Source organism: Solanum dulcamara, chromosome 5 (genome assembly GCF_947179165.1).
Source record: "Solanum dulcamara chromosome 5, daSolDulc1.2, whole genome shotgun sequence".
NCBI lineage: Eukaryota > Viridiplantae > Streptophyta > Magnoliopsida > Solanales > Solanaceae > Solanum > Solanum dulcamara.
Window position 1 is genome coordinate 71560328 of NC_077241.1, and position 71025 is coordinate 71631352.

Consider the following 71025-nt stretch of genomic DNA (forward strand, 5'->3'; position numbering starts at 1 on the left):
GGCAGTTTCCTCTTTCTAAAGCTGAAATAAGACATTGGCGGCTAAAATGCATAGTGTAATATATAGGGAAAATGTTCCCAATTATAGGAATAAGTCTAAATAATACTTGACTAAAGAATCTCTTTTCTCTTTTCTTTTTTTCCTTATTTGTTTTGATTCTACGAATCTGACTTATTTTAAGTGTTTTTAAATTAAAATATTAATTTTTAAATATTTTTATATTATTTGGATTAAATAAAAAAGTACTTTTGAGCACTTATTTAAAATTGTCATCACACCAACCATTTGAATTTTGACACTACAAAAAACTACCATCAATATTGAATGCACATGTTTAAAAAAACTATTAGGCTTAGCACAAATGTAAATGAAAAAACTCTGATTTTTATTTGAAAACTTTGTTCTTCACATCGTACAAATAGTAGAAAAATAAAAAATGAAACAAAAAGGGTGAAAATGAACAATATATCTATGTCTTCGCAACACTATGTTAGATGATAAAGTAACACAATCAAAATCTTTCATTCAAAGTAATAATCTTTTAGTAATCTTTATTTAAATTAACTTGTATTTAGACAATTGACAATATAAATATCTAAATATATTGCCTAAAATATTCAAGTATTATCAAAGAGAAAAGACATAAATTTCCTCCTGAAGTTGTATCGAAAAATCAGTTACACACTTAAACTATCATGACGATCTATTACATATCAAAACTACCTAAAAATGAATTTATTACCCCCTGAACGCATAACACAACTCTCATAGTATGTGGTGTATTACATTCGCAGTCATGTGGCGCCACGTCAGAAATTATAATTTTTTATACTTTTTTCTTTTCTTTATTAATTAACTTTTCTTTTATTAACTATATTTTATACTAATTAACTCCTAATTAATTGTTAACTATCTATCTGATTTTTTATATTTTTTTTCTTTTCTTTTCTTTATTAAGTAACTTTTTTTATTAACTATATTTTATACTAATTAGCTCCTAATTAATTATTAACCACCCATCCAATTTTTTATATTTCTTTTCTTTTCTTTTTTTATTTGCATCTTTGATTGGAAAGGAATCCCTTTATAATTTACTTGCAAATTTGTTTTCACTTTATTAATATCATGGGAAAAGCTCAAATATATCATCGAACTTTGAGAAACAACTCATTTATATCATTCATTAAAAGTTTGACTCGTCTATGCCATTGCCGTTTGAAAAAAGACTCATATATGCCATTATTTTTTAACTCCGATTTTTCAAAACCACTCAAACAACTTTTAATACTTTTCTATTAGAGTTTTGAATCAAATTTACTCTTTTTGCTTCTTCTTCTTCAATACCACATGAAAAACACTAAAACTCTAAATTTTCAACTTCTTCAATTTTTCACGAAATCATCTCAAATTTCAATAGTAGCATCCCTCCGAGCTAAATATCATAATTCAATATCTTTTGATCTCGAATTCAACACCTAAGAAGACACACTTAAAATTTCAAAACTTTAACTCCTTTAATGACAGAAGTTTTGTCATAGCTCCAAATTACTTGAAATTTAGAGCATAGACTCAGAAAACACTATGTCCATGTTCAAAATTTCAAGTAATTTGGAGTTGTGACGAAAATTCTATCATTTAAAGATGTTAAAGTTTTGAAACTTTGAAGAAATTTTAAGTGTATCTTGTTGGGTTAGGTTGAATCCGAGCTCAAAAGATATTGAGTTTTAATATCTAGCTCGAAGGGATGCTACTATTGAAATTTGAAGTGATTTCGTGAAAAATTGAAGAAGTTGAAAATTTAGAATTGTTGGTGTTCTTCACGTGTTCTTGAAAAAAAGGAATAAAAAGAGTAATTTGATTCAAAACTCCAATTGAAAAGTGTTAAAAGTTGTTTGATTGGTTTTGCAAAATCGGAATTTAAAAATAATGGCATAAATGAATCTTTTCTCAAACGATAATAACATATATGAGCCAAACTTTTAATCGATGATATAAATGAGTCTTTTCTCAAAGTTTCATGACATATTTGAGACTTTTTCTTTATTATTATTATTATTTTTAATTTAAAGCCCTCTTGTAGTGGCGGTGGGTTTGGCTAACCCCTACTTTGTAAATTAATATCCAAAAACTGAATACATTCAAGAAGGGGAAATAAAACTTAACCTCCTCAAAAAACTTAGCTAATACATTCAAGTAGGGGAAATAAAACCTAACCTCCTCAAAAAACTTAGGTTGACATGTCCATATCTTTACTCCTCAGGAAATTTATAATATTCCACGAGTAATCAAGATGAGTGAGAGAATTCCTCTCCATGTAGCTTGATAGCACACTTGTTAGAATGTACGCTTTCACCAAACAGTTGGGATCAGGTCCTCTATTAAAAATCAGTGCAGAAAACTAAATAACAGAAATGTAAAATCAGACACAAGATTTTACGTGGAAACTCCTTGCTCAAGTGAGAAAAATCATGACATGTCCTACAGGATTTCAGCTCAAAACTTTACTAAATAATTGAGCAAAGATTTAAATTACAAGCTCTTGCAATCTAGGAATTGCACTCACCATCCCTTCCCTCTCATGTGTAACAACTCGGCTACACTCAGATTTGAAGTAATAACTCTATTGCTTGCTAAATCACTAGACTCCTAGCTGACTTAGACTTCATGTAGTCTCCATAACTAACTCTAGTTATTTAGACAAGATGAACAAAACCAAAATAGTAAAATGATCTAATTTCCTTTATAGATTAGGAATAGACCTTACAAGATTAAGACCAAGAAATTACTACTCTGAAATAAGAACAAAGTGATTGATAACTCTATCAGGTTTTTGGTCTTTTTCAAGAGCAAATTTCAGATATTTGAGAGCATGAGCTTCAATGCAATTTTCTTTTCAATGATTCCATAAAGCCAAGTGAGAAATGTTGTAAAGAATGTATATATAAATGATATACATTGTGTTGGACGAATTCTATTGGGTAGACAACTGTCCCTCTGCACAGGGACTCGACCGTGCACACACAGACCTGCAAACTTGGCAGGATTTGTTTTATACTATTTGTCTGTTGTCATTATCAATCAAATGTCCTCAAAGGAATCAGGTCCCTTACCTGTTTCCTAAGTTTGTCAAATTATCAAAACCAACCAACATCGACCATTATCAACACTAAAAGTAAAAAATAAAAATAATAGCGCTATCTATCCATTTCCCTCAGAAATAAAAATAATAGTTCTGTCTATTCATTTTCCTCAGAAATGGAATTGTTTTTTATTTGCCTTACCCTGAAGTTCACAAATTGGTACCGTTTATCCATAAGGCTCCATCCTTTGGCTTGATTGGGCAATTCATGTAAAGTTTGATACAATTTAACCTTGTCTCTGCTAGGGCCAATATTAGCGAGGGTATTCGCTACCCTGTTACACTCTCTGTAGCAGTGTAAAATATTGAACTAATGCATATCGAATAAAACAGCAAGCAGCAAGTACAGAAAGAATGGATATCACATAATAGATCTTAATAGTTGATTTGTTTCCAAAAGAAAATTACAAAACTACATCCAATGACAGGAGCATAACCTTTGTTGGAAACTCACAAACAAAGAACCTCAGAAAGCAAAAACAACAACAACAAAAAAAACAGATCAAGACTAACCAATATACACATTTGGTATGTGAGCAATTTTGTGCCAGTCTTCTCCAATTCCCTTCTCACACCGCTTTGCCACTTCTGGACAACCAATAACTCTTAAACTTGTGAGGGCTGTTAGGTGCTGCAATGCCTGGGGTAAAAAGTTTAGCATGTTACAGTGTTCAACAAATAACTCAGTGAGTGAAGTTAAACCTTCCAGTCCTTCCTCGGGAAGACTCTCTAGTGCATAACAATAACGAATATTCAGACTTTTCAAATCATTGAGGCTAGCCAGGCTGGTAGGCAGCTCTTTGAGATTCTCTAAGTAAGAGACACTCAAGTATTTGAGATTTTCAAGGCTTTTGAACATCTCTTCTAGCAGTGAAGTCACTTTGTGGTTACTGAAAATCTTGAGGGCTGTAAGAGTGCTAAGATTAGATATGGAGTTCAAACCTCTTGCATCTGCCTCCCCCCAAATTTCTAATTTCTTGACAGAAGAAAGGGTCGGAAAAACAAACATAGGGCAATCCGAAATCTTCATCTCGTCAAGCATGGGGAATTGCTCTTCTCCTTCCGTTCTCAGCAATCCTTTCAGATTACAAAAGCCACCTATATGGAGTTTTCTCAGGGATGGAAACCTTTCTTTTGGAGGGAATCCAGAATGAATAACATAATCCTCAACATACTCCACCTCCACAGACCCGTCTTGTAACTCTAGACTTTCTAGACAAGGCAGCTCACCAAAGGGTGGTAAGCGCGAGCAGTTTTCGCAACCGTTTATTAGAATAGAGACAACATTTATCAAAACTGAGTGATTCATCCAGTCTGGGAGACAGAATCCACTGAAGCCAATGATTTCTAAATATTTCAGATTGGGATGTGGTTTGAGGGCTTCAAGCACTTTAACTTCTGATTCATTTCTGTGTGGTCCTTCCCAACTCATGCTTAAAGAGTGCAAATTTGCTTTTGCAGATAAATTGGCTTCTTTTGCCTCCGTATCGTTCTTCACTCTTTCAAGGCGGATGATTGAAATTGCACCACGGAGGTTTAAGTTTCGTAGTTCACCAAGTTGATAACCTTTCCTCTCGCCCACAAGAAAGTAACTTAGTGTCTTAAGGCATGTCAACAATCCTATTCTCGGTGGCATAGAAGTCAATGGACAGTGATCAAGTACAAGATTTCGGAGACTACCAAGCTTACTTGTTTGTTTTGGCAAACAAGAAAGCGACTGACAATTATATAGATCAAGAGTCTGCAGATTTTGAAGCTTGCACAACCTCTTTGGAAGACTACAAATTTTACTGCCAGACAGGTCCAGGTATCTTAAATGTACTAGATCTCCAATGGAAGACGATAACTGTTTAAATTCTGAGTTACTTAGATTAAGCACCCTTAACGAGACAAATCTTTTAAAGAGCGAAGGAGAGTAAGAAGACACCACTCTGGAGAAACCAATGGACATCATATCTTTATAATCTTTTACAATGAGCATCATATCTTCATCATCCTTTACATTTATTTGGCGGACACTGCTGCTTGATGCACTTGCTGAAAACATAGATGTAGCCAAATCATGGATGAGATCATGCATCTTGAAATAAGTTTTACCAGATTTAACTTCAATCTCTTGGAAGAAAGACCTCAAGTATAATTCTTTCCATACTTCATTACCCACATCCTCTAGCTCCATGTTTCCTTTTGATAAAAGAAAACCGTGTGCCATCCAGAGAGTGATGAGATATCCCTTTTCCAATTCGGTGTCCTTTGGGAATACCGCGCAATATGCAAAACATTGTCTCAAATCAAGTGGAAGATGATGATAACTCAGCTTCAGAGCAGGCAAAACAGAATTTTCATCTTGAGGTAAATTCCAAATCTCACTATCTCTCACATGTTCCCATTCACTTTCTTCCCTCTTGAAGCGTAAAAGACCTCCAAGAGTCTTGGCTGCTAGAGGCACCCCCCCACATTTCTTCACAATCTCCTTTCCAATTGCCATAAGTTCAGAATTCGTTTCCGTTTGGTGGCCAAATGCACGTTGCTTGAACAACAACCAACAATCTTCTTGAGACAAATTTGATAACTGATATAGTTGCAAAGTTCCCATAATTGATCCAATCTTTTCAAGACGAGTAGTAATTAGAATTGAAGCACCACTTGCTCCAACCTTCAATACTGCTCTAAGATTAGCCCACTTTTCTTGATCTTCATTCCAAACATCATCCAAAACAAGAAAGTATCTTTTTCCATTCAAAAACTCCTGAAGCTTTTTCAGTAGGGGAGCCAAGTCCATGTCACCCAGGGACTTTCCTTCAATAGATTCTACAATTGCCTTAATCAACCTCTTCTCATCAAAGTCATCTGAGACACAAACCCATATCTTTAGATTGAAATGCTCTGTCACTCTCTGATTATTGAAGACCATTTGGGCAAGTGTTGTCTTTCCTAGTCCCCCCATACCAAGTATTGGGAGTACCGAAAGTTCTTGGGCATCACTAACATTGTTTATCAAGATTTTCACTATCTCATCCTCCTCTTTGTCCCTTCCGTAAACTTTTGCTTCAGTTAAAACAAAACCTGCTCCAAACGAGAAAGGTGTTACATTAGGAGTCAGCAGAAAATAGAGAAGATATTTGCACAATAGAATTGAGAAAATCATGCTGAGTGAGTGAGTTCCACAAGGCAGAAAGTGATTTAAGAGGACAAAATATATTTTTCTGGGATGTTTAGAGGAATTCCTAACTTATCTTATTTATGAAATTCCTTTCTATATGATCACATAAAAATTAAGTTAATCATTAACTCTTGAGACAAACATTTAGATTAGACAGAATCTTTGAAACTTCCCCTCAGCTTAAAAACACACATGACTTTAATAATTTCCAATAAAATGAATATAAATTCCTTCATTCCTCTGCAATTTGTAATACTTGTTTTTTTAGAAAATAAAAATTAAGATGAGTACCTGTTTCCCGTCTAGCAGTTTGTCTCTTTATAATCCTTTCATCCAAATGAAAATTCCTCTTTTCCTCTGCAATTGCATCTAGTTTGTCCATCATTTCTTTCATTCTTTTTCCCACCTTGTAACGAAAAGTGATGGTCCGTGGATGATAACACCCCAATGCAGCCTGCTTGAATCTTGCTGCCTCAGTTTTACATTCATCCAAGATGTTATCAACTTCATATGCAGCAACGTTGAGTTTCTGTAACCAGTTCTTTATTGCCTTGTACTTCAGTTGCTTCTCTTGAGCATCTTCTAGCACAGCTTGAATCATAGAAAACATGCTTGAAAGTTTTTTAAAATCCTTCTCAAAACCAAAAACCAATCCAAGTTCCCCTTGGATGAAAGAAGTGAGATTATCTAGAAGAACTTGAAGGAAAGCCTCAGCCATATGTTGAATTTACTATAACATAGACTAGATTACTGGAATTGTAAACAATGAATCTCTTGAAACAAAGTAAGATGTTGGAATGAAGTATGGACAGTTCAAAGTTGACTTGAGCAGGGCATGGACTTATAATATAATAAATTATCTTTTCTTGTCGCTTGGTGATCAACTTTGTGCATTTTGATTAATCTACCAATAACTTAATACCTATAACTACCTATTTTGGACCCATTAAATAGTCTTTTGGACCCATTCAAATAGTCATCCACTCAAGTAGTCTACTTGTACCAAAAAGGACTCAAGTCCCTTCATATACACAAAGACAGGGGCCTTCTCTGACTAGCTATTTTCCTGAAGGATCAAGAACCGTTTGAACGGTGCCGGAGTTTATCCTGACCGTTTTCCAAAGGAAAAGGATGTCAGAAATTGGAGAATTTCTGGTAGTGATGTGTTCAACAACTTGGTTTTCAAGGTTAATATACAAATGTATTACAGGTGTAACGAAATCAATATATTTACACTGTAAAGGAATTTGGATAATGCATGATATAAGAATTCTGCAATAACATAGGTCACAAAAGAACACAGATATCAAAAGTTTTTCTTCCTTAAAATTACAGGAGAAAGAAGGCAAACTGAACACTTTTCGCAGTGTAATTTATAAACTAAAACAATCAAACTGATGGAAGGATGTCCAAAGCAACTTCTTTCAAGGATGGCATTGATTCCTGTTGATGCAAGCAGATGTAGGTACTTCCTACTCTTCGGAAAACTTTCCAAGGGCCAGGGTAACACCTGGTTTTCAAAAGACAGTCAAAGTAAACAAGAAAACGAGCTAAACTCAAGTAATAATAAACAATCTAACAAATAGTTCAGTCATTCCAAGCTTTGGTAAAAGAGATTACCTGAACAGGACTCCTCCATTTAGTCCTTTAAAATTGTGAATATAATATACCGTCTCCATTTCAGGAAAAAGAGTCTTGGATAGTGCAGCTAGCTTCGGATAGAAGAATGGTGGATAATCTTATTTTGGTCAAAGATAGCATGAAATACAGTAACATTGAACAATTGTTAAGAAGATCTCTTTTCTTCTCTGTAATTCTAAAAAGCAGCAATATATATATACTACAATGTCCATCCTATTTCCGGTGCAACAGGTTACTCATTACCACAATATGCAGACAATCATGCAGAGCAATAAGAAACTTTTATTCTTTGATCGGATTAAAAGAGGAAAAATGGTGCTAAGAAGGGATACAGCCAGATCTTATTCGATCAAGCTCTCCGTTGAATATAATCAGTTTCCTAGAAGTGTTGGACACTGCTGCTTTGTATAGCTCTTCCACGACAAGCATCTCTACATTGCAGAAATAAATGATGCCATCATAATATTTCTGTGAAATCGATCACTTGATATACACTGAGGTGTAAGAGTTCAGGTTACCATTGACATTAAAATATGGATAGGCGACTATAAAAAGTTCATCTTCTGGCTTGACACGGTCAACCATTTTGACCTTTTCGGCGAAACCGAAATCCTCGAAAAAAGAAGGCTTTGTCAAATAGTCCAACTTAAAAGATGCTCCTCCAAAAATTGATTGTCTTGCAAATTTCACTTCATTAGCCTCCGGGAAAAACTGAAAGGTTTAATGCAAGTTTGATAGATCGCACCTGGTAGAGTAAAAGAGCTTAATGGGAAAAGAGGTGATCACAAACATTAACAGGGAACACTAATTTTGATGTACAAGAAGATGAAACTATTATGGAGCAATAAGATAAGAGGTAAAAGCACGGCTGCCAGCTTTGAAACACCATTCGTTTAACATTAATATGAAACATCTTCAGCTTCTTGTCTTAGTTGTAATGAGCTTACACGCAAAACAAGAAATCAAGGTAGATTGATGCGGCGAATAGAGAAATAATTAACAATGGCAAAGCTCATGCATGGACACGAGGGATGAACTCTGCAAATAGCCGAATTTCGGTTTATGTTGTATAATGTGGCAAATAGAAGAATTAAGCACACACTCTATGCAGTACAGTCCAACAGTTAAGGATTAAGCAACAGCTTTTCCTCGCTAATATTCTGAGTACTTCTTTTATGGTTAAAGTTTTCCTTATTTCTTTTCCGAACCAGATGATTGTTTCCTCCAATAGAATGTATAGTTGCTTCCTCCAATAGAATGCAATACCAGCAAGAGAGCCTTTTCGAGACTCACAGTGTATACTATAAAATTCATTCAGAACCAGACTTACAATTCTGGTCTTTGTGGCTTTCTCCGGTATAATCAAGAGATCACAGAACTCACGTATTAGTTGCATACTTCCAGTCATTTCTGTTCCACCCTCACCGTCACCTGTTGATAGTTAACACCAGAGTGAAATCAACTGACATGAATGGGAAAGCAGCGAGCTAGTGTAGATTATACCGATCTTCACATGCCAAAATCAGGAGAAACTGGCAAGTAAGGAGGACAATTTGTCATAACCTGGTACAGAACCCAATCCAGCAGTTGGAAATTCAATTTCCTGGTACAAGAAAGTTTTTGCTCTTTAAGTCCACGGAAAGTATGGATACCGTATCATTTCTTTAAAGTGTTGTTGTCACTTGAAGATATACAGGGAATTTGACTGACCATCAGTTGTCTGTTGTTCTTCAATGCCAATTCAGTTGCTTCTTTAGCCTGTTAAACATGAAATTCTGGAATTATGATTGAAGAACTGCAGCACAGACTTAAGAAAGTGAAGTGAATAAAATGAGTATGCAATGAGAAACAAGATAAGCATTATTCATAAAATGGAAATTTGAAAATAGAAAAAGTTTAGGGTTGTAATATACATACATTTCAAGAATTTTAGAACGAAAAAATTATCATGTAATGGACATGAACTGTTATGTCTTTTAGTGAGTGTTAAATCATGTTTTCACTTATCATCTACATTCCGATTTTAAGCCCCAAAAGTGGACATATTTGGCAGTTGATAACAGCTCCATAAAAAGTTTCAGTTGCACATTTTACAAACATAAATGTTGAAAATCTTGAGAAGTGCAAAGGCTTAACAGAACCATAGTCTATTAGATGTAAATCAGACATGACGTACATAAAAAGGTACAAACGGTAGCATGAAATTTCCAGATGTAATATATGAATTTGCAGCAAGAGGGATAAGAGCCTTCAATTATGAGAAATTTACAGTCAGCAAGAACCAGTTAGGTCAAGGAGACTAAGTACATTAGCTTATATTAAGGAATTCAAGCAAGTATTGGTAATTAACCAGTCTCATAAGCACACAACAATGCCTCATTTATAATGGCTTTGGGATAAGAACCCACACGAAAAATAGTCTTCTCAAGGCTGCATGAGAGATACATGGTGCGGATAGACACACTTTTTATCAAGTCAGGGTGGAATTCCCATTCTGAAGGCGATCAAAGTGATATAACAGAAACCATGGCAAACATTCGAAAGGCAGCAAGTAGTTTATTCTTTTATTTAGAGAAAAACTAGCAATAACTATAATGATTCAGTATATGATCTACTTCAGATTTACTAGAGAATTAGAATCATTCTCAGTAACTTCACCTAGGAGTCGCATTATACTACTTCATTGCCGTATATTATTATTTAACTTAATTTCATCCTCCTATCTTATCTGTGTATTAAAAAATCCTTCATATATTTGACTACAAACTCAAAAGACTATGAATATGGGCTTTAGAAACTCCAATATGGTAGGCCTTCTTCACAATTAGCAACTAAGTTAACCATTCTTCACATGTTAAAGAAAATATTCCTAAGATTTCAAGCGCTCCACATTCTGTCAGTCTACTTCTCAACACTTTGAGCACTGTAGCAACTAATACAAGTGGAGCCAAGATTTGAAGTTTATGGGTTCAGAACTTGCCACCGAACTCATAGCTCGTCTTCGTTGCTGGGTTTGTAATTATGTATTTATTCTTATTTAATGGACTTCCTAATACAAATACAACATCTAAGCAAAAGCTATTGAATTCATCCGAACCCGCAAGTAATACTCTATCTCTGCCCCTGGCAAATAAGTACCTTAATCTGCCTGCAATAGTTGAGGGAAATATGAAAAGGTAACCTAGTATCGTTAGCAATAACTTGGTGGAAAAGGGGGCATTTTTTATTATTATTTCTTTTACAAAAAAAAAGCCTTTTCATTTTATTTTTATTTTTTTCCCATTCGGTATCCGCATTGAAACCCGACTAAATCCGGATTCGCACCGAAAAGTCTCATATTGGAGGGTAAAGTGCTCCCTAAAAAAGGTGATTTGCGTACCAGAGGGACTCGAAACCAAGACTTCTGGTTAAACATCAAGAAGTACTTACCACTCCACAATCCTCGTTGGTAAAGCCTTTTCCTTTTAATGTGAGTGCAAAAAGTGGGAACTGTTAGTACATACATTTCAATTCCCCACCTTGAAATCCCCTCCCCCATTTCCCCTACCCCTGCCCCCAATATTATGGGAAAAAGTGAATAGAATGAATACTTGTTGAAGTAATTCCGTGTAGTCCTTAGGGAATGACACATCAAACCCAATTGAAGCAGCTTTATCGCCGGAACAACTGATCGCAAATTCAAAATTTCTTGAGATCTTCACATTTCTCTTCAATTTAGACTTTCTCATGATGAAATCCTACAATATATTCGACAAAATCAAACGAAATCAGGAAATAAATTGAGTAGAAAACATAAATGTGATTTTTTTTCTAATAGTAAAACAACATTTACAAAGTAATCAACTAATCAAATGATATAATTCTAAATTCCCAACAAAATTAGAAAAAAGTTACCTGTGGAATAAGAGAGGAAGGAACTGAAACAGCAACTGCCAGTGTAGTTGAGAAAGTGGATAACCACATTTTGAATTCTAACCACAAGGAGAGAGAGAAAGGCTGAAAAGAGTTTAACAATAAAGTTTATTGCCCTATTTTATAAAGCAGAAAAAGAGAGAGTTTATATCCATAGCTAATATAATAATTATTATGTTTTTGAAATCTTAATAACTCAATTGAAGGTTGGTCAGAACTTTTATTTTATTGGCGAGGTATAATTGTCTACCTTGTAATCTCCTTTCTCAATTTAAAAAATATATATTTGCTTTGTTTTTATCTATTTTATCTTAATTTTTTTTTAGTTCATTTCAAAATGATTGTTTGTTTTATCTTTTTTGACAGCTATTTCATATCAATTTTACATATGAAATGTTTAAAACGACAATAACAATAACATATTCAGTAAAATTTCACAAGTGGAGTTTGAGGAGAGTAGAGTGTATGCAGACCTTAGTTAAGATTGTTTTCAAAAGATACTCAGAGTGTAGCAAACCCAAATATAAAAAAGAAAATAGTATACAAAATATAGTAACTAACACACTGAAGTAATAAAATAGTGTAATAATCAAAACATATTAGACAACTCATGATGCGAGATATCAAAAATAAAAACTCAATAAAATCAGGTGATACCAAGTACCAAAAATCAAAGACAATTAAGAAAATCTTGATGTATTCTTAATATCTTTAGCAAACTTTAAGTATTTTTAAATTTCATGTAAAGTAAATATTAAATAAATAAATTAAAACTGAAAAAAATACTTTATTTTTTATATACAAAAAATTGTTTTCCTAAGGAATAGGAGCACCAAGTAAAAAAATAAAAAAAGTCAATAGCAAAAGAAGTTAATACGGACGGAGAATTCCGGCAATTAAGAGTGTCGGTATGTGCAGTTTTCATGAAATATAAAGTCCACACACTGCTCAACTGAACAAACCAACCACTTTGAATTGCCCAATATTTCTATACATTGATGGCGGAAGCTTTCCTTCAAGTTCTGCTACAAAATATCACTTCTTTCATCCAAGATAAACTTGTATTGCTTTTCGGTTTCGAAAAGGAATTTGAAAAGCTCTCGAGTGTGTTTTCCACAATTCAAGCTGTACTTCAAGATGCTCAGGAGAAGCAATTGAAGGACAAGGCAATAGAGAATTGGTTGCAGAAACTCAATTCTGCTGCCTATGAAATTGATGACATATTGGGCGAATGTAAAAATGAGGCAAGAAGATTCGAACAATCTCGATTAGGGTTTTATCATCCAGGAATTATCAATTTCCGTCACAAAATTGGGAAAAGGATGAAACAGATAATGGAGAAACTAGATGCAATTGCCGAGGAAAGAAGCAAGTTCCATTTCCTTGAAAAAATTACCACAGAGAGACAAGCCGCCTCTTCGCGTGAAACAGGTCTGACTGCTAACTAATACTCACTCCGTCCATCATTATTTAGCCGCACTTTACACAATTCTTAATAAATTATAAATAAGGGAATAATTTTATTATATCTGTCTTTGAATATAATAAATAAAATATCTTAAAAAATATAATTAAGAAATGACTATTAATTAATAATAAAAATAAATTAAAAATTATAAATTATCTTTTAATTTTATAAATTGAATAAATATTATTGAATACCTATTTTTATTATAGTAGATAAGTAAAAATGAATGGAGGGAGTACTAGCGACATAGATTAAGAAATCATACATAAGATGAATAATTTTACTAATTTATCCTTTATCTATATTGATGGTAGTCAAGATAATTTATGAAAAATATGATTAATTTTAGAGGTATAATGAGAAAATTTTAATTAATTTTATCTTGATTCAGTAAGTAAATAAGTAATTTGGTATATATATTTTTAGTAAAATGACCAACTAATTTGACACGGAGTACAGTTTGTTACCACATAGTGTGTTTGCACTTTGCCGTGAGGAAAAGTTCTACACTTTTTTTTCTACATAGTAGGATGGCGATGGGGCGGTGCAGGTCTGAACCTGGGTTTGGAACTGTGAAGTTGTGGGACGCGGTGAGGAGGGTTGATTTTTCTAAAAAGGATATTTTGGGGGGTCGCGGATGCAGGTCAACCTTCTTCCTGCATTAAGTTTAAAATTATAATTACAGCATGAATCTTGTATTCAAGCTTTTGAATCTGATGCTTATACAATCTCTTTTGGGATTGTCTTTAATTCCTAAATATCCTTGTTTATTGTTTTAAAAAAATGAAATATCATCTAAGGGTATGATTTAATGATCAATTAAGTAGTTGAGCAAGTTCAAAACTCAGAGTTAATTGATAGTTGTTGTTAGAGACTACAGTCATTAAAAAAAATGAAACATGAGCTTTGGAGTTATCTAAAATACTAATTTTCGTGAACGTGTGTTAGTACGTTGATCTCCAATTTTATTTTAAGTTCGTATCACAAAATAGTTAATCAGAAAAATACTTTAATTGATAGCTATATTATTTGAGGAAGTTATATTTTTTTTCTCACGAACTCAACACATCAATAGGACAATGACAAAATGAATACGAAATGTGAATTAGCCATCCCATCCTGTTACAAAACTAAAAATCTCATAACGAAAATAATAGAACCCGTCAGGTTTCACTTTATGACATAAAAAAAAAACTTATACGTGAATTCTTATCTTGTACAAATAAATTCATATCTTCAAATGTTATGTTCCATAAGAAAAAATATTTCAATTAAGAACAACTATTAAACCAAGAATTAAAAATTAGGTTCAACTATAGCTAGATCATTAGCAGTATATATGAGGAAGAATAAACTAACAGACAAGATAAAAATCACAACCTCTTGATCACCTGAATAAAAAAATACGACATATAGCCTGTAATTTTATTATTTATAAAGTAATACAATTTATTGATAAAGACATCTACAATATATCTCTTGAAAGGAATCAAGAACTCTAAGAAAAACTAAAGAAGAAAATGACTACATACACAAAATATGATTATTGAAAAATCGTTTCTTATTTTAAAAGTTCATTTATATAAGTTGTTGATGAGATCAGAAGGCAAACCAAAGGTCCTTTAACTCCTAAGGAGGTGAAAAGAGTTGGATCAAATAATTTATTAATTTAATAAATAATTCATAAATAAATAATATACATTGTACTACACAGTAGAGGATAGTGAAAAAGACTCTTCATGAAATTATTATTATTTCTTTAAAGCATTTTTGAACTTATAACATTAGTGTTACATTATAGAAAACCATACAGAGCCATAAGTTGTTGTAAGTTATCATAGTAATTATTTTATTAAATTATGTACCTGTTATTAATTTTTAATTATTTATAATCATTTCGAAAATGTATGAACTTTTGGAAAGCTTGTAAAATGAGAGAAATTATATTTTGCTATCATTTATTTTAGCTATTATTAGAATTTAGTATGATAACATTTAAGAAGGTAGACTCCTTTAAAGATTCATTGTTTCTAAATTAATGTAGCCAAGAATTTGGAATGTTTTGACGTTTTGTTTATCTAGTCATGTGAAATTTTGTTTTTAACCTAAAACATGTAATTAAGTCTGGAGTGAATTAAAATTTTACTATTTATTATTTAATTAATTAAATAAATTATAATATTTTAATTTAGTGAAAGGGCAAAATGGTAATTCAATTTTGAAGGTTGGAGCTTTCTGAAGAAAACAACATCGAATTAGTAACTAAGTGAGTATCGAGTTAGTGACAGTGACCGAGTACAAAGGAAGAAGAAGGAAGAGAGAAATTAGGGCATTCTGCTATGTTGAAGAATATTAGAAAATATTGTGTTGTTTCTAGAGGCTTCCCAATACACTTTATATATACATGTCCTAGATATTTTACTAATCCTCTAACTACTAGTTAGTTACAACTAACCTCTTAGTTACAACAAGATAACAACTTTCTAACTAACTACTAACTACTAGTTACAACAAGATAACAACTTCCTAACTAACTACTAAGTCACAGCTCCTATTTTATCACTCCCCCTCAAGCTGACAGGTACAAAAATATCTATTTTACCCCCAGCTTGGAAACAAGATATTCATGCTGTGATCTGTGTAGCCCTTTTGTCATTATATCTGCTTGTTGCTCATGTGTACCTAAGAACAGAGGCTTAATCAGTCCCTTTTGAATCTTCTCTCTAATGAAATGACAGTCTATTTCTATGTGTTTTGTTCTCTCATGATATACTGGATTTGCTGCTATCTGTAGTGCAGCTTTACTATCACAAAAAAGCTCCACTGGCATCTCCAATTCTTCACCTAATTCTTTATATAATCCAGCAATCCACATTATTTCAGAGACAGTGGAGGCCATGCTTCTGTACTCCGATTCTGCTGAGCTTCTTGAAATTGTTGTTTGCTTCTTTGACTTCCAAGAAATCAAGGATTCACCATGTTTGATCAAGAAACCTGTGACTGATCTTCTAGTATTTGGGCATGATGCCCAATCAGCATCACAGTACCCTGTCAACTTGTTCTCATTTCTGCTATTCATCAATATTCCCATGGCTGGATTCCTTTTTATGTATCTTACTACGTTGAGATGTAAAGAAAGTAGTTAAAGGAGTTAAAAATAAGGTCAGTATAGTCATTTTAGCTATTACATAGTTAGAACTAACTAACTAATTTGTTAGTCAGTTAAGTCCATGTAATTGGCTATATATACATAGCAACTATGTACTGTTGATGAAAAAAGGGCATTTCATAGTTAGCCCTAAAATAAAACTTCTTCTTCTCTCTACTCTAACGCCTTTCTTCTTCAGCTTCTTCATCTTCTCCATCTTCTTCATCTCTACCTTCTTCATGGCTGATCAGTGAAGAAGCAGAGCTCAAATAAGCTCATGGTATCAGAGCGTTGGTCACTGGAAAGAGTTCACACAGCTGAGTCAAAGACTCGAAGATCATAGTCAAAGAATCAGTCAAAGTGGTTAGCTTGTAGTTTACAGATCTGAGCTCCGTCGAAGCCAAAACTGTAACCAACACTGACTTCTGCAACAAAGAGCTCAAAAGGTTGAAGAAATGACAGGTGAAGCCACAGATTCAGCTCAACGAGTGGGTATACCAAGTTCAGCAAGCTCAGCAGGTAACAATAGACAAGGTATTGACTATAATCATCCCCTATTCCTTAGCCCCACGGATGTGAGTGGTATAAGCATCATCTCGTTTCAGTTGCAATGTATTGAAAACTACACCTTATAGAATCGGTCAATCAAATTAGCATTGTTAGGTAGAAACAAATTAGGGCTTGTGGATGGAACGTGCAGGAAAGAAATGTATGGTGAAGAACTGTGGGGCCAATGGGAAAGAGCAAATGCAATTGTGTTGTCATGGCTTATGAATTCAGTCTCGAAGAGTTTGTTGAGTGGAATTGCGTTTGCGTCGAATGCTTCAAGTGTGTGGACTGACCTGCAAGAGAGGTTCGATAGAGTTGATGGATTAAGAACTTATAGCCTACACAAAGAAATAGCTACCTTAAAACAAGGAACAACCTCTGTATCAGCATATTATACAAGGCTGAAAGCATTGTGGGATGAGTTTGAAGTGTTAGTGCCCTCACCTTGCTGCAATTGTGAGAAGTCCAAAGGTTTTGTAGCCCACATGAATAGACAAAAGTTGTATCAATTTCTAATGGGACTGAATGACACATATCATCAAGCTAGAAGTCAAATTCTCGTGATAGATCCCTTACCTACTATCAATCAAGCGTATGCTATGATAGTAGGAGATGAGAGTCAAAAGGCTGTGGTTACAGGAATCAACAATTTGGGACTATATGCATCAACTTCTGAGTCAGTAGCTATGTACTCAAGAATTGGAAACAGTTCAGGTATGAATAATAGGTTCAAGAAAAATACATCCTTAATCTGTGATTTTTGTAAGTGTAGGGGCCACACCAAAGAGTCCTGCTACAAGGTGGTAGGGTATCCTCCAGATTTCAAGTCCAAAAGAAAGGCCCAGAGTGCAAACATGGTCCATGCAGACACTAATAGCCTTATAAATCAATCTCAGCAGTCAGGTCAGGCTAACTTCTCTTATGGCTTGAACACAAATGTGACTGATGAAGCTGTGTGGGGCAGGAATAGCACAGTATAGCACACTGCAAACAAATCATCAACCACTACTTCTAACAAGGCAGTTGAGAAAGAGGTCAAGCAACTACTTCAGGGTTGTACATTCACAAAAGATCAGTATGAACAAATTCTTATGATGATGAATCAACAGCCTGGTTCAAGAGCCAATGCACCTGATTGCAATAAGGCAAATAATGCAGGTAAGGCCCTATGTGTAACTGAAAATAGTGATGTGTGGATAGTGGATACAGGGGCAACAAACCATATGGTGTCTAAACTGCAGATGCTACTAAAGGAATCTGTCCTTCAACTTAACACTCCTAAGGATGTGTGCTTACCTAATGGTGGTACCACTAAAGTAACTCATATTGGTTCTTGTAGTCTACCATCTAAGAGTTTGATTACTAATGTGTTCCATATTCCAGAATTCAAGTATAACTTGATGTCTGTCAGCAAAATAATCAAGGAATTAGGCTGCTCTGTCTCCTTCTTCCCTGATTTCTGTGTTTTCCAGGAACTCTACACTGGGAAGGTGAAGGAAGTTGGTAGAGAAGAGGGGGGTCTGTATCTGCTATGGAACCAATTAACTCAAGGCGATGCAAGTAAGGCTAAGGAATCTGCATACTCTGTTGATGTTGTTTATCCAACAGACAAGGAATTAGATATGGAGCTATGGCATAAAAGGCTAGGACATGTGTCTTCAACTGTACTGGCCAAGATGTTCAATATGAATAAAGTTAGAATGTGTAAGGTGTCTGAATGCTTAGTGTGTCCATTTGCAAAACAAACTAGACCTGTATTCCCTTCTAGTATCATCAAAAGCAGTAGCTGCTTTGATTTGATACATGTTGATCTTTGGGGACCTTATAATACAACTACATTTGATGGCAACAAGTACTTTCTTACAATAGTTGATGACTTTTCAAGAATGACTTGGCTATTCTTACTTAAACACAAATCAGATGTGTGTGTGTCTCTTAAACTTTTCTTACAGTATACTAAGAATCAGTTTGACAAGGTGGTCAAGGTCTTAAGGTCTAATAATGGTACTGAGTTTGTGAATTCAGTATGTGATAATATGTTCACAGCACTGGGTATTATCCATCAAAGGTCTTGTCCATACACTCCTCAACAAAATGGAGTGGCTGAGAGGAAACACAGACATCTACTAGAAGTAACCAGAGCCCTCAGGTTTCAAGCAAAAATACCTATCAGATTTTGGGGTCATTGTGTCCTAGCAGCTGCTTATCTGATCAATAGACTTCCTAGTAGTGTGCTTCAGTTCCAATCTCCTTATGAAAGATTGTATGGCAAAAAAACAGGTTTATCTCATTTGAGAACCATTGGTTGCCTAGCTCTAGCCAAGAATCTCACTGAACATGACAAACTCATGCCCAGATCAAAGTCAGTTGTGCACATGGGGTACTCTGAAGTGCAGAAAGGCTATATCTTGTTTGACTTGCACAATAACACATTCTTTGTCAGCAGGGATGTTCAGTTTAGAGAAGCCATATTTCCATTTGCCAAGGATGATGGCTCAGCCACCCAGCAATTGTTTGTAGATAACCTACAAGGTTTAGGTGAGACAGCTCCACAGCTTCAACTATCCCCATTCACAATCCCAGGTATTGCTCCATCTGTAATTTCTGAAGAGGTTGCACAATAACACATTCTTTGTCAGCAGGGATGTTCAGTTTAGAGAAGCCATATTTCCATTTGCCAAGGATGATGGCTCAGCCACCCAGCAATTGTTTGTAGATAACCTACAAGGTTTAGGTGAGACAGCTCCACAACTTCAACTATCCCCATTCACAATCCCAGGTACTGCTCCATCTGTAATTTCTGAAGAGGCTACATGTGGGCATCCAGATGCTGGTGAGCAAGATTGTGTGTCTACACAAAAACACACTATTGCAAGTGATACTAATGTGTCTGGGCCACCTGTTACTAGAAGATCTGCCAGGTCTAAACATCCTCCCATATGGCTGAAGGATTTTGTCTCTTTGAATGTTAAACAGGCTGTTCAATATCCACTATCCAACTATGTAAACTACTCTCATCTGTCACCTTCTCATCAGTGCTTTATTGCAGCTACATCCTTTGTGATAGAACCTACCAGCTATGTTGAAGCAGTCAAAGACCCAAGATGGGTTGAAGCTATGCAGACAGAGATCCAGGCCTTAGAAAACAACAATACCTGGGAAGTCACTTCCTTACCTGCAGGGAAGAAGCCTATTGGTTGCAGATGGATCTACAAGGTTAAATACAAATCCACAGGTGAAATAGAGAGGTTCAAAGCCAGGCTAGTAGCAAAAGGATACAGCCAACAAGAAGGGATTGATTACAAAGAAACATTTTCTCCTGTTGTGAAGATGGTGACTGTCAGGGTTGTTCTTGCCATGGCAGCTTCCAAGAACTGGCACATCCATCAGATGGATGTCTTCAATGCTTTTCTACATGGAGACCTAGAGGATGAAATATATATGCATCTGCCTCAGGGATTTGTCAGTCAAGGGGAGAATGTATATAGACTAACAAAGTCCCTTTATGGACTCAAACAAGCTCCAAGGCAGTGGAATCACAAACTTACTGAGGCTCTTATTTCTCTCAAGTTCAAACAAAACCAATATGATTATTCACTATTCATCAACAAGTCAGTAGAAGGTATTGTCATTGTACTTGTATATGTAGATGACATGTTAGTTACTGGCAGCAGCCTAAAGCTGATAGAAGAGACAAAGAAAGCTCTACAAAGTGCATTCAAGATAAAGGACTTAGGGGAGCTCAAATACTTTCTGGGGATTGAATTTGCAAGATCCACAGCAGGAATACTCATGCATCAGAGGAAGTACACTCTTGATCTAATAGCAGAAGTAGGAATGACTGCAGTTAAGCCAGCAGCAACACCAATGGATGCCAACATCAAGCTCACATCAAAGCTCTATGATGACCATGTGAACCAAAAGCAAGAAGAGCTACATGATCCTCCAATAGATCAGGCAGCCTATCAAAAACTCATAGGTAAACTTCTGTATCTCAACATGACAAAGCCAGATATAGCCTTCAGTACTCAAACATTAAGTCAGTTTCTGAACCAGCCAAAGAAGTCACACATGGAGGCAGCCCTAAGAGTAGTCAAATATTTGAAGAGACAACCTGGACAAGGTATACTACTATCCAGTCAATCAGACAACCAAATTACAGCTTTCTGTGATGCAGACTGGGCAGCATGTGCACTCACCAGGAAATCAGTCACATGATACTTGATCAAGATGGGAAAATCACTAATATCTTGGAAAGCCAAGAAACAAACTACAGTGTCTAGAAGTTCAGTTGAGGCTGAATATAGAAGCATGGCATCTACTGTTTCAGAACTTGTGTGGTTGTTGGGAATGTTGAAGGAAGTTGGGGCTGATATGAAGGTACCAGTGCAGGTCTATAGTGATAGCAAAGCTGCAATTCAAATTGCAGCCAATCCAGTTTATCACGAAAGAACAAAACATATAGAGATAGATTGTCATTTCATTAGAGAAAGACTACAACAAGGCATGATCAAAGTTGACTACTTACCAACCCAAGAACAACCAGCTGATATATTGACAAAGGGACTGTCTAGAGCTCAATATGAGCACCTTCTATCCAAGCTTGGAGCTTTAAATATTTTTGCACCTCCTAGCTTGAACGGGAGTGTTGAGATGTAAAGAAAGTAGTTAAAGGAGTTAGAAAATCAGTTAGAAATAAGGTCAGTATAGTCATTTTAGCTATTACATAGTTAGAACTAACTAACTAATTTGTTAGTCAGTTAAGTCCATGTAATTGGCTATATATACATAGCAACTATGTACTGTTGATGAAAAAAGGGCATTTCATAGTTAGCCCTAAAATAAAACTTCTTCTTCTCTCTACTCTAACGCCTCTCTTCTTCAGCTTCTTCATCTTCTCCATCTTCTTCATCTCTACCCTCTTCATGGCTGATCAGTGAAGAAGCAGAGCTCATATAAGCTCATACTATCTTCAATGCTGCATCCATATGAGACCTTTTTGGCTTCTGCAAAAATTGACTTAAGGTTTGAACAGCAAAACAAATATCTGGCGTAGTTAGTGTCAGGCATAGTAATCTTCCAATTAATCTCGGATATGGTCTTATGTCCTCAGGTAGGGTCATGTACACCTCATCATGCAAATCACCCTGTAAAAAAGCATTATACAAATCCATTTGATGAATGTGCCAGGCAGAAGCAGCAGCTATAGAGAGTACACTTCTCACTGTGACAATTTTCACAACAGGAGAAAAAGTATCTAAGTTGTCAAGGCCCTCCCTTTGATTATAGCCTTTTGCAACTAATCTTGCCTTATATCTTTCAATGTGACCATCAGCTCTGAATTTTACTTTGTAAACCCATCTGCAACCAATAGGATGTTTACCTGGAGGTAATGGAACTAACTGCCAAGTATGATTATCTTCAAGAGCCTGAATCTCTTCTTTCATAGCTTGGATCCAATTTGGATCTGAGCAAGCTTCATGATATGATTTGGGTTCTGTAGTGCAAGAAAAAGAAGTTAGGTACTGCTGGTAAGAAGGAGAGAGGTTGCCATAACTCAGCACATGAGAAAGGGGATATGGAGTTGATGTTGCAACACTGTTGGAAACATAATCTGTCATCCAAGTGGGTTGCTTTCTTTGTCGGGAAGAGGTTCTAACAGTTGGTACTTCAATGGGAGGTTCAGGATCAGGAGCAGCAGGAACTGCACTAACAGGAACACCATTAGTAGGAGAATTATTTAGTGAGACAGGATCAGTAAATACCTCATCAGAGAAAGTAGCAGGGGGCTCAGAGATGAAGGGATTTGTAGAAGTATTTAGAAAGATGGGACCAGTGTGTGTATTGGTCCTAAAAGGAAAAATGTCTTCTTTGAAAAGTACATCTCTGGATAAGAAAAAGGAATGAGTCACCAGGCTGTACAACACATAGCCCTTAGTCACAAAAGAATATCTCATGTGCACTACAGGCACAGCTAATCAAATTTATCACCTGAAGGCAGCTTTTTGGCATAGCATAAGCAGCCTATAGTTATGAGATGATTAAGGGAGCATCTGTGACCATGAAATACTTCAAAGGGTGTTTTTCCCTTTAAGGCAACTGAGGGTAATCTGTTCATCATGTAAACAACCCCTAATACACAATGCCCCCAAAACTTCAAAGGAAAGGCCCCTTGAAATCTGATTGCTCTTGCCAACTCCAAAATGTGTCTATGCTTTCGCTCAACTACTCCATTCTGTTAAGGGGTGTAGACACAACTTCTTTGATGTACTATACCATTGGCCAGAAACAACTGCACACATTCTGAATTGACAAACTCAGATCCATTATCTGACCTGAACACCTTAATGGTCTTATTGAATTGAGTTTGGATCAACTGTATAAAGTTTCGAAGGACTACAACATCATTTTTAAGTTGGAGAAAATATATCCAGGTCATACGTGAATGATCATCAACAATAGTCAAAAACAATCTATAACCATCAACAGTTTGAACATGAAAAGGAACCCATACATCCAAATGCAACAAATCAAAAACAGTAGAAGATTTAGTTTCACTAACAGGAAAAGCCATTCTAGTGTGTTTAGCAAGAGGACACAATTCACACTTGTCTAAAGCTTGTTTGCAGTGACCATGATCAATATCCAGAAGTTTCTGCATTGCACCAACAGAAGCATGACCCATTCTTCTGTGCCACAACATAATATCTACTGCATTCTTAGTAGCAATCAATCCTCTCAGCAACTGTTGCTTGTCTTGTGATCCTGTTATTTTGTGCTTTAGCAAATAGAGACCTTCTTTCTCTCTACCAATCTCCAACACCTTCCCACTTGAGAGGTCCTGGAATATATGAAATTCAGGAAAGAAATTGACCGAACAACATAACTCCCTGGTAATCTTGGCGATTGATAAAAGATTATATCTAAATTCAGGTATATACAGCACATTGCCTATAGTGTGGCCATCAATTATTTCGCAATTTCCAGTGTGAGTCACATTTACTACCTCACCATTAGGTAGATGCACCTGTTTATCAGTAATAACAGTGTGCTCTTCTTGTAAGAGCTCTTTATTAGATGTCATATGATTCGTAGCTCCGCTGTCTACTATCCATTCCTCCCTTTTATCTTTTACAGAACATGCTGAAATAGTATCTGATTTCTCATGTACAGTCACATTGGATGCAATAATGTTACCTTCCATGTTAGGAGATTCTGCATTTGATAACTTGCTCATGCTTGCTGAAGATGTTTCTCCTTGCTGTTCCTTGTCCAAAAATTGCATCAATCGATTGTTGCGATAAGGATCCTCTAATAATCTCATTAACTGATTACAATTGCCCTGAGGTAAAGCCGCTCCTCTGTAAACTTCAATATCAGGTGTCTTGCCTCTAATACCTTCAGGAAACTTAGAAGATTCTTCCTTCACATTATACACTCTTCCTTTAGGTTCTTCTCTTCTTACCTGGTAGCCATTGTTTCTAGGATCTCCATCACGTGCGTGAATAGGATTGGCACCATTTGGTTTCCTTTTAAACTTGTAATCTGGAGGATAACCATGCAATTTGTAGCAATCCATTTTTAGATGACCTTTCAACTTGCAATAATCACATTGCACATCCATATTCTTCTTGAATCTACTGAAATTTCCTCCTCGACTTGTCATGAGAGCTGTTATTTCTCCATTCATGGATGATCCAGTCGCATTGACCATAACTCTTTGACTTTCTCGTTCAATCATCATAGAGTAGGCTTGGTTAATGGATGGGAGTGGAACCAATATCAAAATTTGACCTCGAGATTGTTCATATGACTCATTTAGTCCCATTAAAAATTGCAACAATTTTTGTCTCTTCATAAACTCCTCGAAATCGCGCGATTTCTCGCAATTGCATACAGGAAAGGGGCTAAGCTATCAAACTCAGCCCACAGTAACCGCAGCTTCGTAAAATATTTAGAAATACTGCTCGTACCTTGAGTTGTGGTTGCAATTTCTCTGTGCAACTAGAAGATCCTCGATCCATCCACCTTATCAAAACGCTCTTTCAGATCATTCCACACAGAACTCGCATCAGAAGAGTACACAATTCCACTTAGCAACTCTTTTGACACGCAATTCATTATCCATGACAGAACTATGGCGTTGCATCGCTCCCACAGATTTGTCAAATTCGCACCAAAATTAGCCTTCTTACATGTTCCATTGATGAATTCCAGCTTGTTGCGTCCAAGTATGGCGATTCGCATCGAACGACTCCAAACCGAATAGTTTTCAGATCCCGTTAACTGAATAGAAATCAACACCACTCCGGAAGTGTCTGATGCACTTAGATACAGTTGATGATTGTGACTCAGCTTCTCCGGCAGCTCGTTGTCCAGATCCTCCGCCATTGTTCCTCTTCACTGATTTCGACAGCTTCGACCTTCAAGCAACTCAATCTAGACCATATCTATGGCCTATGGCTATGATACCATGAAGAAAACAGCATCGAATTAGTAACTAAGTGAGTATCGAGTTAGTGACAGTGACCGAGTACAAAGGAAGAAGAAGGAAGAGAGAAATTAGGGCATTCTGCTATATTGAAGAATATTAGAAAATATTGTGTTGTTTCTAGAGGCTTCCCAATACACTTTATATATACATGTCCTAGATATTTTACTAATCCTCTAACTACTAGTTAGTTACAACTAACCTCTTAGTTACAACAAGATAACAACTTTCTAACTAACTACTAACTACTAGTTACAACAAGATAACAACTTCCTAACTAACTACTAAGTCACAGCTCCTATTTTATCACTTTCCACTTATATATATATATATATATATATATATATATATATGATATGATATGATGATGATGATGATGATGAAGATGAAATATGAATGAATGAATATGATGATCCCGTTCTATATCAGTATATCCAAAAGATTTTTCTAGTGAAAGTGAACCTTAAGTCTGGATCTGCTATTGGAACTGGTTTTTGTGGCACTAAACAATGCAAGGGGTATGGATATATTTTGCATTAACATTTGTTTAGATGCTTTTTTTAATCAAATTTTAAAAAACAAAAAGCAAAGAAATGAGAAGTATACAGAGACTGACTTCTTCATAGTATTTCTCATATGAGAAAAAAAGAACTTTGTTTTTTAGGGTATGAGTCTATCTTAGATTACCATTTGTGAGTTATGAAACATCAGTCTAAACTGTAAAAACAGATGTTTTGAAGAAAGTTGGGGAAAACAATTCTTTCGGGAAGGAATTAGATACACATGGATAGTATGTAGCAGTTTTCTTAGTAAAAAAAAATAGCAAATTATGCGTGTTGGGGTGAGGCGGGTTGAAAACAGCAAATTTTGCAAGGTGGGGCGATTGAAATCTTTGCGGGTTTGTGTGGGTTTGCCCTGCACCACCCCATCTGCCATCCCTGTCTACATGATTGTTTTGTCTCTTTGTTTTGCAAAAGTCTTCTATATTTCGTGCTGACTCATTCTAATGAGCTCAATTGTGACAAATCTTTTGTGTTCACACTACTTGGAACAGGTTTTGTTTTAACTGAACCAAAAGTCTATGGAAGGGACAAAGAGGAGGATGAGATTGTGAAAATCCTGATAAACAATGTTGATGTTGCCCAAGAACTTCCAGTCTTCCCTATAATTGGTATGGCGGGACTAGGAAAGACGACACTTGCCCAAATGATCTTCAATGATGAGAGAGTGACTAAGCATTTCAATCCCAAAATATGGGTTTGTGTCTCAGATGATTTTGATGAGAAAAGGCTAATTAAGACAATTGTTGGAAATATTGAAAGAAGTTCTCATGATGTCGAGGACTTGGCTTCATTACAGAAGAAGCTTCAGGAGTTATTGAATGGAAAACGATACTTGCTTGTCTTAGATGATGTTTGGAATGATGATCTAGAAAAGTGGGCCAAGTTGAGAGCAGTCTTAAACGTTGGAGCAAGAGGTGCTTCTATTCTAGCTGCTACTCGTCTTGAAAAGGTTGGATCAATTATAGGAACGTCGCAACCATATCATTTGTCAAATTTGTCTCCACATGATGGTTTACAGTTGTTTATGCAACGCGCATTTGGGCAACAAAGAGAAGTGAATCCTAATCTAGTGGCCATTGGAAAGGAGATTGTGAAGAAATGTGGTGGCGTTCCTTTAGCAGCCAAGACTCTTGGTGGTCTTTTACGCTTCAAGAGAGACGAAAGTGAATGGGAACATGTGAGAGATAATGAGATTTGGAGACTGCCTCAAGATGAAAGTTCTATTTTACCTGCCCTGAAACTGAGTTATCATCACCTTCCACTTGATTTGAGACAATGCTTTGCGTATTGCGCGGTATTCCCAAAGGACACCAAAATGGTAAAGGAAAATCTCATCAATCTCTGGATGGCACATGGTTTTCTTTTACCAAAGGGAAACTTGGAGCTAGAGGAAGTGGGTAATGAAGTATGGAAAGAATTATACTTGAGGTCTTTATTCCAAGAGATTGAAATTAAATCCGGTAATACTTATTTCAAGATACATGATCTCATCCATGATTTGGCTACTTCTCTGTTTTCAGCAAGTGCAGCAAGCAGCAATATTCGCGAAATAAATGTAAAAGGTTACACACATATGATGTCCATTGGTTTCGCTGAAGTGGTGTCTTCTTACTCTCCTTCGCTCTTGAAAAAGTTTGTCTCGTTAAGGGTGCTTAATCTAAGTTACTCAAAACTTGAGCAATTGCCCTCTTCCATTGGAGATCTATTACATTTAAGATACCTGGACCTGTCTCGCAATAACTTTTGTAGTCTTCCAGAGAGGCTATGCAAGCTTCAAAATCTGCAGACTCTTGATCTACATAATTGCTACTCACTTTATTGTTTGCCAAAACAAACAAGTAAACTTGTTAGTCTCCGAAATCTTGTACTTGATGGCTGTCCATTGACTTCTACTCCACCAAGGATAGGATTGTTGACATGCCTTAAGACTCTAGGTTGCTTTATTGTGGGAAGGAAGAAAGGTTATCAACTTGGTGAACTAAAAAACCTAAATCTCTATGGCTCAATTTCAATCACACACCTTGAGAGAGTGAAGAATGATACGGATGCAGAAGCCAATCTATCTGCAAAAGCAAATCTGCAATCTTTAAGCATGAGTTGGTATAACGATGGACCAAACAGATATGAATCAGAAGAACTTAAAGTGCTTGAAGCCCTCAAACCACACCCCAATCTAAAATATTTAGAGATCATTGCCTATGGAGGATTCCGTTTTCCAAGTTGGATATATTACTCAGTTTTGGAGAAGGTCGTCTCTATTAGAATTAAAAGCTGCAAAAACTGCCTGTGCTTACCACCCTTAGGTGAGCTACCTTGTCTAGAAAGTCTAGAGCTACAATATGGGTCTGTGGAGGTGGAGTATATTGAAGAGGATGATGTTCATTCTAGATTCTCCACAAGAAGAAGGTTTCCATCCCTGAAAAGACTTCGTATATGGTTCTTTCGTAATTTGAAAGGGTTGGTGAAAGAGGAAGGAGAAGAGAAATTCCCCATGCTTGAAGAAATGGCAATTTTATATTGCCCTATGTTTGTATTTCCAACCCTTTCTTCTGTCAAGAAATTAGAAGTTCATGTTGGCACAAATGCAACAGGTTTGAGCTCCATATCTAATCTTAGCACTCTTACTTCCCTCCGCATTGGCGCTAACTACGAAGCGACTTCACTCCCAGAAGAGATGTTCAAAAGTCTTACAAATCTCGAATACTTGAGTTTCTTTGACTTCAAGAATCTCAAAGAGCTGCCTGCCAGCCTGACTAGTCTCAATGCTTTGAAGCGTCTCCAAATTGAAAGTTGTGACGCACTAGATAGTCTCCCTGAACAAGGGCTGGAAGGTTTAACTTCACTCACTCAGTTATTTATTAAATACTGTAAGATGCTAAAATGTTTACCCGAGGGATTGCAGCACCTAACAGCCCTCACAAATTTTGGAGTAACTGGTTGTCCAGAACTGGAAAAGCGCTGTGATAAGGAAATCGGAGAAGACTGGCACAAAATTGCTCACATTCCAAATCTGGATATTCGTTAGTCTTATTGTCGTTGTTTCTTGGGTTCTTTGTTTGTGAGTTTCCCACACAGGTTACATTCCTGCCATTGGATGTAATGCTGTGATTTTCTTTTGGAAACAAATCAACGATTAAGATCTATTTGTACTGTTACTTATGACGTAAAATCCATTCCCTGTACTTGCTCATGTTGTATTGATATGCACTATTTCTGATTATCCTCTACCAGAGGTAGTGTTGATAAGGATACAAAGGAGTCTATACTGCAACTGTTAGGGTATGAAATGGGGGAATTGCCTTTCAAATATCTTGGTGTACCACTCTCTACCAAGAGGCTCGCTATTCCGCAATGCCAACCTCTGTTGCTAGGATTACTACCTGGATGGCAAGGGTCCTATGCAGGCAGACTTCAATTGAAGTCGAAGCGTATTGGACACAACTATTTCTGCTACCTCAGAAAGTAATCAGATTGGTGGAAGTTATATGTTGAACATACTTGTGGACTGGAGAAGTAAATATATCCAAGAGGGCACTGGTCTCATGGGACAGAGTATGCTTACCCAAAAGTGCAGGAGGGCTGAAAATTTGGAATCACGCAGCCATCTGCAAGCTGTTCTGGGGAATGAATGTGTCCTATCACCTATGTAATTTGGCTGATGAAACTGCTCAACATATATACTTTGAATGTTCCTAATCTAGAGCTGTTTGACAGAATATCTTACATGGATGAAATGGACTAGAACCATATTAAAGCTGTTTGGCTTCATAACAAACATTATATAGTAATGGCCTAGTCCAACTTGGTCTTCATACCCATATTCTATTTTTCATGACAGAAAACAAAAAATTAAAATGAAAAAACATTTACATTCAGAAGATAAATACACTGTATGAAGGATTCGACTTAAAGTTTAGCTTATATGCAGTTAAACCTAAAAAGTATTTACAGGTTACTTTTCAAAAACATGGGATTTGTGATTTTCATAATATGATAACTAAATTACTTGCTATTAACAAATAAATGTGACAAATTTACATTATATAAGTTTAACTCTTTCACTTATATTCTACCATCAGCGTGTATTTTAACTTCTTGTAGTAGGCAGGGGCTGCTCTACAGCTTTGAAAAAAGGCAATTGTCTTAGCCCCACAAATTTGAGCAGCCTCATTTTTAAAAATAAAAAATAAAATAGGTTATAAGTATTTTTTTTAAAATATCAAGTATTATTTGTAGAAAATATAAATTTTTCATATTATAGGAAAGAAGTGATAGAAGTTTGATAAATCTCGAATACTATGTCTCAAGAAAGATTAAATAATTGACTATAATAAATTTCATAAAAAATATATTAAAAATTTAAGGCCTCTGTTTGGATTTAGCTTTAGGCCACTAATATATTTGAGCCTCCACTAATATGTTATTTATCTTACTTTCTATGGGCGAGTTAACTGTATTTATCTTTTAAATCTTAATCAGACAATATAAAAAGTTCTTTTATGCACAATATAGAAGAGTTTAAATTTGTGAAATTTTTGTCATTGTTTCGTAAATGATCTACTTTTTTTCTCTTGCAATTTATGACTTTTTAGACGCACGGTCTAAATAGTCTCTTTGAACAACCTTAAAATCTTACGAGTACACATTAAAAACAACAATTCAAAAATTTATAAATTATTACAAAAGTTAAATAACAATCTAATATTTTATCTAAAAATTGAGTAATATATAAACAAACATTAAACTCGAATCTAACATTATTTTTCGAGGGCCATTATTGCACAGCGAATCAAATTGGTTGAATCTTTCTCAATCATCCTGGCCGGAACTTGTACGCAGCACTTGTACGGAGCAGGTGAGAATTAATAAATGCTTATCAGACAGAGAAGCTCCAATCAATAAGGTGAAGTGTTTTATTGAATGTTGTTGGATCATCTGTGATCTTTATTGTGTATGTTGTTATATCATCTTCATCCACAAATATTGCTGCAGAAATTAACAATACAGATAGGAGTTACAAAAATGAGATTTATATTTGAGCTGCATTTTCTCCGTTGAATTTTGAAATTGTACAAATAAAATATTATTCAAGCTCTCAGGGACCTATTTAGTATGACATGATACATATTTTAGAAAAATAATTTTTAAAATATGTTTTTTTCAAGTAAACTATTATTTTTAATCATGATAATCTCATTTTAATTTGGTTGTCTTACTTTTCTTTTTAGTTTATTTTTAAAGGAATGTTTTCTTCTTCTTCTTCTTCTTCTTCTTTTTTTGGCGATTATTTAGTTTTAATTTTCCACACGACATTTTTAAAACAATATTAAAAGACATTTTGATACGTTTTATGTATATATTTAATTTAGGATCATATGAATCTTGTTTATTTCTTAACTTTTTGTCAAGTGAAAACCAGACAAATATTAACCAATTAAAGATGGTGTGATTTAGTAAATACATTAACCAAGATTAAGATGTATCAATAACAACAATATCAACTTTGCCAGTGAATCCTATAAGTGGGGTAGGGGACTGCAGAGGGTGGTTGGAACGCCGTACGCAATCTTACCCCCTATCTTGTGAGAGAATAGGGAGATTGTTTTCAATAAATCCTGAACTCAGAGATTAAGAAGTATCCTTATATATAAATGATCTCTGTTATATCACCAAATTCCCTGTAATACAAATCATCCCTTCCTTGCAACAAATGAAATAATTACATAGATAGAGGGCAATATATCTTGAATAGGAGCTCCATGTAACAAGTTAATACTCTAGGTTCCTAGTACACTTTAGAGTAAAATACAGAATCTTGACCTTGTATGATTAGAAAAGAAAGAAAATAACTAAGACATTATATTTCCAATCTTCCACTTGAAAATGGTTTAGCTTCCAATGCAGCTGAATTCATGCTAATAAAATCATAGCTACTTCTGGAATTCAAATCGAAGCTAACGGAAGTTTCTTCGAGCTTAATATTCATCATCTTCTTTTGTTCTCCCTCCATTAAGTATGTAGACTTTTGTAGATCCTTATTAGTATCATCTTGTGTCCTTTTACCTGCAGTAGTTTCATTCTCGTTGTGTCCGTGCATGTAATCCATTAAATTTGACAGAGCTATATTGAAATCTGTAAGCTGAGCTCTTGTTTCGTCTACAGCACTAGGAGAGTTCATATCGGTGGACAGGCTCTTCTGAGCTTTATCTAATATTGCTTGCAAGTACTTGCCCTGTGCTTCAATTCTCATTTGCAGTTTCTGTTGAACCTTTTAGAACAAGAAACAAAATAAACGGATCTAATAAATACGATATCAAAGAACTGAAGTTAAATGATATGGTGGTGTAAGACCAAGTTTGGCAATTACTTCACAAATCATTGCGTTTTTGCTCGTTAGGACTAGGAATTCTTCTAAATAAAAGGTTTAATGTGTACCTCAAGCTGCTCGTGTAAATTTTTCTGGACTTCAATCTGACACCTCAGTGCCTCACTGATTGGAGCTTCTCTGTCATATAAGCATCTATTAGCAAGAACACAAGGTGTTTTAATGTATATACACTTCGTGAAGTCCACTATTAGGCATGGTTTAATCAAATAAATAAAGCTTTAAATACCAGTGAAGGCAACTGCACTTGAACTAATTTTAAAATTCAACGGAGAAAATGCAGCTCAAATATAAATCTTAAACTACTGAAGTTCGAGGACACTATTGTTCTGGCGGAAATATTTAGAGGCAAGTAATTAAGAGTCTCAACTCTCATGGAGAGATATTAGACAACTGGAAAGACAATATAAGTATAAGAAACAGTTGAATTTCCTGGCACCTACCCTTGCATACCGTTCATGCTTGATGAAGTGATACTCGGTCCTGAGGAATGCAAACTGAATTGTCCAAAGGACTCCCCTGCTATAGTGAAAAACATAAGGAGCACTACAAGATTTACTAAACAAAAAGAAGGATCACGCAAAAATCTAGTTACCTATGGGAGAAGCATTACAAGATTTACTATATTTCGAGCTCTGTTAGACCATTTACATGTTAAATATAGCACGTAATACAATTATCAAGCATTAGAATACAAATTTAAGAAAGGAGCTTTATGTCCACTTTGTTTTCTGGTTCAGCTTTCCAAATGAGTTTTCAAAATCATCCAGAACTTACCAATATTCTCACTGTTTTGTTCTGCTGCATTTTGTTTCTTGGTCTGCTGTCCAAGTCTATACTTCTGCAAGATAAAAAAGGGATAAAACCGCCTAATGAGTTTTCGACAGGGAAAAAACATCTATGAATAGAGATGCAGAAACTTGACTCCACCTGCAAATGACTCTTCAAATGATAGAGTGTCAAGCCCTTCAATCCCATTAACCTTAGTACTGACTTGGGAGTTGCTTCTGCAAAGTTCAAGGCCTTTTATCAAACATCGCAGACTCTAAAATAGAAACCACAAATCCAACACATTGTTAACTCATTAGCACAAGCGAGAAAGTAAACCAAAAATCCCCGTCCCTGTGTAACTCAAGGGGAGGACATACTATAGCCTCTGCTCTTTAGCATTAACCTCATTTCTAAGTTGTTCTTAGTTATCAGACGATTAATTTTATGAACAGTGAAGACAGACAACGCCAGACACTGTTAGTTTATGTCAAGAGGGATTGTTTAAAATGTAAGATACTTGAAATCCATTACATAAGGAGAAGACAAACGACATAATCAGCCACGACACTGTAACGATCAACTTATTTAAAATACATGATCACATCGATATTGATTCAAAAAGTCAACAAAAATGGGAAGTTTATAACCCAGAGCTATTTATGGTGGGGAAATTTTCAAGACAACATAAGTACACTCGATTTAGGTCATTGGCAGCTTTCACAAGATCTTGGTTCCAAATTATGGGGTACCTTTCTACTTTTTCTTCCATCTTTCTTTTCTTAAAAGGAAATAGCTTCAAAAGGCAAGCAACCAATTTATCAAGAAAGAGTACCAAACTATTGAGTATGGTCATAGTGTTTGGCTCATTCGTTTCAAATTGATCAATCAACCAACAAAAGTATCAAAAAAAGAACTAACAATCCCCAATAAATGAAAAAACATATGCACAATAAATCAATGCCTATTGACAACCACATACCACAAAAACTTATAATGACACTCCACAATGTAAAAAGTCTATCACCCATTAAAAGCAACAACAACAACAATTACTTTTACATCAATCCTAAACCAGTTGGAGTCAGCATATGAATTCTCATTATCTATTTCACTCTATTACTGATTTCATTATTATGATTATTGAAAACCGTGTTCCCGTGGTCACCTTGTGCTCAACTCGACTAATTACACAGATACATTCTACCCCACCACCACATGTACCAAATAACTCACGTCATTAACCAGTAAGCTTACACCCTTCGGTGCAATTACTGATTTCACTGTAACAAACAACAAAACTGAATGTAAAAGAAAAACAAGAACTCACTATCAGGTCCACCAAGCTTAGTTACAGCATCAACAAAACGATCATGTAAATCAGCAGTCCATCTCAATCTTGGCTTTGGGTCCCTTGTCATCACCACCCCATTTTCATACCCATAACCCATCTCTCCTCCACCATTATACATCCTATCCATGAATCCCCACCCCACCCCCCACCCAAATTCCTCAAAACTCCTCCACAAGTCACTAAAAACGCTAAATTTAAACACCCAAAAAGCTTATCAAGTAGAATAAACAGTTCCAAGAATTCCCAAAAGGAAAATAAAGCAAATGATCAACTAAAAATTGAATCTTTTTTCTTTGGGGGCTGATAAAAAGAGTCAAATGGGGTTTACAGAAAAAAAAACCAAATACAGAAGAATTATTTTTTTTTAAAACTTTGTATAATAGTAATCCGTACATGCAGACGTGATTAAAAAAAAATTGCAGGGAAAAGGGCATCTATAATTTTGATAAAATAAAAAGAACACGGAGAGGAAAGACCGGCGTGGAATCTGAACAAACATATGACCGCCGAAAATTTATTTATTTTTTATTTCTATTAATCTATACTATATTAAAATAATATAAGTTACATACGTAATGATTTATTTATTTTGCATACAGTTTTTATTGATTAATGTAATACACTTATTAATGCACTAAAAAATTAATACGTGTATCAATTTTGTTCCATCCAGAATTCTTCATCTATGTATATTTATTACGTGTTCTTCCCGAACATCTTTTTTAATTTTGTTTAAGATTAAATTATTCTTTTTTGTTTGATTTTTTCTTTTATGATAGAAAATTATATTGATAATATTGGATTTGTTTTGCCTTGATTTTGTAGGTATCTTGAAGATGGTTGATAATGAGAACTGTTAGAGTGTGAACATTTTAATATTTTATTAAATTGCAATTTTAGCAATTGTCCATTGATGACATTCAATGTCATCTTTATTATTCTTTCTTTAGTGCATAAAAATGTCTTTCATTATCATCTTTATTTAGTGCAAGACTAAATCATTCCATTATGTATTTTTAATCTAATTATCACTAATAAGTGGTGCACTAAATCATATTATTATGTATTTTTAATCTAATTATCACTAATAAGTGGTGCACTAAATCATAATGATGCACTAAATCATAATGGTACACTAAATGATGATAATGATGGCATTCTATTATTTTTTCATCTTTGTATGATTTTCTCTCCTATAAATAGAGAGGTCTTCTTTGTTTTGAAATAAGAATAAGAGAAGAAAAAATTGAGAGAGTTAAGTTTATATAAAAAAGAGAGTTCTTATTAGTTGAAGGGAGGTGTTCTTTGTGTAGAGCTTTAAACTCAACTCTTGTCCAGAGTTTGTTGAGTTACATTTTTTTTATAAGGCTGTTGTATCCTGGAGGGGACAAGTCAAGAGGACTACCGCTGGACCAGTGAAACGATTTACTGCAGTGGGCTTGAATCTCCTTAAAGAGAGCGAGATATCCGCGCCTCAGCCAAGAAGTGAAGTTAATTTCTTCATTTTATTTTTCAATTGTAATTTGTAATCTTATAATTTCACCAACAATTTTTAAGGAGATTCAATATGGCTACAATTGAAAAATCCGCGGATATCAAGATGGGAGATCTAAACAAACCATTTCGGTTTAATGGTAATCATTTCAAGAGATGGAAGGGTAAAGTACTTTTCTACTTAAGTCTTCTCAATGTTTCATATGTGTTAACTCAAAAAAATCCTAATAAAGTTGACATCCTCTCCATGGATAATGATGAACTTATTTCTCATCAAGAGAAAGTGGAAAAGTACAATAATGATTCCTACAAGTGTCGGTATTATATTCTGAATTGTCTATCTGATAATTTTTATGATTATTATGATAGAACTTACTCTAGTGCAAAGAAAATATGGAAAGCATTGCAGAGTAAATATGATACCGAAGAAGCTGGAGCGAAAAAATATGCTGCTAGTCGATTTTTTCGTTTCCAAATGGTGGATGATAAATCAGTGATAGACCAAGCTCAAGATTTTATAATGATCGTTGGAGAGCTCAGGTCCGAGGAAGTCAAAATTGGAGACAACCTTATTGTTTGTGGCATAATAGACAAACTTCCACCTTCATGGAAGGAGTTTCAAAAAACTATGCGCCACAAACAAAAGGAAACCTCTCTTGAGACTTTGATCATGAAAATCCGCATGGAAGAGGAGGCAAGGGGCCAAGATGCACTTTTACAAAATGAAGAGAGCAACATCACAACGAAGGTAAATTTAGTTACTTCAAAATATGTTACTCCTGAATCTAACAAAAATACCTCTTTGAAGCCTAAGAAGAAAAAGTTCAAGAAAAATAATGGTAGACTTCCCAAGAAAAATAATGGTGAAAATAGCCAAGCACAAAATCAACAAATTTATGATAAAGAACCGTGCTTTGTCTGTGGCAAGAGTGGGCATATTGCTCGATTTTGCAGATACCGGAAACGTGGTCCTATACCTCAGGCAAACGTTACCGAAGAGCCTTTTGTGGCAATGATTACAGACATAAACATGGTTGAGAATGTTGATGGATGGTGGGCTGATTCTGGTGCAAACCGTCATGTCTGTTATGACAAAGATTGGTTTAAAAAATATACTCCTTTTGGAGAGCCCAAAACCATCATGCTCGGTGATTCTCATACTACTCAAGTGCTTGGAACGGGAGATGTCGAATTGTATTTTACCTCTGGAAGGATATTAACTTTGAAAGATGTACTTTATACTCCTTCCATGAGAAAAAACTTGATGTCTAGTTTTCTTCTTAATAAAGTAGGCTTTAAACAAATTATTGAATCTGATCAATATGTAATTGTGAAAAAAGGTATTTTTGTGGGAAAGGGGTATGCTTGTGATGGGATGTTTAAACTAAATGTTGAAATGAATAAAATTTCTACTTCTGTTTACATGCTTTCTTCTACTAATTTTTGGCATGCTCGTTTGTGTCATATTAATGATCGTTATGTTGGAATCATGAGTAATTTAGGATTAATCCCAATGATTAAAAAGAATTTTGAAAAGTGTGAAGCTTGTAGTAAAGCAAAAATCACTAAAAGGCCTCATTTTAAAGTTGAAAGAAAAACTGATTTATTAGAATTAGTTCACACTGATATTTGTGAACTTGGAGGAATTTTAACTCGTGGAGGAAATAGATATTTTATCACTTTCATTGATGATTTTTCTAAGTTTACATATGTTTACTTAATGAAAAATAAAAGTGATGCTTTTGAAAATTTTAAATTTTTTCTCCATGAGGTTGAAAATCAGTTTGGGAAGAAAATAAAAAGAATTAGAAGTGATAGAGGCTGTGAATATGAGTCAAATGAGTTTAATTCTTTTGTTAGATCATCGGGAATAATTCATGAAACTACTCCTCCTTATTCACCTTCATCTAATGGTGTAGCGAAAAGGAAAAATAGAGCTTTGGTTGAATTGACTAATGCCATGCTTATTGAGTCAAATGCACCTTTGAATTTTTGGAGTAAAGCTATTTTGACTGCGTGTTATGTGTTAAATCGAGTGCCTCATAAAAAGACTAAACTAACACTTTTTGAGTTGTGGAAAGGTCATAAGCCAAATTTGGGATATCTAAGAGTTTGGGGTTGTCTAGCCTTTGTGAGGCTAATGGATCCCAAAGTTACAAAATTGGGTAAGAAAGTTACTACTTGTGCTTTTCTTGGTTATGCTTCAAATAGTACAGCCTATAGATTTTTTAATCTTGAAGATAATATTGTAATAGAATCAGGTGATGCTATTTTTCATGAAAATAAATTTCCTTTTGATTCTAAAAATAGTGGGGGTCAAAGAATTGAACAAAATATTTTATCACTACCTAGTTCTTCTTCTTCCATTTTAAAAAATAAAGAAATTGATGATTTTGAGTTAAGAAGAAGTAAAAGAGCTAGAGTAGAAAAAGATTTTGGGCCTGATTTTTATGTTTTTAATGTTGGAGATGACCCTTTCACTTTACAAGAAGCTTTATCTTCGTATGATTCTATTTTTTGGAAAGAGGCTGTAAATGATGAAATGGAATCACTAATTTCTAATAAAACTTGGAAGTTAGTTGATTTACCACCAGGTTGTAAAACAATTGGTTGCAAATGGGTCTTACGAAAAAAGTTAAAACCAGATGGATCAATTGATAAATATAAGGCTAGACTAGTTGCTAAAGGGTTTAAGCAACTAGAAGGCCTAGAGTTTTTTGATACTTTTTCTCCGGTTACAAGAATTACATCCATTAGACTTTTAATTGCTATGGCTGCAATTTTTGATTTGCATATTCATCAAATGGATGTAAAAACTGCTTTTTTAAATGGAGAACTTAATGAAGAAATTTATATGGAACAACCTGAAGGTTTTGTTGAAGCAGGCCAAGAAAGCAAAGTATGTAAACTTACTAAATCCCTATATGGCTTGAAACATGCACCAAAGCAATGGCATGAAAAGTTTGATTCCTGCATGATTGAAAATGATTTTAAAACAAATGAGTGTGATAAGTGCATATATCATAAGTCTTGGAATAATACACATGTTATTATTTGCCTATATGTTGATGATTTATTGATCTTTGGCTCGAATATGAATGTTATTGATGATACTAAGAACATTCTTAGAAGCCATTTTGATATGAAAGATCTTGGTGAGGCAAATTTTATTCTAGGAATAAAAATTACTAGAACATGTGATGGAATTTTCCTTGACCAGTCACATTATGTTGAGAAAATTTTTTAAAAATATAACTTTCTTGATTGCAAGCATGTTTTAACTCCTTTTGATTCAAGTGTACACTTGTTTTCTGTTCAAAGTGAAATTGATGTGATAAATCAAAAGGAATATGCTAGCGTAATTGGAAGTTTGAGATATGTGATTGATTGCACTAGGCCTGATATTGCATATGCAGTAGGAGTACTTAGCAGGTTTACTAGCAAGCCAGGTAATGAACATTGGCATGCTATAACAAGAGTTATTAGATATTTAATTGGAACAAAAACTTGTGGTTTGTTCTATAAAAAATATCCTGCTGTACTTAAAGGCTTTTCTGATGCAGATTGGAACACTCTAGCAGGTGATTCCTGTTCTACCACTGGTTATATTTTTACATTGGGTGGTGGTGCTGTTTGTTGGAAATCAAAAAAACAAACTATAATTGCTAACTCTACCATGGAGGCTGAACTAATTGCTTTTGCTTCAGCTAGTGAGGAAGCGAATTGGTTAAGAGATTTATTATTTCAAATACCTTATTTTGAAAAATCAATTCCTCCAATTTTAATTCATTGTGATAGCACTGCAGCAATTGGTAGAGTTCAAAATCGTTATTACAACGGTAAATCCAGACCTATAAGGAGGAAACACAGTAATGTAAGATCATATTTGACAAGTGGTACCATTAATGTTGATTATGTCAAATCTTGTGAAAATCTTGCAGATCCTCTTACTAAGGCCTTAACAAGAGAAAAGGTCTGGAGCACATCGAGGGGGATGAGATTGAAGCCTATAAATCCATGAGTCATATATGAGGAAACCCAACTTGGAGACTAGAGATCCTATAACCAGGTTCAATGGGAAAAACGAATCATATGATGACTTGTTGTGAAAAAAATGCACTATTTTTATTCCCTCCCTATGATGTGAGTGCATTGTTTCCTGTAGTGAACTGAGGAGGTTGAGTTTAAATAACTCTTAATGAAAATCTGTAGCCCGTATGGGTGGAGTGTTAAATTTACAGGAGCACTCTTGATAGATTTCACCTATGTGAGTATGGAAGTAGGCCGCTTCCTATGAGAATTAGGCTTATTCTCAAAAGCACTCATAAAATCGGGATAGCACAAGGCCGTAATGTGCTGGCTTATAAAGCTCGTGACAATACCTTGATTACTATGTGTGAGCAGTAATATTTTATGTCCCTTAAGCAGTCATAGTTCAAGTCTGAGACCACTACGACTCTGGAGTAAAAGTTATTGTTTCACTAAGTGGAGGTTCAATGCAGAGCACACCTTCATTATGTATAGTAATCTTCCTTCAGCTGATAAACTCTCTTATACAATATTAAAATGAGTGGGGGATTGTTAGTGTGTGAACATTTTAACATTTTATTAAATTGCAATTTTAGCAATTGTCCATTGATGACATTCAATGTCATCTTTATTATTCTTTCTTTAGTGCATAAAAATGTCTTTCATTATCATCTTTATTTAGTGCAAGACTAAATCATTCCATTATGTATTTTTAATCTAATTATCACTAATAAGTGGTGCACTAAATCATATTATTATGTATTTTTAATCTAATTATCACTAATAAGTGGTGCACTAAATCATAATGATGCACTAAATCATAATGGTACACTAAATGATGATAATGATGGCATTCTATTATTTTTTCATCTTTGTATGATTTTCTCTCCTATAAATAGAGAGGTCTTCTTTGTTTTGAAATAAGAATAAGAGAAGAAAAAATTGAGAGAGTTAAGTTTATATAAAAAAGAGAGTTCTTATTAGTTGAAGGGAGGTGTTCTTTGTGTAGAGCTTTAAACTCAACTCTTGTCCAGAGTTTGTTGAGTTACATTTTTTTTTATAAGGCTGTTGTATCCTGGAGGGGACAAGTCAAGAGGACTACTGCTGGACCAGTGAAACGATTTACTGCAGTGGGCTTGAATCTCCTTAAAGAGAGCGAGATATCCGCGCCTCAGCCAAGAAGTGAAGTTAATTTCTTCATTTTATTTTTCAATTGTAATTTGTAATCTTATAATTTCACCAACAAGAACTGATCACACGGACCATGAGGTTGGGTTTATGCACTATTGCCATTAGTGATTGCAGTTAAAGATTTGGCAGCGGAGCCTTCAGACTTCAATTGCGCAGTGAAATCTTATTTTGCAATGTTCTTAATAAAGTTTGAAGCTTGATGCTGTGCAAAAAGTGGGGACTTCCCTCTTTCAAAGCATCTGATTTGGAGAAAGTAAGTAGATGAATTGAGGATAACTTGATAGTTAGAAAATCACATCTCTATAGAAAATTAACAATGACCATAAAATTGAGTTTCGTCACAATTCTATTACTTATCAAGTTATCAACTGTCGAGCAGAGGGTCTCTCGGAAACAGTCGTCCTACCTCGATAGGAATAAGGTTTGCGTACACTTTACCCTCCCCAGACCCCACGTTGTGGATTTCACTGGTTTGTTGTTGTTGTATCAAGTTATCAACTGTCGTTTCATGTCCATAACTTTATTGTTTATCAAGTTATTAATTTGATTATCTATTCATTAATTTTACTATAATTTGTGGGTTTTCTAAGTTCTATATATGCTATCTGTTGGTATGTCTTAATATTTGATTCGATGGATATCATTCTTAATTTTTGCATTTTGTTTTTAACTTTTTGTGATTTGGAATATTAACTTGAAAAATTGGGAATGCCTAGATAAAGAAATTATTTTTAGAATGAACATGTATTTGACCAATCAAAACTCTATATTTATTTTATTATTTTGCATAATAGAAGCTACTATAGGTTTAAATCTTAAATTACCTTCATTGAAAATTAAATTTCTGCCCTTTAAGATTTATGAGTGTTAAAATTCTTTTATCGGTAATTTAGTCCTAATATTGTTGCATGCCCGTAGTATTTTTTATTTTTAGAAATTTGTGATTCTCTTTTATACATATACCTGGCACGTAATTTTTTAAAATATTTTTACCCAAAAATAATTATTTAAGATATCGACATGCAACCAACTTTATTATTTGCATTACATATTTGAAACTTTCTTACATGATCTCTTTGAGAAAACAAATAACATGCATAAAATGAAGTAAAAATATCACTCTTAATGTGTGAAATAGCTTCGAACATATCACTCATTAATAGCCAATATCATCTAAGGCTAATGCTGCTAGAAGCATATTTAGATGTGGAAGAGTAATAAGCTCACAACACATTTAGATGTGAAAGAGCAACAATCTCTCTATTTTCAGTATGATAATGTTTATTGCTTATATATGTCATATATATTTAATATTCAAGCTTGATGTATTTCTATAAGAGGAGAAAAGCGAGACAGAGATGACTCAAATATGTGAAGAGGAAATGCGCAAATGCCTGAATTAGGAGGTGTGAGAGGTTTGATATAGTGGGTGTGATGAAGGTAGAGGTAAGCCGAAAAAGTATTGAAGAGATGTGATTAGACAAGATATGACACAATTTCAGCTTATCAAGAATATAATCTTAGATAGGATGGAGTGGAGATCGCGAGTCAGAGTATAAGGTTAGTAGGTAATTGAATTTTGAATCGTTTTTCAATGGATTTAGATTTGGTGGGAATCTAAAAACACCGTATCTTTCATATGTAGTCTTGGCCCTATACATGTTACAAATAATCAAAATGTTTTTTCTTATTCTTTAGTATAGTTGTTTTGTTGTTACTGCTATTCTTATGAGGAGTGTATATGATTGTTGTGATGTATTATTTATGTTTGGTGCGAGAGGAGAAGGGGTACGATTCTATAATAAGACGAACATTTCCTCCATAAAAAATAAAATAAAAAAATACTTGAGAGGTTCATGGTAGAGGGCTTTAAAGTGAAATGTCGTTTGTCTTCTTTATCCTATAAAAATAATTTTCAAATTAGATAAATAAGTCATTTAATAATTTTTCTAATATTTAGGATTTTAAAATTAACTAAAATTTGCTTATTAAATCTTTCCTGAAATTGTGTAGAAAGTAAGTTCTAATATTTAAAATTATTAAATTTTTACTTTAAATAATTATACACTATAAGGAATCATTTAATTGACGTGAAACACACGTACAAAACACGTACTCTAAATTAGTAAAAAAAAATGTCGGAACTCAATTCTGTGTTGCTCAGTTGTATGGAGTTTCCGTTCTGTATTCGATATCTATATTAAAATTCTAATAAATTTAAATTTACGTTGAAAAAAATTTCATATTAGACTAAAACGATTCCTACCATAGATAAATTTCTTTTCAAATAAACTCAAAATATCTAATTAAAAATGATAGCAATATGAATTTACTCACAGTGGCAGTCGGTGATGGGAAGTTTGGCGGTGGGCCCCATAATGAGTGACACGTAGGTGATAGGAATATTCGGCGAAGAATGAGGAAAAGAGAATATTAGTACAATCACGTGCCACGTCCTCCCAAATATTGGCAATAGGTGATAGTCATTTAGACGTGGAAATTAAATATTAGAAAAGATATTAATTTGATAAGCTAAATAATTAGTATTTGGTTTTAAAAAAATGAAATTTATGTTCATGATGGTGGAGATAATTTATAGTGATGGCAGTGATAATTGTGATAATAAAGATGATTAATATTATAGTAATTATTGTAATGGTGACGATTGATGTTGATTGTGCTGGTGAAGTTGGTTGATGTTAGTAGTTAGCACTTAGCAATATTTATAGTGATGGATGAAGAATGCGCAGTGATTTACGATGTGTTGGTGATACTAGTTGTGATGGTGAAGGTTGACAGTAAAGAATGATTGTAGTGGTACTAATAGTGACAATAATGATTAATAGTTAAGGTGGAAGTGACACCACGTCAGCAATATTGTGGTGATGGCTAAAAAATGTATTGATGGTAATGACAGTCTTAGTATCACTGAAAGTGTGATAGTCCTTCAAGTAAGGGACTTTGTTTTGATGGTGGAGTTGGTTGGTAGTATGGATTAACCGCAATTAATTAGGTAGTGGTTGATAGTAATGGTAGAGGTGGCGATCGCGACAATAGTGGTGACAATGAATATAATTATAATGATGGACGCGGTAGGTGTTTGTTAGCAACTGACAGTAGTGGATAGCAACGGTGTTGATTGCTAGTGGTGTTGTCATGGCAGAGATGATTGACGACAATAATAATAGCTGACAATGATAGTGGTGGTGATTGTAATGACAGAGGTGGTTAGTTATGGTGGATGGTGATTGTCGATGGAGTGATAGTCTATATTATTTCACGCAAGTATACCTCTAAATGATAACTTTGTTGAATATCTTAATGATCATGACCTATTTAGATGAATTAAGTGTTTAAATAATAAAAACAAATGTGATATCCATTAAGTGCAAACAAATAAGGCTTTAACAGTTTTGGTTAAATATTTGAACTTTCATTTTATTGGTGAGGGTCTGACTCTCCACCTTATAATCTTGTTCCCCATTTCTTCTTCTCCTACGTTTATGTAATAGAATTTCTAAAAAAAGAATTATATTTAAATTTTCACCTTGATGATGAGGATTCAATTCCACACGTAATTTCCTTTCTTTAAAAATTTGTGTGAAAAGAATAAAAAAATATAAACTGAATAGAAAAAATAATCTTTTCAGTTTATAATTTTTTTATGTGTAAAAATAACATAAAATTAAAAATAAATTTGTCGAAGTCTACAAAGACAAATATAAGTTATGAATTCACGTGAACATGTAGTTAACTTATAAATTCTAAGTTCATTTGAACTCAGCAACTTTAGTTCACTCATAAATTTACTAAATTAAATGCTAATAAATATTTACTATAAACTCAATTACTATTATATATTAATTTAAAATTATCATAAAAATTTAAAAATTCTAAATTTATCTTTTCTCATAATTTATCTTTTTCTCTCATTCCGTGACAAGTCATTTTACCAATTTTCAAAAGTTATTCGGTGTAGTTTCCTAGTTTGATTTACCCTTCCTCCACTATCATATAAGAAAACTACATAAAATGTCAAAAGACGAAAGAAACCACGTTTATTCAACGACCTATATTATATTGAATTTAATTAATCAGCTCATCTTTAAATCTACCTACTACACGTTAGATTTCTCTTTTTGTATAAATTTCAGCCAGCTTGCCCATGTTCTCCCTAAAATAATAATTTGAATAAGAAAAAACAAATTGTACTACTTTTTTATATATATAACTGTGGTATTTGATAAAAAAGAATTCACCTCAACTAATTTCATGAAATATTAATCAGTGAATGTAAAAGGCGTTTCGAACTTCTGAAATGGAAAAGAATGTGAGCAATATATGATCGTGATTCAAAAATAATATTCTCTCCAAAATAAATATCGCTTTAACAAAAAAAAAAAAATTGACAGTGTTGCTTTAAAAATTCAAGATAAAAATAGCAATTGCTTTCAATTAGACTCTTATGTTAAGAACTACTTCTTTATAATAGTGCTCAATTCTCAAGAAATATCTAATGAATAGAGTTAACTTAGTAAACTACGCCTGCTGAATCCTCTGGAGTTAGATCGGCTCTAGTAGCTACTTACCTTACTGGTGTCCGAAGAAGTCTTTTGGTACAGATATCATATAAGGAAAGGCTACTAAAGATTGGATGATGAATGAAAAATGTTCGGGTCTTACTTCTTTTTTTCCAACTTTTTTTTTTTTTACCCCCCATTTTGGAGGATTTATAGTGAGGCTTGCTCAGTTGGTTAAGCACCTCCAACTTGAAAAGAGAATAAAGCATGATTGCAAACTGCAGATAAACTCGTTAGCGGGGAATAACAACGATTAGCAGTACGGGCTAGCCGATGCACTGGCCTTACCTTAAAAAGTCCAAGAGCAATATATCTCATAACACACTTCGCATGGCATTTTTATTTTAGAAAGATCCCTATATGTATCTATCTCCATATCGAAATATGGAAGAACCGGCACTCAAAGGGTGTAACCAACGGAAGGCTCTCACCCTTACATTTACTATTTTTTCTAAATAGACATAAAATGAGCCAAAGGGACACTTATTTGGGGCGAAAGACATATAGTCCTTCCCAAATTGGATGTCAATACTTTTTTCAAGAAGAATGAGTGTGTATCTAATTCCGATAAAAAGTAAATTTATCAACTACAAAAAAATTGATATTGCGAGTAGCATAATGTTCTCTTTATTTTAATCAATAAAGAATCTCAATATTATTATCTTTCTATGGAAAACAAAAATGCAAAGCTCAGAAATCAGAGTGAAAATGGCACTTTTAATAAGAATATTGCAGGAAAGCAAAAAGAGAAGAGAATAAGGACAGAAGGGGAAGGAAGACAGTAGAATATTCTTGCAACAAAAAAGAAACACAAGACAACTAAAAGTGTCTTGTTAGAATATCGACAGCAATGAGCCAGCTATACTGCTTCTTTGACCCTTGTTTTTTTACTGCATTGATCACACTATGGTTATCCAAATAGCATTTTTTGCTACAAGGGCAATGGGAGAAGCATCCCGCACTAGAGCGAGGTGTGGGAAGAAGATTCTTAGCTATGCTATGAAGCCTATGAACTACTGGTAATATAAGATGACGCATGTATGACTTGGAGAAAACATGAAGGAAGAATAAATTAACTTGAATGTACATTTCAAATGAGACAGTACATCATTCATCACAATTCACAACTGTTTATACATGAGGCACGTCCCCGAAAGCGGAGGAGGGGGAGAAAATTGAGAGACAACTAAGTACAAGACAATATCACATGAGATCATAATCTATATCGATCACAGAATGAACTCTCACAGTTTCGTAGGGGTTCGCGCTATGGCTATCAGAATGCATTTATGCTCAAGTTGAACTATAGGTTGCTAGTGGATAACATGCGTCCATCATCTATTCCTCACATAAGCAGCCTTTGAAACCCTTTCTTAATGCAGCTTCATCTAGGTTTCTGCCTATGAATACTAACTTGTTCATTCTCTTCTCATTTGGTTCCCATGTCTTGCCTGGGCATCCATCTAAAATGGAATGTACCCCCTTTGCAAAAGTTAAACGAAAGAAAAGTAAAAAAGGATCAAAATCAGAATCAAGAATGACTGAGCATCAAGATCAAGAATACCACAAAGACGAAATTGATGAGAACCTGGAAAACATAGCGCTCTTCAGAATCACTCACAGATAAAACCCCTTTCATCCTGTACAGGTCATCCCCATTCTCCTCAATCAGTCTTTCAAGCCAATCATCCACCTGGATCACATACCCAGTAAAATGTTGTTCATACAAAATAAACTAAATTTGGGCAAAACATGGACAAGTATCTTTGAATATTAAGTTTATGTTCGTCTCTAGCACCTTAAAGTGTTTAGTAGAGCAAGCCTTGTTAAAATATCAATCAGTGTTACATTAGGACAGAGCCGCAGACTTTAAGCATGCAGTGGCCAGTGAAATTGGTAACTCTACAATAACTAGATAATGATACAAAAAATAAGAAGCTAACTAGAAAGAAAGAGCACATACCTCATCTAAATCTATGGTTCCCTCTGACACAATACTAACACTGGATACAGCAGAATCGTGTACATGGTCATGATGGACATGGTGACTCTTGTGATGTTCTGCAAACAATGAGGCATGCTATCAAAAAAACTGAAGGAGCTTTACGTTTATCTTCTGATAAGATGAGAAGTCAGAGCAGTAATAAAAAAGAATCAAACAACTCATATGTAGGGAAAACAGAGAGAATCGGGGAGACATTGGAAAGAACAGGGAGAACGAAAATGAAATGTTTCAAAAGGTTAATTACTATTCACTACCATGCCTATCTTCATGTTTGTGCCCACAGTGGGAGCCCTCTGATTGAACTTCAGAATCAACTCTGCAAAGCAAGCATACTTGAAATCTCAACAACAACAACTCCAGATACCATTCTGAGCCAAGGAAAAGGAAACAGTTTAAGGAGAAAGTTCTTTAAGAAGAATCACCTGTCAAGATCGTAGCCACCAACTCCCAAAACAAAGTCCATATCAACCACCCCATGCTTTGCTCTCTTTATTTGTGCCATCCCATTGATATGCTGGAAAGTCACGGCAATCAAGACTTGGTATTCAAAAATGGAGTCGTAAATATAATCGAAAAAAGGGGGAAATATAACTAAATGCAGCTCAAAATGCATTACCAAGTCATATTGGAACAAGCATTACGGAGGAAATTAAAGGAATACAATAAGAAAGCAGTGAGAAGAGCCTCACAAAGAAATTCCCCCTTCACATTAAGCAGAATAGTTCTTAAAACTACATAAGCAAGAGGGAAATTTCCAAGCTTAACAACAATAACAAACCCAGTGTAATCCCACGAGTGTGGTCTGGGAAGGGTAGTGCGTACCCAGACCTTACCCCTACTTTGGAAGGTAATTTTCAATTTAATATCATTGAATCATTCATACGTAACATATTACAACAATATAAGTCATGTGTATATTAGAGCAACTAACTGCACTGCAATTGTAGAAGAAAGACTAAAAAATAAGAGACTCTACCTTGATTCTCTTTGTTAACACTTCGAGCTCAGATTCAGTTACCAAGTCTATCTGTCAACATAATCAGAAGAACATAAACTGAAATATAGGCTTCCAAAGATTGATTGAACCTACAGCAGGCTATGAAAAGAGTAACCAAGTAAAAGCTAGAAGCTGCCTTACCTTGTTCAAGATAATACGATCTGCATAAGCCACTTGTTCGACAGCCTCATTCGACACAAATCTGGGTTTTACCTTATTTAAATGTTGCAAGGAGTGCTTGCAATCAACCAATGTAACGACTCCATCAAGTTTGACATGTCTTGAAACCAATTCATCAGAACAAAATGTTTCAATAACTGGACCAGGCTTCGCAAGACCTGGAAAACAAGTAGCAACTCAAAGGAGTGGTTAGGAAGATGATAAACACTCACTAAACATGAGTTATGAATATCCACTTCTAAAGAAAAACATGCTACGGGGATTTAGTCAGACCAAGATGCATAATTAGTATTTAGTTTGTATTTTACAGGGGCCTCATGATGGGCTAAACTACGGAAACCCACCTTTCGTGGTTTTGTTTTTTCTTTGCCCTGCTTCTCCCAGTGAGGGAGAGGGTCTACAAAGGATTGTTCATTTCAGAAAGCTAGTAAGCAACATTCAGCAATATTGAAAACACATTTCTGTCAGCAATGCCAGTGGACAATAACTTTCCCACCCCATTTAGAGTGCTATTGAAGTATCCCATGAAGTTACAACAGATTACAGACCTAAACGAAGGCTTCATGCAATACAGTGGAAGATGAGAGTAATAATAGAAATAAACGAAACTGCACTAGTCATTGCAAATTGAATGAAGTTACATGCTTCCTAGTCCCAGGCATCTGAATTTCATTTGAATCACCATCAGGAACAGACAATATATCAAAACATAAGATCAACACTACATATGCATATGCATATGCATATGTTTCCCTCTTTTTTCCCACTCTTATCACTGCATCAACATTGTTCGAAGGAGAAGGAAGCAATTCAGTACAAGCTACCTTTTGGATTAATGCAAATCTACGTCTACGAGGATTTGTTTAAGGCACATAAATTTAATCCATCCCAGTCAATAAAAGAGATTAAGAAAGAACCTCTATTAAAATGCTTTGAGAAAGGTAACATAACTCTCTATTAAAATGTTTTCACATACTGTATAGAAGAACCTTATCTATTGCTCATAAGATAACCTGCATAAACCAGGCAAAGTTATCCATTTAAGTATTGAAGTAAATTGCGAGTGCTAAACTACATAATCAATTTTTTTTCCTTTCGATAAGTACTTCATAATCAGATGTTCTTGAGGTCTTACCAACAAAATTGAATCCACAAGTGCACTTGAGCATGTTTGAGAACAACAATTAATTACATTTTATTAAATAGTTTCACATACCTGTAGTCTCTATAACTATGTGATCAAATCTGTCTCTCCTATTCTTAACGAGCTCCAACAGCATCTTAACAAGGTCACCACGTACAGTACAGCATAGACAACCATTATTAACCATGAGAATCTCCTCATTAGATGAAGAATGACTAGCAACCAATGAGCCATCAATGTCCACCTCACCAAACTGCAATTGGATTAGCCATATAAAAATCTGAGTAAATGCAGATAATCCAAAATTTACTAGCCATACAACAACAACAACAACAACCCAGTGAAATCCCACAACGTGGGGTCTGGGGAGGGTAAAGTGTACGCAGACTTTACTCCTACCAAGGTAGGACGGCTGTTTCTGAGAGAACCTCGGCTCAATAAAAGAATAAAAGAATAAAAAGAGGTTAGATACTGCTAAGAAGTACCAGAAGTTCAAAGTGTTATGTGAAAGCAAATAACAAATAACAAAAGCGTCACAGATAAATTGCAAAATTTACTAGCCATAACATAATTAATTGCAAAATGGGAAGTCAAAGGGCATCGATTATATAGAAGAAAAAAAACAATCTTAGGTTATAATAGTTAACAATAATAACTGGATAAGATGAGAAAAACCCGGAATACCTCATTTTCAATCACAGCAATCCGCTTCCCATGCTGAGATGTCAGTATATGATTCAACAGAGTAGTCTGCCAGAGTATCCATGAAAGAAAAGAAAGAGACATTTCTCATAAGCATACAAATCCCGACATCTTCTACATGCAAGGTGATTCAAATATCTCAATTCAACAAAGAGAATAACTACATTCGTGGTGTTTATAAGTAAAAAACAGAAACCAAAAAAGAAAACAGGAAGGTGATATTAAGAAGACAAATCATTTAGTTCTAATTTTACATTGGGCATAATTGCATTAACCTTTGACTTTTATGTATTTCATCTGAAACTTTAGCTAACATGGAGTTGATGACACATATGTGGTAACTGGATTACACTGTCCACCTATACATGATATGCTTTTTCAGCATTTGTAGTCAACAAAATGCCATAATTTCTTCAACCCATAATAGAACAAACACTAGCACAAACAAAGAAAAGGAGGAAAACATTTACATAACATCTAGTTGAATACAATTAGTTTTTAAAGCAAGTTCAAATAAGAATGTGAAAACCTCAAGGGCATGAGAGATTTTACTTCCTGAACCGAAATGAACTACCCTCCTTCCCCCCAAATTCACAAAATCACGGATTCAGAGCACAAGAATCAACTTATGTAATTCTCGTTGTGAACAAAATTTAGATGTTCGAAAACTATATACAAAGATCTACAAAGCAACTTTTTTCAATCCATTTCATTCTAATATTCAATAATTTGCTAAACAAATAAACTACGCCCCAATTCCGAGCTAGCTGAGCTCAGTTAGATGAATTCTCCTCCCTATCCATATTGCTTTCATTTGATCTGTTTCATTCTAATATTCAATAACTTAGGTTATCATAACTACAACTAAAAATTATGAGAAAAATGCAATCATTTTGTTTTAAAAAAAAACTGTTTGATTCCCCGAACCTTTCCAGAGCCAAGAAAACCAGTAATAATAGTGGCCGGAACACGACTATCAAGATTCAAAGCGGCTGCAATGGAAGAATCAGAGTCTTGGGCGACGTACTCAGGAGAAGTGGAGAAACTTCTAGAATTAAGTGAATGGCAATGGAATTCTCTGGAAGCGAATGAGTGAAGAGCTCTTAGGAATTGGGAAATGTGAGGGAAGTTGTTGGAGCGATAAAGATGGAGAGGTTGGCTGAGTTTTAGAGATGTTGATGATTTGGAGAGCAAGTATCTCAGAGTAGCCATTGTTGAGTTGCTGTGAAAATATTGGGAATCAAACAACGGTGTCGTCTTAAACCCTAGTTGGGGGGGTTTTGGTGAACTTTTTGAGTTGAAAGTTTATTTATACCAACTTGGAGCTAGAGAAAGGGGTAGTTTTTTCACGCCGAGTAGGGTCTAGGGGAAGTATTTTTTATACTCAAAGTTTGAACTCGAAATCTAGTTAAGGAACAACGTTATTCACTGCATCACCTCCTTTGCTGGTGAAGTAGGTTTTTGCTATAGGAAAAATATTAATTAAGAGGGATATTTGACTATTTTAATTTTATTAATATTTTAAGATATAATCTCTCTTTATTGAATATTTAATCTATTTCGGAAAATCAAGAATCTTTTGGGTATGTTGTTGTTGTTGTTTCGGGAAGAACTTGATTTTTCTCAATCAACCAAGCAAGTAGGCGATCAAGGGGATAGGGTAGCTACGAGTAAATGTGTTTTTATTCAAACTCATGTAGCTATCATGAAAAAAATGAAGTATTTAAGGGTATCTGGTGCGAAGAAAAATGTTTCTTAGAAATGCTTTTTCAAAAAATAAGTCAATTTCTTATTTATACTTTAGGGTTTGGTAAGTAAACAAGTAAAGATATTATCCAAAAGCATTTGTATATAATTTAAACAAACACTATAGGGAATGAGGTGGGGTACGGGTGTGGATGATGAGGAACTATGGGGAGTAGGGTGAGGGGTGGATATGCTGGAGGATGGGAAAGAGGCTTAATGTAAAAATAGGGAATTTGTTTTTCCTGCTTCCACAAGAAAAGTATATTTCAACCTCAAATTAGTGTATTCAAGTCCATGTCATTCCAATACTGAAACATTTAAAAGATTCATCAGACTTAAATTGTTTCTACACTAACCATTATTCTATCATAACTCTTCTTTTATTCAAGTCTAAAAATGGTTAAGACTTTGCAAAAGGAACATAAAGTTAAACTGTGAAGTAATAGAAGTACTTGAAGAACTATACTAGTAAAAAGCAACTCAATCTTACTACAATAGGACTATTAGATGGATTTCATGTTGGAAGAACAAAAGGCTAAGCAATCATTTTGCTCATTTTTTTGCAAGTTAAGGATTACTTACAGAGGAGATATTAACCTACAGAAGTATGTCAATATACAGTTCTCATAATGTCAACAGTTACAAAAAAAAAAAAAAAAAACTAAGCAACCTGTAATATCTACAGAAAGCTTCTCCTACTCAGAAAGTCAAAGGGCAATAAATACACCATATGAACACCTCTTGCTTATGATCATACATTTCCAAGTGCCCCTATTAACTTGATGAATACGTCTTTCACAGGGACACATGTAACACGAGGCAGTCTGTCATCTTTTACAGCATTCTTGATTCTGGAATCAGCAAGGTAGAGTGATCTTGGTTTATTCTTTGACATGTTTGACTTCTTCGATAACTTCCCACGAGACTTGGTATTAAAGCGACCATTTTTCCTAGCTTGGGAACTCAAATCTCCGAGTTTCTTGCTGCTGTGCTGAATGTTCTCATACTTAGTTGCAGAAGAGGTAGAACTTGTGTAACAGACGGGAGTTCTCTTCGATGTTCTCCAAACAAGTTGAGGCATTCTGCTCTTGTTTTGCAGTTGATCACAGCTCTCCTTTTTAACAGGAAGCATTGAACTATCGTATAACACTTCTATGTTGATGGGGTGACCGACAATTGCCTTTCCATTTAGTCTACTCATTAAAGAAACAAGGGGAGTATGCTCTCCTCTATATGTGCTTTGAACTGTCATATGCACATCTATTAATGTCTTGGTACTATTCTTCCGCGTGGTGAACTTTGAACTAGGGCTTTGGATGCTGGTGTCCTCAGAGAAACTGTTCCCTGGACTAGGCTGAGACTCCTGATTGAGATCCCTTGACATGTTTTCAAATGATTCAGTCTTAAATCCAAATTCAGTACTTCGTTCATTAGTTGAAACAACTGATCTGCTCCTAAAATGCTGATTATGCACTTTCCCATTGTGCTTCCATTTTTTGACTGCTGGACGACTGATGACCTTGAAGCTCATCTTCGCTGGTTGCAATGCATTATGACCTGAATTTTCAGAACAGATCAAAAAAGCACAACAAACAGTATCCAATCAATTGCTTGGTCCTGAAACTACTCTAGACATTTGCAGTGCTCTTCTATTTAGCAGCATCATTCATCAAAAAAGTTCCATCTTTCATCAATATGATTTACACCTATGATTGTTGAACTTAAATCATATGATGTAAGAGATGTTCTTAGATGTAAATTTTGTAGAATTGAAGTCACTGGCAATGCCAATTCCATGACATCACAGTAGCACACTGATGTAATAACTCAAAGAAAACGAAAGCAAATAAAGGGAAGTGTGCTAGTGCTTTAGGCATCATTGCATAGAAATATAAGGCAAGATCATTATGTAAAATCTGCTCAAATATGAAAAAGGCAACGTTTGAAAAAAGAGCCAGTTCAAATGTTGCTAATTAAGCAAAGATGAAGATCTAAACTGCAAACACACACCTTCCTCAAAGAAGATGGAATAGAAAGGAGATATACATGTATCAAAACCATAAACAAAAGGATCAAAAAAAGAAGCAGAGGATAAACATTAACCTGCAGTTTTCTCTTTCTTTCTATGTGAACTCTGCGAATCACTCTTCCAGGAACTCGTGGACTTCGAAGAAGAATTTTCTGCAGCATGAATAGATGTTGCTAATTAAGCAAAGATGAAGATCTAAACTGCAAACACACACCTTCCTCAAAGAAGATGGAATAGAAAGGAGATATACATGTATCAAAACCATAAACAAAAGGATCAAAAAAAGAAGCAGAGGATAAACATTAACCTGCAGTTTTCTCTTTCTTTCTATGTGAACTCTGCGAATCACTCTTCCAGGAACTCGTGGACTTCGAAGAAGAATTTTCTGCAGCATGAATAGATGTGGCAATCATATTTGATGATTGCGAATGAACTGATTTCTCCAAGAAAGATATCGAGTTGATAGGGGAGTAAAGACGTCTGCTTCTCTTTGCTCTTTGATTACTTTCTCCATGAGTCTCACCCTCTTTGAATCCAGAAATGAATACTGTAATATACAAACAAATTTTACCAACAGATTCCTTTATTGATTTTATTTAAGAAACTTGCAAGATTAGGATGACGAGATACTTTTTTTTCCGTAATGTAGCATCATGAACATCAAATTTGGTAGCCATCTTGATTGACTTCTCCCTCCTAATTACTGTTCTATGAGCTAAAACATCCTTTTATGCTCGAATAAGCATCAATATCCTCATCAATTTTCAGTCTAATACAACAAAGATAAAAAAGCCAATATGAGCCAAACAGCTAAAATACCTGGCCTTTCCAGTTTCTCCTGATCTTGCTTCTCAAGTTCAAGAGCATGAAGAATGGCATCTGCTCTGTGTGCATATTTCAGGCTTTTAGTATAGGTAAGAGTCTTGGATGATTCAGCCTTTTTGATACAACCATCAAACTCACCACATCGAAACGCCTTTACGCGACTAGACTTCTCCAAATTGTACCAATACCTGATAATTTTGATATACAATCGCACACAAATATGATTTGACACCTTCATTTACTGATCTCAAAAACCACAAAAGATACCAAGAAACACAATAAAGGAAAAAAAAAACAGCAACAACACAGTTTTGTCACGTTTCTCTGTTTCCTCTGTGATCAAGAAGCTGTCCAGAGGTAGACATGTCAAATTTACCAAAAGTTTTAAGAAAAACCCCACAAATTAAACTGAGATAAACAAACTATAGTACTCAACCTAAGCTGTGAAACCAGCAAAAGAGACAGCTTCTATGGTTAGGACAGAAAGGGTCTTAAGTCAAAAGTTTGATTTTCAAAAATACTAACTTCTTGTCTCACATGCAAAACAAAATAAACAGTATACAACCTTCATTTCTATGAGTATAACAAAATTCAAGAAATTCTGCTATACTTTGTTCTTACAACTACTTAGCAGCAAAAGACAGTAGCTCACACAAGAACTTAACATTATACCCCCCCCCCCCCTTCCCCCCATCTTTTCTTAATCTTACCAAAAAAATCCATCAAATCTTAACTCCCTACCAAGAAAAAACAAAAGGGGTCCTCAAGAATCCCATGTTCTAACTTCTAACAACACATAAACAACAAAAGAAGCAGAAAAAAAGAGCTAAGAGCATACACAGAAGCATCATCTCTACCAAGAAGCTTGATTGGAAATCTTGAACTGAAATTAGTACGAGAAAGAATCCCAGAAGTTGGGATTTCATTGCTACACAATATTCTCCCTGGCCACCATGTTCCATTTTGTCTCAACACCCAAACTACACTACCTCCTTTTCTTTCTATCACAGGCCCTCCCATTTTTTTTTTTTACTTGAAAAAACTAGAAAATCTTCAGATTCAGCTCCTTATAGAAGAGATATAAAAAGGGGTTTTAGCAAAGTTTAGTACTTTTATCATTATCATCATCCAGCACAGGTTAAAAAAAAAGTTGCAGAGCCAAGAATAAAGCATCCAATGGCACTCTGCTATCTGTTTTTGTTATTATTTTTTCTCTTTTTGAATTGAATGTACGAAAAACGTACGTTGGCTCTCTTTTTGGTCGTCTTTTTGTTAGGACTTAGGAACATGGAGGGAAGCTATTTGTGTGATAATATCATAGGCGTCCAAAACTATAGTTCAAAAAATTTGTGCTCCTTCAAATCCTAGGATAGGAACTATGGGTCGAGTGAGTGAAAGATTAGGAGTCCGTTTGGATTGGCTTTACCAACTTAAAGTCCATTTTCATCTTTTGAACGTGTTTACCTAATGCTAATTTTAAGCCAGAAAGTTCTTAATCAGTCAAAAATGAAAAGTTACGATTCCTAACTTTTTTTTTCTAAGTGTTTAAAGTCATTTTCTTTGACCATGGAAATTACTTTTATATCCCTTATATTTTAACTAAATTCCCAAACTACCATTTTTATTCTTTTAACCCTAAAATTCACATAATTTTTCTCATTTAAGCACTTTTATCCAAACACTCAACTGCTTATTTATAAAAATAACTTTCAGCACTTTAAAGTTCTAAAAGCACTTCATACATAAAAGTTACTTTTTTAAGCCCATCCAAACGGCCTCTAGGTGTGTTGGAAAATTAAGTCGATATAATTATTATTGTTATTCGTGAAATTTATTTTTTCTATTTTTTTTAGAGAAGTTTTTTTAAAATTTAAATGAATTTGGCTTGTTAGAGAAAATGTTTTAAAAATATTTTGACCTGAACATGGAAAAATTGAAAAATGTTTGTTGAAAATTGTTTTCTTCCATACCAAACACACCCTAATAATTATGCACTTCTCATTTTACCTAAACGAGATTTTTTTTTTATAACTACACAAAAATTAGACATGCTTGAAGCCAGAAGTTTCATAAGTTTTAGTCCCAAAACCTATAAGTTTCAAATGAATTCTTTTTTATTTCACTGTATGTGATGTAATTACTATTTGGATGGTCAAAGAAATTTTCCATTGACCAATTTTTTTGTACTTGTTTTAAATATTTTTGAATTATAACTTATAGTATTTTAATGTAGTTTTTAAATATATAATCTTTATTTCAAAAAACTTAAAAATTCTATGTTTGAATCACACAGAAACACTCCAAATTATGAGAGTAATTGAAACTATGTCACATGAATTGAAATAAATAAAATATTACTTTAGTAAGAGCTCATAATAAAAATGTAAATAAAAGAAACTTTTTCGATGGAGTGATCTAACAATATTATTTCTGGTGCCATTATTTCTACTTCTGTAACTATTCTGTAACTATGGGTTTACATTTTTACCCATTAATGAATGATTCCAAATGGGGATGAGAACTTGGATTTATTAACTATGTCCAATGACAACAATATATTTGAACACATAGTATGTATTCATTGACTTGATGTAAACATCGAATACGGTCAAGAAAACAGAAAGAATTGACTCCAGATGCATAAAAACAAGTTAAATTATCAAATGATTCAGAACTTAGCAGAAGAAACAAGATGGAAGAAATCAATGAAAAATTTGAGAAACAGTATTAAAAAAATGGCCAGGCTACAAATGCAGCTGATCGATCAAAGATGTACAATGACCTCTATCCAAAAGAATAGTCAAAATAGACAGAAAAGAATAAGCTATTTTTAGAACTTTACAATATTAGGATCTAAAAAGAACAGTGTGAGCACCATAATCTTTCTATCATCATGTTGCAAGTATCATCACCTTGAAGGTGTTTCTGATGGCTGACTATTCAATGCAGAACTTGAGGGAATAGAAGGCATAGCACCATTATCTTGAGATGATGAACCGCCCCACTTGGGCTCTGCATCTGATGGCTCGATCACATGCACTGTGCCATCACTCATACCAAGAGCGAATTGGTTGGAATCGGATGGATGTGCTGCGATCACTACAGGAAATGCAGTGCCGCTGCCACTGCTTAAACAAGTGAAATTCAGATTAGCTGGCAACAGTGACGAAATGTTTCAACTCTAAAATTCAGATAAAGTAACGAGCATGTCATTATTTCATGTCACTATGTAGAGAGGCTCGTGGCCCCTTCACCAAATATAAGCAGAAATCCAAATGCTAAATAACAAACCTATTGTGCATTCAGTCAAGAACTTTCCAGCAAGTTAATTTCTCTCAAAATTGTCCTCCAGATAGTGCTAAGTTTTACGGGAAAATGATCATTTCTTCTTTTAGAATTTCATTTTCCTTTCAAACAAACACATGCAAGAAAATCATTTTCCTTTACACATGCAAGAATTTCTTCTTTTTAAGCAAAGAAAGTTTTCTCTCTAGAGAGTGACCACCCCCCACCCCCGTTGCCAACAAGAAACATTGACACCAATTGAACCACCAGATGGCAGCAACCCAATGGTAGAGGATGCACAGTACTCCCACTCCTTCAAAGAAGTGTTACTGAACAAGCAACACAGTCTCAATAAAGTATATGAACAAAAGGGAACCAACAGCAACAACAATGATGCTGATAACCAAGAAGCAATCCCACTAACGGAGGAAGATAAGCACAGATTATACATGCCATGGAGCCTCTCTGTCATAATCAAAGTGTATGGGAAGAAATTACTGTATCCTTATCTAAAAAATAAGTTAGTGGACATGTGGAAACTCACTGAACCACTAACTTTGATAGATCTGGGATGTGATTATAATATTGCTAAATTCACCCAAACACAAAGCTTGTACAAAGTACTTCATGAAGGTCCATGGTTTGTGGCTGGGCAATTCCTATCAGTCAAAAAGTGGGAACCAAACTTCGTCCCCACTCAGTCCACACCAACACACACCGCAATTTGGGCGAGATTACCGCAACTCCTGACAGAGTTCTACGACCGATGTATCCTACAAAAGGTTGGAAACAAATTGGGGGTGTTGCTTAAAATAGACACATGCACCTCATCTACTTTGAGAGGGAGATATGCAAGAATGTGTCCAGGTGCCGATTGAAATTCTGGTCAAGAATGAGGTAGTGATTGGAAGTCACAGGCAAATAGTGATCTATGAGGGAGAAGGAATAATGTGTATTAGTTGCGGAAGAATAGGCCACACACAAAGGAACTGCACAAACGACACACAAACTCTCCAGAACAATCCACAAGAAACTCCAATGGCGGAGAAAAAAAAAAGAAAATGACTGGCAGGTGGTCTTCTTCCCGAAGAAGAAGAAACAGGCACAACAATGGCCAACAAAGCCAGATCTAACCACAAGACACAAAGATCAAGCCACCACCTCACAGGTAAAGGCCCCCAACACGCTACCAGGTAAGTTTCTCAACACCACCACCTCCAACCAAACACATGGAGATGGAGGAAATAAAAAATATAACAAAAAAAAAATAATGAATTGAATTCGGGGAGAGGAAGTGGGACGAAGGCCCCACAAACTCAACAACCCCCCCCCCCCCATGGTACACGAAATGCCCTCAAGTCCCTTCCCCATAAAGGGGTTGAGACTGCGAACAATCCAATCCAAGCAAGATTTGGAGACATAAATGGAGTCCCAAATCTTAACTCTAACCACACCAGTGGGACCCAAAAGAGTCATTCGATTGTTCCTCCGCAAATTTGCCGACGAAAATTAAAAATAGGATGCACCAAAGCCCTTCCCGCACGAGAGGAAGTAATAATAACGCTATGGCTGTTGATATGACTATGGAGGTCGCATCAACCAGCCATCTCATTACTTCTCCAAAAGCTAGCAGACCTCCATTAAAATCAATGGAAGTCAATGCCAAAGGAAGTATCGAAACTGAAAATGGTAAACCACCCTTCCTCCTCTCAAATGAACTAGAACCACCCACTGGTATTCACAACAGCACCACTACCACCAGACCACATTCCCCAATCATGGCTGGAACCAACATTCCAATCCAAACAACTAACCCTCCAAGTCGAGATAGCAGGCCAACCAGTGCCCTTGATCCTACAGGATCCGACCTACTATGCCCAAATAATCAAAGAGGGCCTAGACCAAGCAATAGGGAACCTGGGACACCAAATATGACAACAAACATTGTTGCAGACTCAGATGATGGGAAACATCAACACCACCACAATGGAAGAGCTCAACACCCTGATGGGGCAAACTTTCCAGAGCCTTCCATTCTTTCCTTCCCTCCCATACCTAACAAGTATACAGAGTCCAACATTCATCCCAAGAATCCCATACGACATCCTGAACAGGAGGTACTCACAACGAAGAAACAACAATCAAGGACAAGAGGAGCCCTCACTCCTAGAGTTGCTAAGAAAAAGCAACCAGGAGTTGGAAGAAATCTTAGCAAGTCTTGGAGAACAAAATATGGCATCGCTTGTTTTAGAGAAGTTGTTCCTCAAAGAGTTCGAGGAACCCAACAGCTCAGTGATCGTAGTCCATTGCCCAGGGACCTGGAACAAGTGCACCTTGAACCTGAGGAACAAAAGGGAAGCAATTCCAGCAGTTGTAGCATTGAACCCACGATCGGAACCACCACAGGCATCCCAGATGGAGAAAGGGAAAGGCCTACAGGATCACCCATCCAACACACTGATAATGATGAAGCTCATCATATGGAACACCAGGGGGGACCAATAGTGCGAACTTCAAGCGCCAGTGTGAGGCTATGGTCAAGATGCACAGGCCCACCATGTTAGTGCTGCTAGAGACAAAAATGACTGAGCAAAAGCACCTGACTGAGCAGCTCAAGTTCAACTCCCAAATCCAATCCACAGCTAATGGCCCTTCAGGTGGAATTGTGATCATGTGGAAGGAAGAAGACCTCAAGCTAGACAACCTTTCAGTGACCCCTCAAGGCATACATGTCACTATTAAGGTACTCCCAAACACCCATCCCTGGTTTTTTTCTGCTATCTATGCAAGCCCTAACTTTAGCACTAGAACCCAACTTAGGAATGATCTCTGTAATCTCTCCCAAAATATAAAGGGAGAATGGCTAATGGGAGGGGACTTCAATGAAGTCCTAAATACTAAGGAAAAGAAAGGGGGTAACAACATTAATAATGTTAGAACCAATCTCTTCTGGGACTGCTTAAATAATTGTAGAATGGTGGACTTGGGATACAAGGGATGCAAATTCACCTGGACTAACAAAAGGTACAGAAATAGAAGGAATCTCATCTTGGAAAGACTTGACAGGTGTGTTGCTAATGACTCTTGGATAAAACTCTATCCCAATTCCACTGTAACACACCTTCCTAGGACAAAATCTAACCATTGTCCTCTCCTTGTCAATCTTAACAATTGTCACGGCAGTAAAGGTCCTAAACCTTTCAGGATGGAACCAGTGTGGTGTAGCCACCCATCCTTTAAGGACCTTGTCAAATTGTGCTTTGACACTCCCACCAGACTCAACAATGCCATTGAGCTCTTCCAAAAAGAAGCCTCCACTTGGAATAAGACAACCTTTGGAAATATTTTCATCAAAATGAAAAGAATCCTTGTAAGGCTAGATGGGATACAAAAATCCCTCAGCTACCACCATAGCCCCTTCCTTCAAGACCTAGAGACTAACCTTCTCAAAAAATATGAAGATCTCCTAAAAGCTGAGCATGACTTATGGAAAACCAAGTCCAGGCTCAACTGGCTAAGTGAAGGTGATGCCAACACTAGTTTCTTCCATACTTCTACCACTAATAGAAGGAGGAAAAATCAAATCCTTACCATTAAAGATGATGTAGGAAATGTCATTGAAGGACCTAAACACATTCAAAACCACATCACAAGCTTTTTCACTAATCTCTACACCATAGAACTCCTCAGCTCTGGTAGAAGCCTTAGTCATAATGAGGCTAACCACCACATCCTGTCTAATGATGTTTCCACCTCTCTAGACTCTGCCCTTAGAGACTCTGAGATCATCAAAGCACTCAAATCTTTCAAACCCCTCAAGGCACCTATTCCTGATGGCCTTCATCACCTATTTTAGGACATTGTTAAAGACAAAACCATTGCTTTCTGCAAAGAAATCTTTGACCAATCTCATATGCCCCCCATGAACAACACAACTCTTCTCTGCCTCATACCAAATTGCCCCAACCCCCCTTCCATTAGGAGTTACAGACCAATTGGCCTTTGCAACACCAATTACAAACTTGTGACCAAAATCATTGTAAATCATATCAAGCCTATCCTCCCGTCAATCATAGGCCCCAGCCAAGCCAGCTTCTTAGCCAACAGGAGAGACTCTGACAATGCCATTATTGTCAAGGAATACATCTCCCACTTTGGAAAAATGAGAGGAAAGAGCTCCAATATGATCCTTAAGATAGACTTGGAAAAGGCCTTTGACAAACTAGAGTGGTCTTTCATTAGGGATACATTGAACTACTTCAATTTCCCTACTAACCTCTCTAACCTCATCATGTCTTGTGTCAACACCTCCTCCATTGCCATCCTGATCAATGGTAGGAAAACTGACTATTTCCATCCCTCTAGAGGCATCAGACAAGGAGACCCTATGTATCCCTACCTCTTCATCATGTGTATGGAAAGACTCTCCAGAAACATAGAGGCTTCCACCAATGGGAAACTATGGTCCCCTATCAAAATAACTTACAGGGGACCAAAAATCTCCCATTTTTTCTTTGATGATGACCTTTGCCTATTTGCCAGAGCTGATACCACTAACTGCACCACCATCCTTAACACCCTCCAAAGCTTCTGCAATAAATCTGGTCAAAGGATCAACCACCAAAAATCCAGAGTCATCTTCTCCAAGAACTGCTCCAATGATACCAAAGCCATGTGTTCCAACATACTCAGCATTGCTCCTTCTGACTCATTGGGAAATACTTGGGATTTCCCATCTTCAGCAAGAAACCTACTAACTCTGACTTCCAATACATCATTGATAACATGAGGAAAAAACTCACAGGCTGGAAGACTAGTACATTCAACTTCCCAATAGAATCACTGAAACCATAAATAAAATTCAAAGAGATTTTGTCTGGGGAACTACTGCTGAGAAAAGGAAAATCCACTTGATTAAATTGGGATCTCATCACTGAAAAGCAGTGTATGGGAGGTCTGAGGCTCCAAGAAAGTGAGATCAAGAACAAAGCAATCATCTCAAGCCTAGCCTGAAGAGTAGTCCAAAACCCTGATAAGCTCTGGCAAAGATACTCCTCAACAAATAACAAATACCATAAAACCAATAGGAACAATGCAAGAGGTAAAAAAGTGGTCTCTAGAACCTGGCATAATGTTCAAAAAGGTTGGGTTGACTGCTCCTCAGCCACTAGATGGGTAGTCCACAAAGGAAACCAAGTCAATTTCCTGACTGATGCTTGGATTCCACACTATAACTGCATCCGCAAAGAGATTATTGGGCCAATTTTGAAAGAAGAGGAACACATCAAAATCAGTGATGTATACCAAAATGGAGAATGGAACCTAAACAACCTTTCCTTGACTCTCCCAAATGACATCCAAAACTACATCAAGGCTTACACCTTTCCCACTGATAGTGCCAAGCCAGATACCCCGATCTGGGGACTCACTAACAATGGGAATTTTTCCAAAGCATCTACCTATACTCTTATCAATAATACAACCAAAAAGCAAAGGCCAGAGCCAAATGAGAAATTTAAATGGATTTGGAAGGCTAGCATCCCTAATAAGATCAGGACTTTCCTTTGGCTACTATACCACTGCAGACTCCTCACAAACCACTCTCTTAAGGGAAGGGGCCTCAACATAGACCCAAAATGCCTGTTTTGTGACCACCCTGATGAGAATATCAACCACATCTTCAAATACCCCAATGCCAAAAGACTTTGGGCTGATATTATGGCAAAAAGCATAAACCACGAAAACATCAGCACTACCCAAATGAATGAGCGAAACTGGATTGATCCGTGGAGTAATGCCAAAAGCATTCCTTTCAATGGCTAGCTGAAATGGGACATTCTTATGCCATGTAGTCTTTGGAACATTTGGCTGACAAGGAACAATAACAACTTCAATTCCAAAAAGGATGTCATAAATGTCCAAAACACCACCTCCCAAGCCATGGAATACCACCTTCTAGTGGAAAAAATGGAAGTAAAAGAGGGACATCAGACCACCATTCAGTTTAAATGGGAACCTCCTCAGGAGAACTCTTTCAAGCTTAATATAGATGGATCTGCTAGGATAAACCTGGGAGGAGTAATTAGGAATCATAGAGGGCAATGGAGAGTGGGATTTCTAGAACACACCCCCTACACTAATTCCGTTAGTGCTGAACTCCAAGCACTAAGGAGAGGCCTCCAAATGGCAATAGAACACCAATGCACATCCATTGAAATTAACACTGACTCAACCGATGTTATAAATATGCTAAAAGGAAATCATAATTTGCTCTATGATTACCTAATTGTTGAGTGCAGGTACTTGATGACAAAGCTGGAAGTCACCAAGTTGTCCCATGTCTTTAGAGAGCAAAACAAGGTCGCAGATGCTTTGGCGAAGGAAGGGACAAAAAAAGCAGTTTTTGATGTACCCACCTTTTTGTTAATTCCTCCGATGTCTGCTCAAAAGTTTGTACACAGACACCCTAGGAACTACTTATGCTAGAACAGTGAAAAATTGTAACAATATTCTCCAGGGTCGGGATGTGGCCCAAACTATTAGTAACAGTACTCCTAACTAGTTCGTTTATTTATATATAAAATGCATCCTTTTGATCAAAAAAATAAACGAATTTCTTCTTTTAGAATTTCATTTTCCTTTTGAATAAACACATGCAAGAAAATCATTTTCCTTTACACTCACGTACCATTCTATAGTACTATATTTTCCAGCAGTTAACTTGGCGTCCAAACAAAGGCAAGTTTCCAAGAGATCACTTAAGATCTGGCATCAGCATTTAGGCATCATAGACTATAGTATATCATTCAACGTAAAGATAGAAATATGAACGCTTTGTTTGCTTGGAAAAGTACAGGTACTATTCAGGGTCTATTTTACATGTTTGATAAATCTTGCTATAGGAAACTATCCGAGGACCATAGTTATTTGTTGGTCTCTTTGCACCTCTACTGAACTTCTGCGTTCTTTGGGTTTTCGGGGAGAGAGTGGTTAAGGTTGGACCTAGGCTTGGGAAAAGTCAAATTCGGGATCTTCGAGCTAGGTTGCAACTCGAATAGGTCATCAAGCGGCCTTTTGAATTTTCCTTCCGTTTACGCAAATTCTAATAACTAAATTCCATCGGTTCAATCCACTAATGGAAGCCTGCAGTACTACTGTGGAAAAGGAGATAGGTGTAGCCACCACAGCCCACAAAATCTCTAGGACATGAGTTACACATCAAGCTTCATTTTGAAGCATTTAGAGCAAATCAAAGACCATTAGACAGCCACTCCAACTCCCATATTTGTCACAATTGTCCAAAACATGTGCAATACTATCCATTTATACACATCAAAACAATGAATCTATCCGAGCAAAGCATGACTACCTGCCAATTGAAGATAAGTAAGCTGAGGGTGCAATTCTACATCGAAGTCTGAGACTGTCTGCATCAAATATTCCGATTGCACCATCACAGAATCCAGTAAAGATCAGCAGGCCATCACATGAGTATATAGCACTTGAAATGCGAGCAGAAAGTGAATCTCTTGGATACCACTGCAACCAATTAACACTCAAATCATTTGTATTTTGACTAGGAAAAGTAAGGAACTTAAGAGTCAAACTTTGGAGACATGATAATGAATGTATCATGTTCATAATAAAATATGCAACATGAAGTTCTCTGTTGTCGAGCCATGCCAAGCAATATATATGCAGCTACACTGGCAAATTATGTACAGCAAGTAAAGAAAATAGAAACTAGGAAGAGCGAAAAATATCAACAAGGTAAAAGAATTAACAACTAATTTTTATGATGGGAACACAAAGAACACAGACAATTGCATTGGTTCCCGGCAATTCTGATTTAGCATTGCCATAATAGATCCTAAGTACTTGATGATTATTTCCTATCGTACTCTTGAAATACAGTATTATTTTGTAACACGGGAAACTTACCCCAAACTAACAAGAAACATGCAATCAGTACAATCACAATTGAAGAGATGAGAATGATATATACTGATAAGTGGAGTTAACCTAAAACACCTGCTTTCTGTGCAATCAACACAAATTCTATGTGCGCATTTAACAATAAACTACAATAAATTAATGTGAAGACTTACTGAACGTTGACATTCAAGTTGGGTATCATAGATTCCAATTTGGCTTTCATGAACTACTAATATATGAGCTTGGTCATTATGGAATTGGACTCTAGTTTCTCCAACTAAAGGAGCTTGGTGACCTGGCGGCGCTTGTATAGGCCTTGCTTTTTTCTTTTCCCAGCCATCAACACTCCAGATACATAGCTGCATCACAGAACAAGCACCAAATATTCTGCTATTAGCATGTCATTGAAACTACACAGCATTACTACTATAGCATCAACACGGCAATATTGCAAAGGAAGCACCATTGCCCACCCTAAAGAAATAGCAATCTAAGACTCATGCATAAATGCAATCCAGAAAACCAAATGGTACCAACAGTGCTGTCCCTTGAAAAAGGAAATGAATACAAGAGACGCAAAATTCAAAGAGGAGAAAAAACACCAACTTGCCTGTGCATCTGCACCTGAAGATACCAGTACATTCAAGCTCTGTGAAAATGCAAGGCTTGTTATCCGTTTCTGGTGACCCTTGAGCTTGATTTTGACCTATGACAGTGAAATCATAAAGAAGCAAACAGAAAAGATCTGTTACCACAAAATTCTAAAAGACAGTAGGGAATAAGGAAAAAAAAAAGTTGATAAGCATAAGACTTGACAGAAATGTAATTTAATAAGCCTCTTGCTTTGATATCGATGGTTCTATATATTCCTGACCTTAAAAATATGTTTACTTTGAGGTAAGGAGTAAAAACATGGTTGATTACTGTGAAATATTATGATTAGCATCCATTTGTCTAAGAATAAAGTTTAAGTAAAGGTTTTATACTTTCACGCCTCCGTCCAGTTTTAATTAATTGATAATGCTGATGGGGAGGGCACCCAACTCTCCATGTTTATTTTCTTCCTAGACGAGCGAAATGAACCTCATCCCTCGAGATCTACCTCCAGCAATCCCTCCTCTTTACAACCCAAAACCAAACATAGCATAAGAACATTGTCCAACTTCATTATCTAAAACTTCACTAAAACAATGAAGTTTAACGTAAACTTAGAGTAGTTAGCAGGCATATTTAAAGACAAATATGCATGATGATATTCCCAACACGCATGGCTAATGAGCGTTGTAAAAAAACAGGAGGAGAACATAGAAATATGAAATTAAGTTTCAGTATCAGAATAAACACTGACAATCCGAATAAGCAGTACCGTTCCTTTGAAATGACGTGTGCAACCTAGGACCAACACATAAAAAAGGAAGAAGTACCTCATCAACCCTAACATTGTATATCTGGATAGTGGAGTCCTCCATTCCTACAGCAATAACATTGTTATCTTGAGGATGAAATGCCAAATAGGTGGCTGCAGGGGGTGGCGGCATGAAAGTTGTCATCACCTAACCAGAGTTCATGTGTCAGATAAACCAATTTATCATCGTCAAAGAAGGGACAAGTCAATTTTGTACATAGTGATAAAAATGTTGACAAACTTCAAGTTTAAGAACTAGACGAGATCTTCGTCCACTCCTTTTCCCAGAGAGGGTCAGGTCAACAAACCTTAAAGGTCATCATGTTAAACAGGGAGACCTTCCCACCAGAAGCAGACATGACATAAGAATCATTTTTAGATAAAGCAATACATGCAGCCGCATCTTCAGCTGATTTCGCATCACCGACATCATTAGACATGAGTGCTCCATTTGTCGGCTGCCACAGTTGTGGAACAACTGCAGCGGAGGACTGAAAGAAAGAATTAAGGAAAGCAAACCAGTCAGAATTTTCTGACAAGAAAAACTAGTGAGAATTTGATGTGAGCCATATGGATACTCCAACTTAACCTTTCCAGATGGATTTCGCTCATTTCTCTGCCATTTCCAGAGCTTATGAATAGCATTAGAGCCCAGTGCCAGCACAGAAAGCCCAGAATTCGAATAGAGCAGCCGCAGCACCTGCCATCATTACAATTCAAATGTCTTTAGGTTGCTGGCAAAGACTGTCAATCGAAGAAGCATTTTGTGCCTCAACGATACTCAATTCATATTCCACCAAGAAAGACATAAACATGCATAAGGAGATTCTACACTAGTCTCCAGGAACAATTAAGAGTTGTTAAAGATCTAATCAAGAAGATAAAAGAACGGCATATCTTATAGTACAAGCTATAAATGAGGTAGTCAAACAATTCAACGGTATTAGAGCAAGGCAGCAAGCAGAGAACGGTCCAAGTTTCTGTCACCCGTCATCAAAAGAGAGTTTCCGTGTACTTGGCCGTGGAAAAGAATCAAACCCCCACATGAGAGAACGTATTCGAGATATAATAAAGTAAATAAAATCGCCGTTTCTAACCTTTTATATGAGGTAGTCACACAATTCAATTCAACGAGAATTATGACAAAAGATGCCACCAATTTTAGTCTTCAAAAGAGAACCTACCACAAGCAAGTGAAACTAAAAATGTAGATGAAGTTTTATAACAACCTTGCTGGCTAACAGAGGATCTGGCAACTTTAGCGTTTTAAGTTGAGATGAGTCAGCAATGTCTGAGAATTTCCAGCTTTTAATTTTGTCCATATTTTCTGCAATTCTAGGTTTCACGTCGGGAACTCTGCTGCTTTCCATGGTGGCCTATTGATATGACAAGCACGACAGTTCAAATATAATAGAATCATACTTCAAACGACAAGATCAGGAAGCACCATGCATTTCCCTGTCACAGGTAATAAAGAGGGGGAGGGGGAGATCATGGCAGATAAATACCAGATTGCCGATAGACATTGATTGCTGAGTTCTATCACTACGTTCAATGATTTGAGGTGCTGAGCCAGATATATTAGGAATTGGACCTAAGGAACCAGCAATTGGTGGCTGCAGAGTGCATCAAGATTAAGATAACCATTATACTGGTAGTATGAATATGACAATTTAAATTAGTTAAGGGCCTTGTGTAGTAAAGAAACCATAACTGCCCAAATGAGGATCAATATTACCTTAACATTGACATCAGAAAGCGCACGAGAACCCTCAAATGCCCTGCTCTCCAGCATCCTCAGCATTCGCTGCCCATCAGTGTTTGCCAGAACCTTGATTCCGTTATCACTGGTCGTGACAGCCAGCAACGAGCCTTCCTTATTGAATCTTAGTTTAGGACTGGCCTGAAAAGAAAAATGGAGTTCAAGAATTCTCAGTTTCAATAATGTCGATCAAACAAATGAATTCAAGTAACAGCAATACTAACAGGCAATCCACCATCGCCATCAGTAGCTGTAAGCATGTTGGTATTATCCATCTCCCAAAACTTTATCTGGAACTCATCACCCGCAGCTAAGAAACGATTCCTCGTAGTGTCAAACTGCACAACACCTAATGAACGCTTTCTAAAGCCAGAGAATGTCCTCTTGATTGCTCCTTCACTCTCATTCCACTCTACAAGGTGGGATTCACCTTCTTTACTTGTCCCACAAGAGAAAAGCCTGAAAGAAGATGGGAAAAGTTAAGAATGATTATATATAAAATCAAACGTAAACAAGTTTGTCTTGTTCCAGAGATATTTCTCAAAAAATAGTCTTGTTTCACACATTTATCATAAAACCCTGTAGGCCTCTTTACAATTCATTTTTTCTACCTTCAATAAGCATCATTCACTCATTCACTATTGCTGTCATATCTTTTATCATGGCAGCTTTGAGTATAAAACTGACCCTAATGAGTCCTCCAATGGATTCATGTTTTGCCTTAGGGAATGCCCACAACTTTAGCCCTTCTTCATTTTTTTGGGCAATGGTATGTTTGATAGAGTACCGAAGAAAGGACTTCATAAAAATCTTAGGAATTTGAAAGAGTTCTGAAAAATCTACTACAGGAGGCACTCTACCAGGAGTATGTATGCATTCAGAAAATAATATACGTTGAAGAATATTGAAGTGTGTAACAATCTCATTCAAAAGCTTAAGTTGTTAGAGAGAGCACACTTTAATTTCATTATAGTTGTTAGAGAGAGCACACTTCATTAGAAAATATATGGCTTAGCTGGATCGAAGGACTTTCAGCAGGCACTGATAGCAACAACTCTGTACATATTTTTCTCATGCTTTATACTGATGACTCATATTTTGTGATGTTTTTCTTGATGAAGTCGACCTAGAGTAG

At 35.7% G+C, this 71025-nt stretch overlaps 7 protein-coding genes across 9 annotated transcripts in view; 1 reads left to right on the top strand and 6 right to left on the bottom strand.

Annotated features, from left to right (window-relative positions):
* Positions 1-3483: 3483 nt before the first annotated feature.
* LOC129889613 (putative disease resistance protein RGA3) lies at positions 3484-7457 on the bottom strand. Its single transcript, XM_055964995.1, has 2 exons — positions 6594-7457; positions 3484-6205 (listed from the first exon to the last, which is right to left on the bottom strand). The coding sequence occupies exons 1-2, from the start codon at positions 7018-7020 to the stop codon at positions 3648-3650; spliced, it is 2985 nt and encodes a 994-aa protein (XP_055820970.1). The 5' UTR covers positions 7021-7457; the 3' UTR covers positions 3484-3647.
* An 88-nt stretch (positions 7458-7545) lies between these two features.
* Positions 7546-11981, bottom strand: LOC129889614 (protein LPA3). Its single transcript, XM_055964996.1, has 9 exons — positions 11838-11981; positions 11534-11680; positions 9654-9701; positions 9507-9546; positions 9274-9374; positions 8462-8654; positions 8276-8374; positions 7923-8040; positions 7546-7812 (listed from the first exon to the last, which is right to left on the bottom strand). Exons 1-9 carry the CDS (start codon positions 11904-11906, stop codon positions 7692-7694), a joined length of 936 nt encoding a protein of 311 aa, XP_055820971.1. The 5' UTR covers positions 11907-11981; the 3' UTR covers positions 7546-7691.
* A 709-nt stretch (positions 11982-12690) lies between these two features.
* LOC129889616 (putative disease resistance protein RGA4) lies at positions 12691-29902 on the top strand. The gene is made up of 2 exons (XM_055964997.1): positions 12691-13286; positions 26566-29902. The coding sequence occupies exons 1-2, from the start codon at positions 12854-12856 to the stop codon at positions 29097-29099; spliced, it is 2967 nt and encodes a 988-aa protein (XP_055820972.1). The 5' UTR covers positions 12691-12853; the 3' UTR covers positions 29100-29902.
* A 1813-nt stretch (positions 29903-31715) lies between these two features.
* Positions 31716-34879, bottom strand: LOC129888457 (myb family transcription factor PHL11-like). Of its 2 annotated transcripts, none has more exons than XM_055963431.1 (6): positions 34558-34879; positions 33390-33466; positions 33237-33300; positions 32903-32981; positions 32510-32579; positions 31716-32342 (listed from the first exon to the last, which is right to left on the bottom strand). In XM_055963431.1, exons 1-6 carry the CDS (start codon positions 34706-34708, stop codon positions 31932-31934), a joined length of 852 nt encoding a protein of 283 aa, XP_055819406.1. In that variant the 5' UTR covers positions 34709-34879; the 3' UTR covers positions 31716-31931. The 2 variants fall into 2 exon arrangements, with proteins under 2 accessions (XP_055819406.1, XP_055819407.1); XM_055963432.1 differs by having other exon boundaries at positions 32903-32978; positions 34558-34873.
* A 12053-nt stretch (positions 34880-46932) lies between these two features.
* LOC129889617 (uncharacterized) lies at positions 46933-52238 on the bottom strand. Its single transcript, XM_055964998.1, has 10 exons — positions 51831-52238; positions 50886-50951; positions 50274-50454; positions 49019-49215; positions 48857-48907; positions 48303-48394; positions 48135-48196; positions 47839-47936; positions 47464-47568; positions 46933-47357 (listed from the first exon to the last, which is right to left on the bottom strand). The coding sequence occupies exons 1-10, from the start codon at positions 52113-52115 to the stop codon at positions 47214-47216; spliced, it is 1281 nt and encodes a 426-aa protein (XP_055820973.1). The 5' UTR covers positions 52116-52238; the 3' UTR covers positions 46933-47213.
* Positions 52239-53089: 851 nt separating this feature from the next.
* On the bottom strand, positions 53090-56880 carry LOC129889618 (uncharacterized). Its single transcript, XM_055964999.1, has 5 exons — positions 56342-56880; positions 55498-55691; positions 54986-55225; positions 54753-54830; positions 53090-54206 (listed from the first exon to the last, which is right to left on the bottom strand). Exons 1-5 carry the CDS (start codon positions 56521-56523, stop codon positions 53401-53403), a joined length of 1500 nt encoding a protein of 499 aa, XP_055820974.1. The 5' UTR covers positions 56524-56880; the 3' UTR covers positions 53090-53400.
* Positions 56881-58196: 1316 nt separating this feature from the next.
* LOC129889619 (protein TOPLESS-RELATED PROTEIN 2-like) overlaps positions 58197-71025 on the bottom strand; it is a 20760-nt gene continuing 7931 nt past the window's right edge. Inside the window, exons 15-25 of one of the 2 annotated variants that reach the window (XM_055965002.1) lie at positions 70115-70349; positions 69867-70031; positions 69637-69744; positions 69358-69504; positions 68718-68828; positions 68437-68619; positions 68148-68276; positions 67334-67429; positions 66897-67082; positions 66158-66327; positions 58197-58628 (exon numbers count right to left, since the gene is read on the bottom strand). In XM_055965002.1, the coding sequence (XP_055820977.1) occupies positions 58412-58628; positions 66158-66327; positions 66897-67082; positions 67334-67429; positions 68148-68276; positions 68437-68619; positions 68718-68828; positions 69358-69504; positions 69637-69744; positions 69867-70031; positions 70115-70349 (1747 nt within the window). In that variant the 3' untranslated portion in view covers positions 58197-58411. Of the gene's footprint in view, positions 58632-66157; positions 66328-66896; positions 67083-67333; positions 67430-68147; positions 68277-68436; positions 68620-68717; positions 68829-69357; positions 69505-69636; positions 69745-69866; positions 70032-70114; positions 70350-71025 lie in introns of both variants that reach the window. The other variant, XM_055965001.1, reaches the window with a different exon arrangement.

Excerpts from the sequence above, each read along its gene's own strand:
- LOC129889613 (XM_055964995.1), bottom strand. The coding sequence starts at position 7,020 with ATGGCTGAGGCTTTCCTTCAAGTTCTTCTAGATAATCTCACTTCTTTC. Across the intron at positions 6,206-6,593 it reads AACTGCTAGACGGGAAACAG|GTTTTGTTTTAACTGAAGCA; the intron begins GTACTCATCTTA and ends CGTTTGGAGCAG.
- LOC129888457 (XM_055963431.1), bottom strand. The coding sequence starts at position 34,708 with ATGGATAGGATGTATAATGGTGGAGGAGAGATGGGTTATGGGTATGAA. Across the intron at positions 33,467-34,557 it reads TAAGCTTGGTGGACCTGATA|AAGCAACTCCCAAGTCAGTA; the intron begins GTGAGTTCTTGT and ends TGAACTTTGCAG. Across the intron at positions 32,982-33,236 it reads ACAAAACAGTGAGAATATTG|CAGGGGAGTCCTTTGGACAA; the intron begins GTAAGTTCTGGA and ends TTTTCACTATAG.
- LOC129889617 (XM_055964998.1), bottom strand. The coding sequence starts at position 52,115 with ATGGCTACTCTGAGATACTTGCTCTCCAAATCATCAACATCTCTAAAA. Across the intron at positions 50,455-50,885 it reads TTGCTGTGATTGAAAATGAG|TTTGGTGAGGTGGACATTGA; the intron begins GTATTCCGGGTT and ends ATCCAATTGCAG. Across the intron at positions 47,937-48,134 it reads CAAACATGAAGATAGGCATG|AACATCACAAGAGTCACCAT; the intron begins GTAGTGAATAGT and ends CATTGTTTGCAG.
- LOC129889616 (XM_055964997.1), top strand. The coding sequence starts at position 12,854 with ATGGCGGAAGCTTTCCTTCAAGTTCTGCTACAAAATATCACTTCTTTC. Across the intron at positions 13,287-26,565 it reads CGCCTCTTCGCGTGAAACAG|GTTTTGTTTTAACTGAACCA; the intron begins GTCTGACTGCTA and ends TACTTGGAACAG.
- LOC129889614 (XM_055964996.1), bottom strand. The coding sequence starts at position 11,906 with ATGTGGTTATCCACTTTCTCAACTACACTGGCAGTTGCTGTTTCAGTT. Across the intron at positions 8,655-9,273 it reads AAGCCACAAAGACCAGAATT|TTTTTCCCGGAGGCTAATGA; the intron begins GTAAGTCTGGTT and ends TAAACCTTTCAG. Across the intron at positions 8,041-8,275 it reads TGATCGAATAAGATCTGGCT|ATTATCCACCATTCTTCTAT; the intron begins GTATCCCTTCTT and ends GACCAAAATAAG.
- LOC129889618 (XM_055964999.1), bottom strand. The coding sequence starts at position 56,523 with ATGGGAGGGCCTGTGATAGAAAGAAAAGGAGGTAGTGTAGTTTGGGTG. Across the intron at positions 55,692-56,341 it reads GGTAGAGATGATGCTTCTGT|GTATTGGTACAATTTGGAGA; the intron begins GTATGCTCTTAG and ends CAAAATTATCAG. Across the intron at positions 54,831-54,985 it reads AAAGAAAGAGAAAACTGCAG|AAAATTCTTCTTCGAAGTCC; the intron begins GTTAATGTTTAT and ends TTCATGCTGCAG.